This window comes from Brachycentrus maculatus, unplaced genomic scaffold (assembly GCF_059751285.1).
Source record: "Brachycentrus maculatus isolate JH-2025_06_01 unplaced genomic scaffold, ASM5975128v1 h1tg000990l, whole genome shotgun sequence".
Lineage (NCBI taxonomy): Eukaryota > Metazoa > Arthropoda > Insecta > Trichoptera > Brachycentridae > Brachycentrus > Brachycentrus maculatus.
Window position 1 is genome coordinate 1 of NW_028281708.1, and position 72,089 is coordinate 72,089.

At 30.8% G+C, this 72,089-nt stretch overlaps 3 protein-coding genes across 3 annotated transcripts; 1 reads left to right on the forward strand and 2 right to left on the reverse strand.

Annotated features, from left to right (window-relative positions):
• Positions 1-89: 89 nt before the first annotated feature.
• Positions 90-3,613, forward strand: LOC148299703 (E3 ubiquitin-protein ligase SH3RF3-like; the record flags this gene model as incomplete). Its single annotated transcript, XM_088275787.1, has 3 exons — positions 90-390; positions 1,360-1,486; positions 2,457-3,613. Coding segments are annotated over 3 exons (597 nt in total), but the record flags the coding sequence as incomplete, so codon positions are not given.
• Positions 3,614-5,325: 1,712 nt separating this feature from the next.
• Positions 5,326-50,927, reverse strand: LOC148299704 (A disintegrin and metalloproteinase with thrombospondin motifs 1-like). Its single transcript, XM_088275785.1, has 17 exons — positions 49,657-50,927; positions 47,998-48,107; positions 47,345-47,516; positions 44,587-44,752; positions 42,180-42,332; positions 41,373-41,483; positions 38,145-38,277; positions 36,809-36,987; positions 32,296-32,465; positions 27,470-27,591; positions 24,841-24,985; positions 23,260-23,452; positions 21,939-22,083; positions 12,757-12,998; positions 11,442-11,555; positions 9,208-9,328; positions 5,326-7,428 (listed from the first exon to the last, which is right to left on the reverse strand). The coding sequence occupies exons 1-17, from the start codon at positions 50,684-50,686 to the stop codon at positions 7,171-7,173; spliced, it is 3,564 nt and encodes a 1,187-aa protein (XP_088131911.1). The 5' UTR covers positions 50,687-50,927; the 3' UTR covers positions 5,326-7,170.
• Positions 50,928-60,575: 9,648 nt separating this feature from the next.
• Positions 60,576-70,385, reverse strand: LOC148299705 (uncharacterized). The gene is made up of 3 exons (XM_088275788.1): positions 70,085-70,385; positions 65,289-65,470; positions 60,576-61,139 (listed from the first exon to the last, which is right to left on the reverse strand). Exons 1-3 carry the CDS (start codon positions 70,134-70,136, stop codon positions 60,789-60,791), a joined length of 585 nt encoding a protein of 194 aa, XP_088131914.1. The 5' UTR covers positions 70,137-70,385; the 3' UTR covers positions 60,576-60,788.
• Positions 70,386-72,089: the final 1,704 nt, after the last annotated feature.

Sequence of the window (72,089 nt, forward strand, 5' to 3'; positions counted from 1 at the left end):
ATCAAAATAAAAACAAGTTTGTAAATCCACCACCAAATTTTCTAGAAGTACCCCGGTGTAGGCAGTGAAAGGGATTAGTATTTAGTTAGTTCAGACGTAGCCGGTACACAGACGGCTCCACAACCCTGACCAGCACAGCAGACAGACACAGAACAGTGCAAAGACATTTACAGAAATTGGTCAGTCATCGCATTAAGCAAGTTCTGTCTTCATCTCCTTCAGAACTGACACCATCCCTGGCCAGCGGAAAACCGGTGGCATCCCCTGCAGCACACTCCGTAGTAGGAGCAGCTGGTGCTGCATCTCTCGGGGCTCATCATTACACCCCTCAGATCAACAACCCGGCACTCTCCAACAGTCCCAGCAGCACTGCACCACTAACCCTGCCCAGTGAGTAGAAATATTTTGACATCTCAACTTAGATTCATCTAAGATCTCTTCTTCAGAAGAATATGGAAGTCAAGAGTATTTTACAAGTGTAATATTAAATCTTCTACCAATTTCAGCTTTATCGAGAGATTTTTTAAAGTGAACTGTCAATCGATATAGCGAGTTTTGCAAGAGTATTGATTTTTCTATTACATTTTATTCCTAACTTAACGAGTTTTGGCAGATTTGGTTAAATATGGATGTTAATATTTAAATTTTCTACCAATTGGCGGCATTGGCTAAAAACTAATTTTTGTAACAAAACGCGGTTTGTAAGTGGACTACTCAAATATAATATCATTAATTTTTTTTTAAAATTATATTTAGATAAAAATGTTAAGTTTAATTTTTTTTTAATAATGTAATAAATCTAGATTTTAAAATATACCCTATGTTGTTCAGTACCTATATATTAATATTCAATAAAAATACAGTCAGTATTTATAAAGTGTAAATATAGCTTTTATATTAATTAAAGTTGACACACGCTAATCTTTTCGACATCATATTATTAACAACATATTATTTATTCTAATTTTTTAAATATGGATCTCCATACAGCAACGCACACTTCAACATCACTATGTAATCAACATATTGTCTTATGGTAAACTATTGAATGGCATGCAGTGTGTGGTCAACCCATAGTCACCACTTGTATGTTGCATTTACTGTAGTGTCTGCGCTTACATCTGGGTGGTGTCTGCTTAGAAGAAATTCTTTACGGTTCCAATATTCTATATTTATTTATTGTAACTGAAAACTCCATATGAAGACATTATCAAACATTGAGTGTTTGATAGTGTCTAAGGAAGACAAAACGCGTCACATATTATATCATATAGATGTAAATAAAAGTATAATTCAATCCAATAACCTTGTTTAATCCTTGGATATATTACCCAAAAATTCCAATATTTACTCTTCCAGGTCACGGAATTACAAACCACCATGCACGTCCGGCAAGCGCCACCCTCCCGAGAGCCTCCGACCCGTCGCCCATAAACCTCAACAACCATGAACCCCTGTACGTAGACACCAATGCTGAAGCTGTGCCGTAAGTTACAATTTGCTCAGTTTTTAGAGCTATTTGCCTACTTTACAGCACAGGACAGCTTGCTTTTATACTTGTTACTTTTATAATAACTGATATTGCATTTTTTTATGTAAAGTTTGATTTCTAAATATGATGTGATTGAGAGAAATATTGATAGAAGGGTAAAAAGTGGAATTGAATTAATGGTGCACTTAAATCTAAGACGGGATGCTAAACTACTAGTAGACAATGGAGTACTAATATCAAATGTAATGTATGGAAATAAAGCATGGACTTGCCAGGATATAGGCAGATTAAATACAGTCAAAATTCAACTCATCATGTGCAAAATGTTTGCCTCGTCTGTGCTCAATGGTGCATAAAAATACAAATACTAAAAAAAAAATCACCCGGAAACTTCAGTGAGCCAAACACGCTATTCATTAAACTGCGGAGGCGTACTTAAAAGTTGAAAACTAATGATTTGTTTCAATGTAAATATATTTTTACAGTAATACGTTTCTTACTATGAAGTATGTCTTCTCCTCCATACTTTTGCTACCATATTTAATGCCGCAAGTTAAATTTCCAGGATGGTAAAAATAATTTATCCATACTTTAATGTGTATTTAATCTCACTCTAGACTGGTATCTCAATAGCCTAGCCTTCATGTAAATAACAATCAAAATAACACTTTATAAGTCAATGTGATGCAGTGTTTTATGCACCATAGGATGTAGATGATAGTTGACCCGAGTGCTGCTCGGGAATATTGTATTCTCGGTATTGATTTGTATAACCCTAAGATATTTATGTATTGGTTTTTATTGACTAACTCGAGCGGTGTTCGGGCAGTCTTATTTCGACTTGCTGGTAACGAATTCTTACAGAAGTGAATTTTCTCGCCAAAGTTCTTCTATCAAGTGGTTAAAATAAGATAAATTCTCAGCTTTGAATAATGGCATTATGGCAGGATTGTATATTTTTCAGATACCGCGCGATGTACAAGTACCGTCCGCAGAACCCCGATGAGCTGGAACTCCAGGAAGGCGACACCGTCTACGTTCTGGAGAAGTGCGACGACGGCTGGTACGTGGGCTCCAGCCAGAGGACCGGGCGCTTCGGCACCTTCCCCGGGAACTACGTGGAGAAGATCTGACCATCCGCCTCGTAGGGAACGCCCAAACACCCGTCCGGGGTGAAATATCTCTGGCCACCGAGAAGGATGCTGGCGGGGCTGAGGGACTCGCTCATGCACGCTCGGAGTAAGGCACGCTTGAGGAAATAATTATGTTTCAGTGCACTTTAATGGAAAATTATGCATAATTTGTAATTAATTGTTGAAATTTGTACGTAATTTACACAATTTGAAGCATTTTTTAACAATTTTATACATCTAGGATTACAAAAATGTTAAATCGTACTCTTAACTCAATAATTCATTATTATAGTGTTCTAATATACACAATTACAGCCTAATTTCTTGCATTTCAACTCCTGTCAATAATTTAATACGATTCCACCATCTCCTGGTTTGAACGTTTTGAGGCTCGTACACATCAGCAGTATAAAGATAGTACGAGAACATTTTTAATCACACTATTTAAAACCTTTGAAAAACATTTTTTTTACCAAGGGTTTGGCCATCCTTGTGGAGCTTCCTTGAGGGTGCTAAATTGTACAGCAAAAAAGGTAAGCGTAATAATTACACCAATGTTTACCAAGCTTCGATTTTCCTGCAGGGTGGCCGCAAAATTTAAAGGAGAATATGTTTTATCATGGTTTCAACCCTAAAAATATTTGTAATGAATGCAGTGTGATTTGAATGTTTCAAATTGTTTATCAAATAATGGAAAAGTAGCAATGATTGCATTGTGTGAACCAGGTATGAAATGCAGAAACACTTATTAAAGGAATTAACTACTTACTTAAAAAGTTAGTATTTTGCCTCTTGTAATCCACTCTTTATACACATGAATGAATGCCTTAACATACAAACATACTAATTATAATTTTTCATTGAAAAAATATAATAAGATTTCAACGATAATACCAAAAACAGTATAAAGTTGTCATGTTTACTCTTCAATTATTAAACATAAATAAGGAAAACAACATAACTGAGAAATTAAAAAAATATATAAAAAGAGATCTTCATTGTAATAAGTATGTTTGTGCCCTGAGGCATCAACATTTTTCATGAAATTTTATATCCATCGTAACATCTTTCAAGCATAATTTTAATATAAAAACCTTGTGCATTTTACATAATTTATTTCATTAAGATTACAACTTGCCAGTGGCGTAGTTTAGTATACAAAAGATTTATAGTTTTATTTGCATATCATCTTTATTATTTTCTTAGTCATCATTATTTATTAATCATTTCAGAAAGCTGTTAATCGGTTATATGATTGTTGACAATACTAATTATATATCGTAGGATAAGTTTACACGTAATTGTACGTTTCATATTTTAACATAAGAACTACCAAAATTTCATCTTATGATAACAAATTAATATACCAAAAATGTACTAATAAGACCTCGAATATAAAATATTATAACTATACTGTAAATACATGTTTTGTAGTTTTCTAAGCTGTATGGAAGGATTTATTATCAAAATTAGGTGAGTCGTAAACATTTTATTGAGATACGGTTTATTCGGTTGAATTGTAGTAAATATTAGATAATATTATGCAGTGATTCGTCTAAAAAATTCAAAATCTTGAAGAAAATTGCTTAAATATGACAACTGGATCACGTTTATCTTCCAATACGGCTTAAAACTAATATTTGACGTTGAATTCAAAATGTTTAAACTTTACATTTTACATATATTTCGGTAAGAATTATAATAAGTATTAACGTAAAAAATACAGATATTATTATATCAATTCATTTAAAAAAACTTTTCTAAAATATCATTTTTAATAAAATAAAAATTTTAACATTTTTTGAGAAAAAAATGTTGATAATTGGAAATGTCGTAATTTATTTTCACAAGCGTTATAAATGTCAGTTATTATATTTTTTATAATTATTTATATAGATATTTTATTTCACGTTCATTTTAATACAAGACAATGCTACTTACTCTTACACATCTTAGTTCTAGTCAGTTATGATCCAACACAATGAGCGCTTTTATCTATCTTTCTGATTTACAATTATAATCTCAAATATGACTCTCTATGCATTCAAATTATGAAATATTTACTTTTATTAAGAATATACAACTCGTTTTTAACTTTTTAAAATATCAAAAATGTTAAAATGACATAAAAAATATATTGCTATCTAAATACACTAATCTCTTTATGAAAATGTAACCAAATATTCATATAAAATAATTTATAATTCATACAGTCTAAAATAAAAATGTTACCAACCTTTCGTAGTACATAGTGAAATTTTACAAATTATTGAAAAATAATTTTGCTAAAATCAAAATAATGTTTATTTATTTCTTAGTATTTTATGTTAATTAATCTTAGAATTATTTTTAATAATATTATGTTCAAAACCAAAAATATTGTCAACATATCATTTGAAATTTATGTTATATTATTAAGTCACCTGTATAGGATGCTTCTTTTAGTTTGTTCATCATTGTTGCATTGTTATTAATATTTAATTTTAATAAAATCATATAGTTTTTTTTGCATAAAATACTTCATTCAGATCACCAAAATAAATTTTGACTTAAAAAATATACAATAGTTTATTTCATTTCTCTACCTTCTACCCAAAGGTGCTAATCACTACACTACAAAAGCGAACAAATGGTGTTAATTGTGGTCCGTTTGAGAAGTACTATGTATTGTCCCGACTACCCAAAATAAATTACTGTTAATTCATCGCTCATGTAATATTCTGGTCACACAGGTGAAATGGTCACCGAGTACCAAAAATGTGCTTTGTGACCATATTAGTCAAAGCATATTTTTGGTACTCTATGAGCATTTCAGCCATCACTACGACCAAAAATATTACTTTCATGGTTTTGTGGCGGCTACACCGTTGTGTCACGTGACGAGCCGCACAAATACGAACAATTCCGAAAAAGTCCGAACGCACCCAGCCGAACAAATCCGGACAAATCTGACGTCCGAACCTCGGACAAGAAAATCTGAGGGAATCGTTTGGACTATCAGGGGTAACGTACACTTATTCTAGATTTAATTTTAACTGTCGCATATACTATATTTTCACTTCTTTACCTCCACTTTTCATAAATTGATTGCCATTCTTTTATTCATGTATTTCGTTAAGTTAATATTTATATCAATAAAGGAGACTACTCCAAGTACATTCTTTAATTTCTTTCTGTGCACCAACCTCACATCATAATCAAAAACGTGGTCCTCAAAACAAGTGTCATCCATAGTTTTGTTTGCTTTCCTGACACAACTAACCGACTATCTCATTCAACCAAGATGCCCCGATTAAGTGGAATCGACTGTACCTAGATTATTTTCACAATCTATCTTTTCCCCAATTAAATATCAGTAAAGCGCCCTTGAGGTAGTATTTTACAAAAAAGCCGTTCCGTAAATTATCCAAAATTATTATTTTTTTTTTTTTATTTACAGAATTCTTCTTCTTCAAACCCTTATCCGCAACCGATGGTGCTTAGGGCACTACATCATATAAACGCAGTGTTATCTTGATCGTTAGAAATGAAAGGTGATCAGCCCTCCACTCCAGGCACCAGTCCAGGGTAATATTAAATAAATGTTCGAGTGAAAAATCACTTATATTTATTAAACCCCTCTGCCCCTGGGAATCATACCCGAGACCTGCACTGTAGCCGAGCTTGCTGACCACTACACTACAGAGGTGGACAAATTTCTTTTTCATCTTGTTGTAGACCTTGTGGCCTGTTTTTAAGAGGGATTAGCCTCCTGCAATATCGATTCCCAGCTATCGACCCATCTCTTTAGTGGTCTGCCCGGGACAAAATATATAAAAATTATTGTAAATTATTACATTTGTTTTTATTATGTATTTACAATTACAGTGAAACCTTTATCTACCGTATTTAAAGGGACCTATTGAAATAAACTATGAATGCGGGAAAACAATGAATGCGGAATAAAGAAGTCAATACACAAGGACATACAATCGAGCAAAAATACCGTCCTCCCAATCTACATAAACATTGGTAGGTTGAAATTTTAAGAATACAAGTTTTAGATGTAAATAAATGTATTTATTAAAAAAAAATACAAAGTTGAACAGAACCCAAAGATCTTCAGACTTCTTCTGCTGTATCCATCACACAAGCTTTAGATAGTCTGTTCCACACGTTGAAATATTGTCGTCGAATGTAACAAATTGAGAAAATTAAAAAGAATGTAAAAAAAACAGACAAATTATATCAAATATGTAGCATAATTCAAATGATGAATGCGATCTATTTTTGTATGAAACGAATTCGGGGTAGAAGAAATAAACGACATATCCGGGAAAAGGATTATTCGAGGAACGACAGATAGAGGTTTCACTGTATTTATTTAATATGACCCTGGACTGGTACCTGAAGCGGAAGGCTGATCACCTTTCCTTCGTGTATTTGATAAGATCAAGATAACACTGCTTCTATACGATGCAGTGCCCTATGCACCATTGGGGTGCGGATAAGGGTTAGAAGAAGAAATTATTACTTTTGTTTTATTTTATATTAACAATTACATGATTAATTCTCGTTAGCGTGCGTCAGCAACCAATCCCTGCACGAGTGGCAGCAGAACTTCTGGAAGGTGGGTATAAGGCAGTAGCGCAGCAGGGCCGGCAGGGCGCAGTAGGGGCTGCGGTCTCTGCGGCAGGGGGGCGCCCTGTTGCACTGCCCCCGGCAGGAGCGCCAGCGCGCCCCCGGACGGGGGCCACACGCGTCCTTCCCAGCGGGACAGCGGAGCGGGCGGGTCGATATACCGGGGGCGCAGGATGAAGAGCACTGAAATGAGAAATGAATTACAAGTGGATCACTCATAACGCTAATGTGTAGAGGCAACTAGCCGTAACTCAATTTGCGGCTGTTTGGTGTAACACGGCTCAAAGCATTCTTATAACTGGCCTCTATCATATACAATCACAGATTTTGCTGTATCTCTCTCCTTTACCAAGATATTCATCATCCAAATAGCCGCTAAATTGTATTTATTTTATACATGTTTTGGCAAAAAGCATCCTTTTAAGTTAACTGTAAGCTTGTTTATCTCAAAAATACCATTTTTAACTGCGGCTATTTGCCTTTGCACATTAGAACGAGCATACTTCCTTCCAGAATCTTACTCATTAAGTGAAACACTGGCACAGAAGTCTCGTCTCACAAGTGAATGTCGTAAAAAAGTGACTTGCCCTTTCTCTCGTTATGTGAAATGTCACTCGTTAAAGGAGCAACTTTTACGCAATTTGTTCTTCTCGTTATGACAGATGCTCATTATAAGAGGTTCCACTGAATTTGAAATCGTATCTTCATACACACCCGCAGATTATTCCGATTCCTTACCTGACCACCTTTTCAAATACATATTTAAAATACTTGATCATGCCAAGTTTTCCTCAGTCTTCCTCTACTATTGTCAACAACCACATTCGCCTCATAAATTTGTTTGTCTGCCTCCGTGGTGGAGGTTCGTTTCCCAGGGGGGGTAAAAATAAATATTAGTAATTTTACACTCTAAAATTTATTTAATACAACCCTGGACTGGTCCGCATGAGTGATAACATTGTCTTCAAGATAGATTGCCTTGTAATATAACACAATATCCAGATGACGTCGCGACAAAACGAAGCAGTGCCCTATGCACCATTGGGTGAGGATAAGGGTTAGCGAATGTGATTAGTATATTGAGAGTTGGGCGGCAGATTGTCCGAGTATAATTGGTCGGAGTTGATGAAAAAACCACCCTCAAACAATGACTTAACAACTTCATTCAACTCACAAATTTGTTTCACTATTCTTTCTTCACTCATTTAATTAACATGCCCAAACCACCTCAACACACCTTTCTTAATTTTTATTTATTGATTTGGCGTTTAATTTGTAGAACTCCTTTTAATTTATGTATTAATTTTAAATCAAACACAGATTTTTTGAGTCTATTAAGTTGTATTTTATTAACAAAAACACATAAAAAATTAATATTGTGACAATTGTTTTGCCTTGTTAGGGCATTATCAAACGAATGTCTTGTTAGGGCATTATCATTCATTATCGTTTGATAATTTCCTAACAAGGCGAAACAATTGTCACGAATGTCTTGTTAGAGCATTATCGTTCATTATCGTTTGATAATTCCCTAACAAGGCGAAACAATTGTCACAATATTAATTTTTTGTGTTTTCGTCAATAAAATACAACTTAGTAGACTCAAAAAATCTGTGTTTGATTTCAAATTATACATAATTTTTTTAATTTTATTGATAACAATTATCTCAGCCTTGCATTCATTCCTTGTATCATTTGATCATCTACATCGTTATGCCAATTTATTTTTTATTTTTTTGGGGTCAAGGGATCTTGCATCCCTTATGTCACTGCGATCATATTAGGTCTATTGTGACTTCCCTCTGTATTACAGCTCACTGCCAAGACCTACATGAGTCACGTAACTCACGACCTGTCTTGGCGGTAGGAGCTTCACTTTCTCGGAGTCCAGTAGAGGTCCTCCAAGGATGTGACTGATATGCCAAATATTTGGATATAGTAAAAATATCCTGAATAAATTACCTTGCTCCATGGTCCTTCTTCCCAGTAAGCCGGGCAAAGGACTCTATTGCAAGACCTTTGTCGAATCGGAATATCATCCCTGCACTTGTCGGCTCCTACCATATAGCGCCAGATCTTTTCTCTAAAAATACAAGTAATATTTGTTCATCTGTGTCACTGAAAAAACTTACATCTTTAAAACCATACATCGCTCACTCCTTTCAACAACGTCATATAACAAAAATTGACAATTTTCAGTTGTGCATGTTTTCGGAATCCCCAGAAAATGTTCTTTATCCCAGCAAAAGAGGCATATTTTTAACTTAATATTTACCCGCTACAGAGCAGAATGTGACGTTTTTGCATTTTGAAGAAAAGGTATTGTTTAATTATTCTTTTAAACGTACTAATTTTTCAAATGGATAAAAAACATTCAAATTTTACCTAAAAAGATCTCTTGCACAGTAAAAAGTTTAATAAGTGGCTTGATATTTATTTTCAATACATTTTAACCATCACGACGCTTCCCAGCAAGGGTAGGCAGAGAGAATCGAACGCTACACCACTCTGTCTTTGCAAACATTCTTCGCCTCTTCTTCATTCATACATCTCCTCATACATACTCGACGATTAAATTCTTTAACTTTGAAAACGATCTCCTGAAAAATCAAGTTTTTTTATATATGACGTGGTTGAAAGGAGTGAACGACATAACATCCTAAATACAAAAGGCTTTGTAATTACTTCTCTTCATGTAAGTCTATTCTACAGTATGGGATAATTGATTGGGGTTGTTGCATTTTTAACCAATTCCCAGATTAGCCCGAATGCGACTTAGGCAAGGAGTTTGCATTATAATGATGAGTCTGAGTGCTGCTCGGGAAAATCTTATTCTGACTTCTTGGTATTGATTTACCTGAGCCAAATATATTTATGTATTTGTTTTTATTGACTTATCCGAGTGGTGTTCGGGAAGATTTGTTTTGACTTATTGGTAATAATTTATTGGACTGGCAAATTTTCTTGCCAAAATTCGACTGTTGTGGTTAAATAGTGTTATTAAAGAAAAATTAAATGTTTAAATGTCAGACCATAACAATTTCATTTTAATGTGATGATGGAATGATTATTCCGAAACCGTTAGTCACGAATTAGTGTTTTTTAAAGTGGTATCACACAAAGTGAATGATGAATGATAAGAAGTGTTATATTACCATACCACAATGCTTTTAATTTACAAAAAATAATTGTGTTATTGTTGACCAATAATCAATTTTGAAAATAATTATTAATGTTACAAGACGGACTACCAAGAGGAAATATCCAACAAAGTACAACTTATGACAGTCAAGTAAGACAATCCTTACATATCGCTCACTCCTTTCAACTCACTCTTTATCTTACAATGTCATATATAAAAAAACTTGATTTTTCAGATCATTTTTAAAGTTTAAAAATATATTGTATTAAAAATAAATATCAAGCCACTTATTGAACTTTTTACTGTGCAAAAGATCTTTTTAGGTAAAACCTGAAGGTTTTTTCTCCATTTGAAAAAAATTTAGGATATTTAAAAAAATGATTAAACAATACCTTTTTTTCAAAATTTAAAAAATCACTTTCTGCCCTGTAGAGGGTAAATATTAAGTTTAAAATATGCCGCTTTTGCTGAGATATAGTACATTTTCTGAGCATTCCAAAAACATGCACAACTGAAAATTGACGATTTTTTATATATGACGTTGTTGAGGAGAGATATGCATTCAAGAATTACTCTCACAACACAATAAAGTTCCGCCCAGCAAACCAAACAAATCACATTTGTAACACTTTATAGTTACGTACTTAGAACTACAAGATCCAAAACATAGAAACATATCAAACAAAATCTAACACATACCTATCTCTTTTGATCAAAAGAACTTTGATTATTGTGCAACCTGCTTTCATTATCCGTACAAAATTTGTCTTTAAAATACAAAAGAGCTATTTATAAATGGATAGTGGAAGTGGGTACATCTGAAATAGATCGTATCATTCGGTCATGTCGTACTTGATTACACAAATAAAATTTTCTATCGTTATAATTATATAAATAAATAAAGCAAAATGCGCCCTCGGCACGGGAAAAGTCAGTGAGGTCACATTATTGTAATTTGAAATCATATATATGTGATGAATTGAATAAATAAATTACAGTCTCTCAATTAATCGCAGAGTCTAACGAATAATCTAATCGATTTTAAATAACTCACGTTTCATCGGTGACAGCTAGCGGAACGCAATACACTTGTCGGTGAGATATTCCGTCCGTCCCACAGGTGGCAGTACAGTACTCCCACGGACCGGGTACCCAATGGAAGGAACATCTGGGGAAAAAAAACAGCAAGTCATTCTTCAAATTTCCTAGGTGGTATTTTTAAACATTTTTGTATTGAAGTATAAATCGTCATTATTATCAATCATTCGGACATCATCTAGTCTACAGATTATCTAGTTCATAGGCTCGGGAGCCGTGTAGGTACGGCTCTTTGACCTTTTGAGTGCGGCTTCAACCCTACGTGTTTATGCGAACAATCCTTTTGAAGCATACACCCTATTAAAAGCAATACGAGAAATCGTATTGATGAGAACCTAGAAATGTGCTTAAAATATAAAATAACGACATACAGACCCGAAAAGGAAGAGAAATAAAAAAAAGTATAAGGAAAAAGTGTAAATTAAAAAGTATAATAGAAACAAAATTTTAAATACACACACCAATAGCAGTAGAAATAGAATAAAAAAACGATTTAAGAGATTCTCGTACATATTGTATTGCTGAATCATTTTTAAGCCGCTTGTGCACTGCACGGGATTTCACCGTCCGGCAGACCGGTTTTGAAAATAAAGCGACTACGACAGTTTAGCGTGATCGAATTTACGTGCAACGTGTTTACGCACCTATCAAGAGCACCAATCCGAAAAAGATGCACAAAAGCACAAGCCAATCCAAGCCAATCATCGTTTTAAAACGCCAACTGAAGTGCCAGACGGCAAAATTCCGTGTAGTGCACAAACGCCTTTAGGGTGAATAATCCAGTGTCTGATAAGAATGAATAAAAATAAAATTCTAAATAATTGTGTGATAAAATAAACACAGTCGAACTCGGTTATTACGGATATAGCGAGAATTACGGTTACGGTTATCTCGGATAAAACGAGGAAACATTCGTTGAAATTCGTTTGGTTAATGATTTTTTCCAAACATTTATTCACGTACGATTTTTTATGAAACTGCTACAATGGTTTTGTACTCAAAAAAGCATAGGATTTTCCAACTTTTATAGGAAAACTGGATTGAAATAAAAAAATGTGTGTAATGGGTGAATTGTGTGATTTTTTTTCGACTGGGACATATTGTATGACAATTCTAGATACCATAATTCACGTGATTTGTATGTTTAAAAAATATATTTTTGAAATGAGTAACGATTAAAAATTCAGTCAGTCCCTTCACCCTCGTTATAATCGAGTTAGACTGAACTTGTGTATTGATACTTAATTATTTGAATGAAGCAAGCCCCTTACGTCAGGTTGCACAGCTCCGATTGGTCGGGCCTCTCGCTCCTGGCGCACATGCTGCTGTGCACGGTCCGGTTGCCGCGCTTGGTGTCCACGCACGCGGGGGGCTCGCGGGGCTCGTGCGGCGCGCAGCCCCTGCAAGCCCCCGCGTGCCCCCAGCGATAGCGGCCCTGTTCCGTGCCGCTCAGCGTGTAGTTGGCCGAGACGGTGGCCTCCATGGCGCCTAGCTCATCCGGAGGCGTGGATATCTGGAGATTTTTTTAAAACTAATTAACTTCACCATAACGCAGTCTTTCGTCAGCGATAGGCAGAAATAATAGAACGCCAGACCAATCTGTCTTTTCAAACAATTTAAGTTTTACAACATTTCGAATGTAACCAAATCTAAATGTTCTAAAATGCCCAGACTTCCATATTCTTCTTCATCTATGTTGAGGTGTCAAAAAAGAAGTTTTACTTGGTAAATACCACTATTTCTTAAATATTTACTTATTTTTCTGCCTCCGTAGTGAAATGGTCAGCACGCTGGTCTACCGTAATGAAGGTCCCGGGTTCGACTCCCAGAGGGGGGGGTCAATTATAAGTGATTTTTTCACGCTAATATTTATTCAATATTACCCTGGACTAGTACCTGAAACGGTGGGCTGTTCACCTCTCCTTCATGTGCTAACGATCAAGATAACACTGCGTTAATATGATGTAGTGCAATTTTCAGGATACAAAATGCCGAACCCTCTTCTAGTAGAACGGAAGGCCTGCTGACGACAGTCAACTGTCCAGCTTCTCCTGAGGAGTTTTACGTGGTTTTCAATCAGCAATGAGCAAATGCTGAGAAGTTCTGATTGCCCACTATAGATTATCCCTCCTGTTCCCCGCACAGATTAAAATATATACGTGATTATATCTAAAAGAAACGAAAATCCACTTATTGGTTATAAATCTTGGACATAATAAGAACGGTAAATTATAAACTAACTCGCATTAAAAGAAACAAGGCCAATTTATAGATTAAAATAAAAACGTTATTTTTTTATATCTCATCAAAGATGAAAGGAAGAATATGGAAGTCTGGCTATTTACGGGGCTGACGAACGTCATAGGCTGGTTTAAGTGATGACTTTACACACGTGTAACATTCACTAATTCTACCCATTATTGACAACCACACTACTCGAATTCTTGGAAGTTCTTTATATATGAACCAATTTTGAAACATTATTCTTGAATCACCAGAACTTCACTAGAGACATCTATTGGTGAGGTGGAAAGAAGCTTTTTTATTGAGCAGAAACTCTTTTATTAGTATGTGAGGTCCAAATCCTGGATTATAATGTCAAAAAATAATATGAAAATAACTCCTGTAATTGGAGATAATCCAGATTTTGTAAACAAGTATTTGGACACACTCAAAATGTTGTAAAAACTATGTATTTTTTCCACATGATTTTTTTTGACCAGCAACCGGGTTTCGTCGTAACCGACATCATCAGACTGGTATGAGGCTAGACAAAAGTCAATGTTATAGACACAACAAGGCCAATTTAATAAATGGACCTCGATTATTGATTCAGTTTACTTCATGTAGCAAAATTACAGTAATATACTATAATTTTTTAAATAATTGATAAACATGTCATAACATTGTCATAAAAGAAACGTTTACCGCCATACCACACATTTAAAAACTAATTTATTACAGTCATAAAGCAATTTAATTTCGAAATATTTTCTTTGTTTTTCGTTCTCTTATACTTATACCAACTCGAAAACAGAAAGATTTACGTGTCATATTGCGATAAAAGTGTAATAGATTAGAAGAAAAAGAAAGTTTGTTTCGACAGACGATTCTAAGAAACCTTTACAGTAGATAATTAACTTGTATTTAAGAGACGTTCTAAGTTGTAAGTACCATCACTATTTGGGATCGTAATGAAACGAATAAATAACCTTTGAAAGAATATACGCTTACGTACTATATATATATATATATATATATATATATATATATATATATATATATATATATATATATATATATATATATATATATATATATATATATATAAATATATATATATATATATATATATATATATATATATATATATATATATATATATATATATATATATATATATATATATATATATATATTTATATATATATATATATATTTTTTTTTTTTATTTTTTTTTTATATACATATGTGCGTGTGTTATTTTAATAAGTACGTTTAAAACAAACCTTTGTACACAAATTAGGGTTTCTCATCTCGGTAGATATTTATATTGAAATTTATAGAAAATATATTATTTATAAATTGTTTCGGCATAAACTTTGTGGTAAGACGTGTTACAATGATTAAAGAAAACACTTGTTTTTTACCACTTGAGTTTTGTTGTTTTTAACTCAAGTGGTAAAAACAAGTGTTTTCTTCAATCATTGTTAAAGAAAGATGACAAAGAATGTGTAAGTCTGCATATTTACAGGACTTACGATCTATCATAGTCTGGTTTAAGTGATCTCTTGATTACACACGTATAACATTTACTATTCTATCCATGATAGACAGCCACGATACTTGAATTTCGGAAATCGCAAAAAAAAAAAAAAATATATATTTATATATATATATATATATATATATATATATATATATATATATATATATATATATATATATATATATATATATATATATATATATATATATATATATATATATATGTAAAATGTAAAACGTCTTAGTGTGTAAAATAATTCGGAAAAAATCTTAAATACGTTTCATTATTTCAACTCAACCTTAGATGGTGCTTAGAACTTAAATATGAAATAATGTGTCAATTTAAGTACATACATGTATACAAGTTCCGAAATTTGAGTAGTGTGTTTGTCAATCAAGGTTAGAATGTTCAAAAATTCATTAATTGAACCAATCTTTGTCAGGTTGGTAGCCATGTAAATACTCAAACTTTCAAATTATTCCTCATCTCTATTGAGATGTCAATCAAGAATCTGTAGCGCAAAAATAATCCCCTTGCCTTTATATAATTTAAGATCTAGTTTACACACCGGTATCAAATAATTTTCTACTAGCTTCTAAGTGTTTCAGTATCTTAAATTACATATTATTGGAATCGTTCCACGTCTTGCTGTTCATTAACTAATTGATTTGCCCTACAAAAACCTCTTAGTTTTCTAAGAGAAAATTATTAATTCTTTGATCACAATTTCTTTCAATTGTAGATGAAATATCATCTTTTAGCTAGCATCGACCTTTCAAAAGCTGTTTTGAAATCAATTGAATCGATACTCATCTCCTGATAAAATTATAAAATATTTTCACATAAAGACTCGTACAACTGGCAAGCCGGTACATTGAATATTTGCTATAAAATGGCTTTTATAAATTTATATATTATATATATATGTGTATATATATATATATATATATATATATATATATATATATATATATATATATATATATATATATATATATATATATATATATATATATATATATATATATATATATATATATATATATATATATTATAAATATATATATAGATATATATATAAATATATATAAATATATATATATATATATATATATATATATATATCTGTATATATATATATATATATATATCTGTATATATATATATATGTATGTATATATATATATATATATATATATATATATATATATATATATATATATATATAAATATATATATAGATATATATATAAATATATATAAATATATATATATATATATATATATATCTGTATATATATATATATATATATATATATATCTGTATATATATATATATGTATGTATATATATATATATATATATATATATATATATATATATATATATATATATATATATATATATATATATATATATATATATATATATATATATATATATATATATATACTTATGTAATCAGTTTTATAATTTACATTTGAAGCTCCAACTTTGTGATTTTCCATTTTATAGTGATTTTAAAACAAAGTTACATCTAAATTAATATCAGTTTTATTCGATTCAAAGGAATTTTAGTTTTACTTTTATCTCTCCTATTTATACAAAAAATAACTTTTTTGACAATAAAGATGAAGAAGAATATGGACATCTGGGTATTTACAGGGCTTATGACCTTTCATAGGCTAGTTGAGTGATCACTTTACACACGTGACACATTTACCATTCTACCACACCTCCTAAATTTTTGGAACTTCTAGATATATTATCAATCTCATGACACCGTACATATGAGCTCACAACAGCCATCTATGTTGGATTTAGAAAGCTTTTATTAAGTAGAGACCCTTTTATTAGCATGTAAGATCCAAACCCTGGATTATTTTTACACACTGGAAAACGCCTGATCTATATTCTTCTTCATGTATGTTGAGATGTCAAAAAATTCAAAAATAACTTCAAAGTGGAGAAAACCATGGACACACTTTAAATGTTGTGAAGAAAAACCTTAGTTTCAATTAGTTTCTTATTTTCAAAAAACATTTTAACTTTATTTAACACGATTGTTGTATTTAAAAAGCTAATATTAGCTGATTGCAGTGTCTTTAAAATTATCTATCATAATAATTATAAAACTGCTTAATAGAAAAGATTTTTTTTCTTAAATAAATTAAGGCTTTGCTTTAATTTTGTAGGGATAAGTAAAACACCGTAGAATTTATTTCGAAGTAATTGAACGGAATAGTAAACAGAAATTCAGCCTTGAAACATTTTCTTTGATTTTAGCGATATTTATCTTCATAAACGGGACTTCGATATACAAATCTTTTCAGGTTTAAAGCTGAAATCAATGGTCTTTCTTTAGTTATTCAGTTGGCATAGGCAGCGGAGGTTTATTGAACACTAAAAAGGGAAATCTTTAAATACGAGATATTTCACTGACCGTAATTTTCCTCCCAGACAAAATTGTGAAGCAATACATTTGTAATAAAATGAAAACAACAACAATAATAATAAAAATAAACAAACGCTTAACTCTGCTCTATTGTAGTATTGTCTAAGTAGTTATAAGTTGATTAAATTGATTTTTTCTAAGTTACATTGGTTGATGCATATTGTATTTTTTGCACCTATTTTGGATAGTTAGTTTCTATATTCTAACGACATTACCTGTTATATTAAATATATAGAAATCCCCTGTTTTAGACATATCTACGAGACGCAAATAAATACACATCTAACGTCACTTGTATCAATCAAAATCAGTGATAATTAAAAGAAGCCTTTTTATTTAATAACATATTTTTTTAGCCATAAAAAGTAAAGTTTTATTTGTTTTTAATTTTAGGTTACATTTAACTTGGCGTCATTGACATAAAAAGGTACACAGTAAACTGTATTGGGTCTAGTAGACACAGTTAAAGCTCTCTGTAGCCTTTTACTAAGTTTCGTTACTTTAGGGTACCAACCCCCCAAGTATTTATTATTAGAACGGCTATATTCGGTGTCGTATCTAGGCATTATAAGATTTTAACGCTTTATAGCGGCTATTAAATACCAAAATAAATTTATATCGCATAATGAAAACATAAACTTTATTAATATCCCTATCCTTGGTGGACGTGAATTTCTTACATGTAGGTTAGCAATTTTATAGGATCGATTAATGGAGGGTTCAGTGACCAATCGGTGCAAGTCCAAAAGACTGAACAAACAAATTTATAATTAACAAAATATGTTTTCTTGAATGTTTTTTTGCAGATACTTTGTGGCACATTTTATAAACTTTATAAAATCAAACAACTTTGTTTTAACCACTTTTTATTATTATTAGTAAACTTAAACCTACCGGTTTCGACAAGAACTTTGTCATTATCAGGGTTTTTTAAATTCTAAAACATTAAAAACATGAAAATACTCATAATTAATTACATTCCCTTACCAAACACTTACCACACACTCCGTAAAAATCCTAAATGTATTTTACATTTACACTGCACAAGGTTCTTGTCGAAACTGGTAGGTTAAAGTGAACTAATAATAAAAAAGTGGTTAAAACAAAGCTGTTCAATTTTATAAAGTTTAACAAAATATGTTCATCCCGTGACAAATATGTTAATACATTTTTCAACACATAGGTTTTATCGAAAAATAATGAACATTTTGACATTTCAACACAGACGAAGAAGAATATGGAAGTCCGGGTATTTACTGGGCTTATGAGCTGTCAACGGCTGGTTATCACTTTACGTATTCTTCTTCATGTATTTTGAGATGTCAAATTGTAAAATAATAACAGTGGAGACCCAGATTCATGAATACTGTCTGATGGATTGCATTTTGACTGCAGTCTACTTTCATCCTTCTTTTGCTTACTCTATGATTCACCATATATTCTTGGGAAAAAAGCCAGTTGTAGTCAGTTAGTGTATAGTCGAATTAAACGGAGTGACGGATGAGAGAGGTTATACTGTAGTTACACAAAAAATGACAACTAATCGTTTTCATCGTCTGAAAGAAAAGTACCGTTTTTTTTATGACTTACACTGATTGAACATTGCAGCCTCGAAATGTGAGTACATCCTTAAATGAACGATTAAACCAACTTCATACGTCACGAGCTGATAGTATCACTTTCATGGGAATACTTAACCTCAAATCCCTTAGCTTAACTCTCACTTATCTGGAGACACTTCAATCGATGCCATACGAATAATTCTAATATAATGTTTCGGCGTTTTATACGCGAAATGTATCGTTTTCCAATACAGTAAATATCTTCGCAAACTTTGACAAAGTTATAATTTACGAAGAAAGTTGTTTATTTATGAAAAAAATAAAACAAGGACGAAAATGATACGTTAAAATGAGATGAAGTCATCATTAAGTCGCCTGATTCATTACACGCTGTACTCATAATTAGCAACCATATTCCTTAAATTGATAAACACGTAAATGTAAGATATGTCAATTGCCAAAAACCCTTATCTGCACCCAATGGCACATGGTATCATTGTGATGAAGTTTTATCTTTATCGATAATCGCGCGAAGGCAAGGTGATCATTTCTGCACTTCCGGTACCAGTCCGGAAAAATATATAAATAATAAAGAACTACTAGAGTGAAAAATCTTTTATATTTATAAGCGCAGGGTTGGTCATCTTTCCTTCATGTATTTGACAATCAAGAGAATAATGATTCTATACAATGGAGTGCTTATAACATCGTTTTATATATATATATATATATATATATATATATATATATATATATATATATATATATATATATATATATATATATATATAGTGTATATATATCTATATATATATATATATATATATATATATATATATATATATATATATATATATATATATATATATATATATATATATATATGTATATTTATATATGTATATATATATACATTTATTTACACTTATTATTACTTATAACCCTTATCCGCGCCCAATGGTGCATAGGGCACTGCATCGAATCGACGCAGTGTAATCTTGATCATTACTTACATGAAGGCAAGGTGATCACTTGCGCTTCAGGAACCAGTCCAGGGTAATATTAAATAAATATTACATTGTAAAATCACTAATATTTATTTTCACCCCCCCTGGGAATCGAACCCGGGACCTCCAGCACGGTAGCTGACCATTACACCACGGAGGCCGACAAACCCTCAACAATATATATTTATAAATAAATATATATTGTTGAGGGTTTCCTATTTTTCAATGATATTGTAGCACGACACGTGTAACAATAAAAAAATGAAAACATATTGTTGACAAAAAAAACTATTGTGTGTGCGTCGTGATTTTTTATTGTTTTAAAAAACTATTTTTATCTCTCAGACGAAATAGGTCAGATTCACCAAAATGATATCATTCCTCTCTATTTAGAGTGAAGGTTTTAATACATTCTAAGCATGTTCGTTCGCAAAATGAGATCCTTGAGGCATTTTAGGATTGAAAAGAAGAAATAAGAGGCAATTGTGTGCGAGACAGAGTGGAATATCACTTTTAATGGATTTCGTATGTAAATCCAGGCGAGAAATTTACATTTTTCTGATTGGCATAAAATTGCGGTTATTTTCGAACAAATTTAATAAAGTGAAAATCAAATGAACCAGCATTCTCGCCATTTATTTCAAATATTTCAAGTAGAGTTAACTACACGTGTAACTTATTTTTTTATTATTTTATGAATAAAAGTGTATATAAACACGTGAAATAACATTTTTTTACATGTTAATTGTATTTGGTCAATATCGCTATTTCTAAAGTCTATTATAATCGTCAATTTTCAGTTGTGCATGTTTTCGGAATGTCTAGAAAATGTTCTCAAACATTGAAATACTCATAGTTTATTACCCTTTCCTTAACAAAAACTTCCACGCACTCCGTACACCATAAGAAAATATAATTTAAAAAACATGATTTTAAAACTCCTAAATGTTGTTTTTATTGTGCATTGCGTAGCGAATATCACTCACTCCTTTCAAGAACGTCATATATCAAAAATCGTCAATTTTCAGTTGTGCATGTTTTCGGAATGCCCAGAAAATATACTATTTCCCAGCAAAAGCGGCATATATTTAACTTGACATTTACCCGCTATAGGGCAGAAAGTGTTGTTTTTGCATTTTCAAGTAAAGGTATCGTTTAATTATTTTTTTTATACTTAATATTTTTCAAATGAAGAAAAAACATTCAGGTTTTACCTATAAAGATCTGTGGCACAGTAAAAAGTTCAATAAGTGGCTTGATATTTATTTTCAATAAATTTCATTATATTTTTAAACTTTATAAACGATCTCCTTAAAAATCAAGTTTTTATTTTATTTATGACGTTGTTGAAGGGAGTGAGCGATATGTGTTTCGATGCATTCAACATCATTAATTAACATCGAAATTCATTCTTAATTTTATTCTAGTAAAAAAAAATCTGTCATACCATAATTAAATGGTTTGTTGTACGAACGAATCATGCCATCTTTATAAGTGGTGCAATGCGTTAAAATATCTCACGTAGAATTAAATATAGGTGATTAATTTTCATTATGTACATGAAAATAAATAAAAATACTTATAAATATATATAAGTTTATATAAATGAGAATATTATTGATATCAGTTTAGGAAGAAGAATAACATAATGAAAAATTACTAGTAGTGTGATGTCTGTGTGCAGGGGGCCCTTGGTGCGGAGTGTGAGCGCTCCTGGTGGGCGCCCTACCCGGAGGGCGGCTCCGCCCAGCACTGCAGCAGGACCGTCCTGGAAGTCCGCCCACACGGGACTGGTGTGGTCTGATCTAAAAAAAACACAATGTCATTAATCATATGGATATCCTCCAACTTTCTCAAGTACTTATACTATCCCTCTCCTACATTAAGACCTCATTTGAGATCTTAAAAATTATTTTTCTTCAATTCAATTCAATTAAATTTCAATTGATTTATTTTCAACTAACATTTACATTACAAATTTAAAAAAAAATTAAAGTGTATACATTAAAATATAAATTTCCATTCAGCAAATGAAATTTCTCTATTTTTAATGTTATTAACATTAAATCATTAAATTGTAACATTGTTAATATTCAAAACACTGAAATTGAAATATCAAAGTACATTTTATTTTAACTGTGTATGTGATTCATTATTATTTATTAATACTATCATAAAAATGTTAATAATAGTAATAATATTATTAACATTTTTTAAATAATAGTATATTATGTTTCCTCAAATTCAAATAAGCCTCATATGAAGCATAAAGATAATAAGTAAAATATTTAAAGTAAAAATAAATTTGATACTTACCGTTGCTGTGAAATTTGAAGCAAATCATTAGTATCCTTGATGACCAAGTAAAAGTGATAAAAATTCATTTAAAAAAAAAAGGAATAATTCGCAAAGCCTATTTGAGAGTCTTGTTTGCTGGTAGGATAGTAAGTATAGGGAAGATAAATGTGAAAAATACATCACAAACACCCAGACCAATTGAAAATAGATCTGTCTTGAATTTTATTTTCAATTGGCGGGAATCGAACCCGCGACGCCAGTTTCGCAGTCGAGCATCCACCCAACTGCGCCACGGCTTGTCATAAAAGTATATTTGATAATTACTTAGCTATGATATAAAAAACACATCATTAGGATCCTTGTGACCAAGTGAAAGTTATAAAAATATAATTTATATTTGAAGGACTTACATTGTGATTTTCCATTTTATAATTAAATTGGAACTTTGTTTTCAAATCACTTTAAATATTTTATTATAACTTAATTATAATGTCTACCGGTTTCGAAGCTAACCGCTTCTTTTAAAAGAAGCGGTCTTGATAAAGAAGCAGTTAACTTCGAAACCGGTAGACATTATAATTAAATTATAAAAAAATATTTGTCGTGATTTGAAAACAAAGTTACATTTTAATTATATTTCATTAAAAAAAAATTCTTAAAATAAAGGTAAATTTGATATTTACCGTTGCTGTGACATCTGGAGCATATCATTAGGATCCCTGATAACCATCCTGTAGACCTTTTTGGTCCTGTCCTTCAGTGCCAGATGAAACAAGGAGTAGGAGACTATCTGGTTAGGGTCTGTTGATGATTGCAGATTCACCCTCACATTGACTTCGCGAGAGTGACGAGGAATGACCAAGAGTCTTGTCAAATCTTAAAAGATACAGAATATAATTATTTAAAAAAAAATGGAAAATTAATTAATTAGTTTTACATAAAAATAAAGTTAGCTTTATTACAGGTTAGCAACAATAAAAAACAGATGAGAAACTCTTTACAATCGGAGACGAGAAAATCCTTCAATATCCCATAGACCCCCTTAACTTCAATTTCATTATAATATACAAAGGTACTTTTATTCGTATACGTACAATACAATACGAACTGATAAACGATATCAAAGCGTTGAGGATTCAGAAAGTTGGTGTCAATACTTGGATTCAATTTCTAATGGCATTATCTTCGTAGACATTTTAAGTCAAGTATGTTAATAAATTTATGGTATATTTCGCAGTATTTTTTCTCTATATACTTATATATTTTTTGATTTGGCGTTTAATTTGTAGAACTCCATATTAATTTATGTATTAGTTATAAATCAAAGACAGATTTTTTGATTCTACTAAGTTGTATTTTAATAACAAAAATACTTAAAAAATAATATTGTGACAATTGTTTCGCTTTGTTAGGGCATTATCAAACGAATTTACGACGACTGCGGTCCTTATGTAGCTATACAATTCTATGTGACAGTTTTAACATGCAGCAATAATTTTTTCTCCACTTGGTTATTTTTACATACATAAAATGGTCTCTGCTAAATAAAAGCTTTCTCAAACTGAACATAGATACTGCCGTAAACTCAAACATAAGGCGTCATGAGATTGATAAATGTATTATATAAATCCAAAAACAAATTGAGTACTGTAGTAGTCAATCATCGGTAGAATGATGAATGTTTGTAAAGAGATCATTTAAATAACCTATGAAATTACATAAGCTCTCTAAATACCCTGACTTCCATATTCTTCTTTATCTATATTGAGATGTCAAAATATATATCTTAATTGAATTTTGACTGTACTTCTGTGTTTCTATTTTAAACAACTTTGTCATTTTGAAACTGACATTCGATCTAATTTCAGGATGTTAGCGTATTAATTGAATATATCGTAGTCGTACAGAAGAAAGTGACCAACTAACAAAACGTAAAATGTTCAGGAGTGCCAATTAAGTCAATTTTGCTCGTCAAGAAAACATACATCAATACAGTTAGTCGTTTTTAACAATAAATTATACTTAATAATAATACTTTAAGTAAACAATAGTTCGTTTACACCCCGGTTAAAATAATACTTAATAAATACTTAATAACAAAGTTAATAATACTTAATAAATTATACTTTCAGTCAATAAATTATACTTCCATGTTTAAAATCCTTTGGGATTTTTTTCAGGTCAATATTAAGCTAGTAAGATATCAAATAGTCAATGATCACGTTTTTGTAAAAAATGCACTTAATGCACAAAATGTTACTTACTTTGATTCTGTCCCTTCTTAAGGGTTTTGTTGAACACAAGGTGATTATCAAAACAGGTATTTCCATTTCCGTTACAAACTCCGCAACGATCTTCCCTAGCAGTAGAATTAGCCACTCCGTCACATCCATACTCGTTACACCTTCCCTGAAATAAAAAAAATGTTTCGGGATGATGTAAAAGGTGAACACTTCACGCGCCCCTATTAAGGTATTCCGGAAAATAAAATATTGACTCAAGACTTTTTTTAGTCAAAAGATCCTGGATTCAAATTATGAAATGCTTATTCATAAATAAAACGAAAGCTGCCCCCTACATAAGACAATGAATAATACCAGCTTACTGCGCTGATGTGCCTTCTTCATCTAACCAAATTTTGACAACTAATTATTAATTATGTTTTTGTAATCACCTGTTGATGAGAACCACTGACGCTTTCGAAACTTTTTTTCGAAATAAAACTCAATAACTGGTTTTATAAGTGTTTATTTTTTTACGTTATTACTAAAACATCTCATTGAACGATATTTTGAAAGGTAAATCGTAAAATCGATTGTTGACTACATCAACTAAATACGAGTATAACACGTCATCAGCTTTTTCTATATGTTAAAAAATGTAATTTGAGAAAGTATTTGTAAAATATTATACTGAAAGTTTGCTAAAATATGGATGACGCTTTAGCAGAAGATTTGGCTGTCCTATAAATAAAACCGTATATTAATATGACTTAGTCTAAATTTGAACTTGAACTTTAAAATTTGAATTTTGATCTATTTGCTAACCTACAAGGGCATGCAATTATCTGCAAAGGTATGCATCGCCTACTAACTTACTAGGGCATACAATACCTACTTGGGCATGTACATATCGCTCACTCCTTTAAACAACGTTATTAATTAAATAAAAATAGATTTTTCAGGAGATCGTTTTCAAAGTTTAAAAATATAATACAATTTATCAAAAATAAATATCAAGCCACTTATTAAACTTTTTACTGTGCAACAGATCTTTTTAGGTAAAATCTGAATGTTTTTTCTCCATTTGAAAAATTTTAAGTTTATTAAAAAAAAAAATTAAACGATACCTTTTCTTCAAAATGCAAAAACAACACTTTCTGCCCTGTAGCGGGTAAATAATAAGTTTAAAATATGCCGCTTTTGCTGGGATATTGTACATTTTCTGGGCATTCCGAAAACATGCATAACTGAAAATTGACGTTTTTTGTTATATGACGTTCTTGAAAGGAGTGAGCGATATATCCTACTGACTTACTACGGTATGCATTACCTTAGTATTTACGAATGTTAGTACTTATGACGGCATGCATTACCTAATAACCGACTAGGGCATGCATTACCTACTAACCTGCTAGAGAATGAACAACCTGGTACCTATAATACTAGGCCAAGTGTACCCTACTAACTTATTAGGGCACGCATCATCTAGTAACCTACTAGGGCATGCATCACCTACTAACCTACTAGGTCATGCTAATGCATTCCGATTTTCGTATAATAATACGAAATAATAAAACATGAAAGAATAATGTAAACCAAAAAAAGTATTCACCCACTGCTTTTAACCTGTTTTGAAAAATAAATAACACCATCATGTTTTTAATGCAACTCGATATTATGTAATAGGAGTAACAAGGAATAAAAGTATAGGGATTTTATTACAAAGCAAGGGAATACCTTCCGATCACAAAAGCTTTTAGATAAAGTTAAATGGGAGGTAAAATTCGAAAGATAATACGAAAATTTTACACCGGAGTAAGCAGCTTACAGCCTACTATTATTAATGGAAAAAGTAGGATCAAATTTAAGCTATGTTTTCATCTACATTATCTCTCGTTATTGACGTATAATATCATCGTATATTACTGAATGACATATATATTCGTGTATTAATATTTTTGGCTATAAAACCAAGTAAAATTTAAATTTCTTGCAAAGGGTGGCGCAATATTATTCACCCTATCGGAAGATGTTATAACGTTTGCAAATGTTGTCGTACGTCACAATGATTAAAGAGAACACTTGTTTTTTACCACTTGAGTTTTATTATAGACTACATGTTTCAGAAGTTAAACTTCCATCATTCAGGTCTGTATAATAACAAATTTTATGTTATTATACAGACCTAATGATGGAAGTTTAACTTCTGAAACATGTAGTCTATAATAAAACTCAAGTGGTAAAAAACAAGTGTTTTCTTTAATCATTGTAACATGTCTTACCACAAAGTTCATGCCGAAACAATAAATAAAATATCGTCGTACGTCAATCATATTAGACGTTTGTGGACAAGATAGCTGAAGTATACAAACGGATTGATAAATTGGGTACAAATGTGTATCAACACTGCCGGCAGCCACTTGACGGATATCATCTTTTCCACATAATAGAAAAAATTTAATGGTCAGAATAAAGATTGTCATTACTCAATTTTTTTGATGTTTTAAAAAAGTTATTCAAAAACAAAATTAGATGATTAGTTTTGCGCCACTCTGTATAATAAAATAATATAAAAGTCTTCAAGTGTTCAGTAAAAACTTCTTTATGATTTTTTTATGTATCAAACGAGCTAAAAATTATAAGTTAGGTAAGGTAGGTAACACGAGCTTACCCCAATACAGATATGGTGTTCTGTCTCATAGGAACATGGCGTACCATCAGGAAGATATTCTCCGCTCCTGACAACTTCTCCGGATTCCCATAAAACGCAACTGACTCTACAAACAAGATCATCTGAAAAAATAAAAGAAGCAGTGCAAAATATTTTTCGGTGCCATTAACATGCTGACAATACCAATCGACCACCGATTTAAAAATGCCAAAATTCTTGAAACTAAAAGCCAAGAAGTAATTTTAACGTTATCTTAAATAAATATAGTTAATGCGTTAATTTCACTGTGGAATTGACCCCCTAATCTTCTTGTGGAATTGACCCACATGACCGAACATCTTGCCTTCATATTTAACGATTGAGTTAACATAACTTAACGTAGAAGTAAGATTTTTCGATTGGGCTAATATTTTATTGTTCCTTTGTTCAAAATATACGAAAATATATTTCTCAGGCTTATTTTCGGCTTTAAGTTGCTTATTTCTTATACGTTGCCTCGAGGCATTCATGAACATACATACATAGCATTATGTAAATGCGTATCTCCCGGGAGATTGAAAGGTGAAACATTGTTATCTTAACTTATTTTCAAGATGGTTGATTGCTTTAAGCACAAATAGTTTGATTTCTGTAGACAATTTTAAGAAAAAAATGCCTTGTGAAAAATTAAAATCATAAAATAATTTAATAGATCTAGCCAAAGAATGAATAATGTACTAGAAATCCCTTTTTGCAAATCCAGACTCGCGCAAAGACACTCATTTTTCATAGCTCCAAAATTGTTTTATTTATTCCACAAAGACTGTGTGATAGACATGAATTATCTAAGTTTGTTTCGATTTAAAATTTTGCCTAAATTATTTATTAAAAAATAGATCTAAGTACTTTCTTCTGTAAATCTTTTTGATTTTTTATTTTCTGTTAAAATCAAACATTTGTACATACATAGTTTATATTAGTACTTGAATAAATTTTTATGTCTGTTTTTTAGTTCTGTTATTTATGTGTCTGATATCTATTGTATTTTTTCCAGTGACCTTCATTATAACCTAAAATAAAATATTTACCCACACACAGGCCATGCCTTTGTGGGATTTTTTTTAAACATTATATATTTTTTTGCACTTGTAATTATAATATATTGTGGAATACAAAATAATAAAAAATAACTAACTCCCTAAGTAATAATCTTCGCACCGCTTTCCCACATGTGTAGGCAAAGAAGATATAACGCCACTCTATCTTTGAAACAATATTCATCTCTTCTACATTCATGCATCTCCTCATACATGCAAGCCAGATATCTCATTCACAGAAGCAAAATGAAGGGAATATGGAAACAAATTATAGAATCATACTACAAGATGTTTAAAATTCACCATTTTGTTCGTGGTCGAGCTTTTACATCACTTTTTGGAACTTATATTTGTGCAATAATACAATCAGTCATTCACATGCGCGTTGGAGCGCTATCTTTAGAAATTCTTGTTTACTAAAAAGCTGAAACCGTTTTTATTGTTGGTGTATGAAATATATACAGCATTAATTAATTAATAATTTTTGACATCTCAACATAGATGAAGAAGAATATGGAAGGCTGGACATTTACAGGACTTATAACCGCCATAGGTGTGGTTAAGTAATCACTCTACACACGTGTAACATTCACCAATTCTAGATATAAAGGGTCCGCCAAATAACTTTTTTTTTTTGAAAATGCTATAAAAAAAAAACTTCGTAGCTTCGGCTGTGTGGCACGTAGCGCCGTCCTGTTGAAACCAAATGTTGCCAATATCCTCCTCTTCAATTTTTGTGAACAAAAATCCGTTCAACATGGCCCGATAACGATCGCCATTGACTGTAACGGCCACTCCTTGCTCATTTTCAAAGAAAAATGGCCCAATTATGCCTCTGGACCAAAATCCGCACCAAACAGTGACTCGTTTTGGGTGTACCGGCTTTTCAATGTATGCGTGCGGGTTTTCTGTGCCCCAAATACGACAATTTTGCTTGTTTACATACCCGCCAAGATCAAAATGAGCTTCATCCGAAAAGATGATTTTTTTGGCAAAATCGGCATCTTCTGTAAGTCGATCGCAGGCCCACTCAGCGAAGCGAAAACGCATTGGATGGTCAGTTGGCTTCAACTCCTGAACCAATTGGACTTTGTATGGCGTCATACCAAGGTCTTTATGCAAAATTCGTCTCAATGATGTCTCCGAAATGTTCAATTGTTGAGAACGACGGTGAATTGATGTTGATGGCGCTTCACGCACACTTTCTGCCACAACATCGATATTCTCGGGTGTACGCACTGTTTTTGGCTTTTCACGCTTTGGTTTATCGATGAGGATGCCAGTTTCTTTCACTTTTTTCACAAGATAACGAACATACGGAGCTGACGGTGCTTCTCTTCTTCCAAAAACCGTACGCAATTTTCGCACACATTCTGCAACATTACCATGATTTTCAAAGTAATGTCGCAATATTTCCCAGCGTTGTTCAAGCGTATACACAACCATATTCGCTCAGCGGAAGGATAAAACTAATTATCTGTTAAATCAGACATGAGCTAAGTGTTACCATTCACGAAATAAGCACTAGTTAAAAAAAAAAAACTTTAGATGGCGGACCCTATATATTGATCTAACCCGTGACATAAGTACATGTGCGTTCACAATTGTCATATATCTAACAGATAATCCTTTCGAATACCCAGAGTTCCATATTCTCTACTCCAAATTAACCCTTCGCTGCATCGTGTATCAAATGTGATACAAAGCCAAGAGTTAAAACTATATCAATATCTAATAAGGATAACCATTGCATGATGTTGCGAATTTGATGCATAAATATTTTCTCGATTTTTCCTTGTTAAATGTTTTTCATTCTTTTTTTCTCTCTAATGTTTAGAGTAACATACAATCCTTTTTTTTTATTTAAAATTAAGTCATGCAATGAAGGGTGTACTGCTTCATATCTATTTTGGTTTACATAGTCGTAATACTCATTAAAAAATATAGATTTTCTTGGGTTGAATTCAGTATTTTATACATGTGCGTTCACAATATATACGAAAATACTGAATTCAACTCCTAAAGGGAGTTGAATTCAGTATTTTCGTATATATTTTTGTCGTTGAAAAAAGTTTTGTATTATTTTTTTTAAATATATTTAAGTAAGTCATTGCTTTATTTCCTATCTGAATTATGTGTAACACGTGTTTTAATATCATTTTATGCTCCATGTGCGATAATTAATCAGAATTATGGGGTAGGTTTTGTTAAAATTTCGGTTGGGTTACTCCTTAAATTCCTAATAATGCTTTAGTCCCAAGCACGTCCAACAATAAAACGGTTGGAATCATACGATCTTAATTAAAACTCTAAAATAAATACAAACACAAATAAATAAAAAATTTACGAAAATTATTCTACCTTCTTAGTAATTTTGAAATTGGTACTTTAATGATATTTTAAATGTTCTTTTTAAAGAGAAAAACGACTAAAATACAAATATTAAAAAAAATATACACCACTGTAGAAAAGTAGTTTGATGGTAGTAGAATAACATTTATCTACATTTTTATACTGATAATATAACCTAGAAGAATGCGCTGAACATCAGTATATGAACCTAAAAAAAATAAGCCATTGACTCAAAGTTAACATAAATAAACTTGATTTCTTGGATGCCTTTTTCTGATTCTTTGTGGCATAATTTATAAACTTTTATTGTTAGTACTTTTTCCCAACCGGTTTCGACAAGCACTTTTGTCAATTTCATAGTTAGATATTCACACTTTATCCCCGAAGACGACAAGATGCTTGTCGAAACCGATTGGAAAAAAAACAACCAAAAATAAAAGTGATTTAAAACAATGTGTTTATGTATAAAGAGTTTCATTATTTTACAGTGTTTTATAAAAAAAAATCAATTTGTGTTCTTTGACAGGTAGGGTGAGAAGATAAAAAATAATACGAAGAAATATGAAATGTACCCACTAGCGTTTAGATCTAAAAATGCCATCTACCATCTACCATCTACCCTACCATCGCCAATGTCAATGTGCCATCTACCAATACTAGAGAGGCATCTATCCTGTTGTGAGAGTGAGATGATCTCTAGAAAAATACTAAAAACACATTTATTTGCTAAATCATTTCCACCATAATATTTTCCCCAATTCATTCACTGTGAAGCGCCCTTGAGGTATTATTTTACGAAAATGGCGCTATATAACTAACTAACTAACCATCCGCAGGGGTAGGCAGAGAGAATAGAACGCCACACCACTCTGTCCTTGCAAACATTCTTCGCCTCTTCCACGTTCATGCATCTCCTCATACATACCCGCCGATTGTTACTCCTAACCTGACCACTTTCAAGTATTTGGCATACTGATCGTGCCATGTTTTTCTCGGTCTTCCTTTGCTCTTTTTTCCACTTACATTCGCCTCATAAATTTGTTTTACCGTTCTTTCCTCACTCATTCGTTCTACATGTCCAAACCATCTCAACACACCTTTCTTATTTTATCGATAATGCTTATCTCAGCTTTGCATTCCTTCCTTATTTCACTATTCGCACATCTATCATACATCGTTTTGTCGCACATTCTTCTGAGAGATCGCATTTCGACTGCGTTCAGTCTACTATCATCCTTCTTTTGTCAACTCCCTGTTTCACTTCCATACATTAGAGTTGGAAACAGGACTCCGCTGTGCACTGCCAGTTTAGCTTCCGCTGATAGATTTTTATTTATCGCTGTATAAGTTATCCAAATTTATTATTTTTATTATTATTATTATCCTATGATTACGTACCTTCATCGGTGTCGTACGGCAACCAGTCGTGGCTCCCACCCTGGGAAGGAAGAGTCGCGCAGCGCTCGGCGCGAGGGTCCCACGTTGGCATCTGCCAGCAATTGCGGCTCTGGCGACACACCCGCTTCTCTTCAGAAGGTCCCATACAATCTGCGCCACCCCAAGCCGGCCTGAAATACAAACAATTTCTTAGTACCTACCCATACTATCAATGCATCCAATTGGTTAGAGCCTACTCATACTTTCAATACATCCAATTGGTTAGAGCCCACTCATACTTTCAATACATCCAAGTGATTACAGCCCACTTATACTTTCAATACATCCAATTGGTTAGTGCCTACTCATACTTTCAATACATCCAATTGATTAGAGCTCACTCATACTTTCAATACATCCAAGTGATTAGAGCCCACTCATACTTTTAATACATCCAATTGGTTAGATCCCACTCATACTTTCAATACATCCAATTGGTTAGTGCCTACTCATACTTTCAATATGTCCCATAGGTTACATTCAATCCGTCAATTGGGTAGTACTTACTAATACTATGGAACAAAAAATCATACAAAAACTCCAATTAGCTAGTTTCTACCCATACTATCAATACATCCAATTGGTAAGTGCCTACTTATAATTTCAATATCTCCTATTGGTTACGTTCAACCCGTCAATTGGTTATTAGGTACTTACTAATACTTTGGAACAAAAAATCATACAAAAACTCCAATTAGCTAGTTCCTACCCATACTATCAATACATCCAAGTGGTTTGACCTACTCGTACTTTCAATATATCCAATTGGGTACAATTAATACATTTAATTGGTTAGAGCCTACTAATACTTTAAAATTATCAAATTAGCTAGAACTTCTAAAACTATCAACAGATTCAATTGGTTAGCACCTACCCACACTTTCAATTCAACCAAATGGTTAGTACCTATTCAAACTTTCAATACATCCAATTGGTTAGTACCTACTCGTACTTTCAATGCATCCAATTGGTTAGTGACCACCTATACTGTCAATACATTCAGTTAGATAGTACCTATTCTTACTTTCAAAATATCAATTGGTAAGTACCTACTCACACTTTCGATACATCCAATTGGTTAGTACCCACTCATACTTTCAATACATCCAATTGGTAGGTACTAATCAATTAAAATAAAATTTTAACCAAGTGAAATAAATTTCAATACATACATATACGATACATATACAAACGCCCTAGGTAACAACGGCGCCTATGACAATTGTTTTCGCCAAACGGCTTATATTTTTTCATATGTGTAACGAGGATAAAATAAGGCATATATTACATCCATATATAAACGTCCTTAAGCAGACTAAAATATCCTTATTCTTCGATTTTGCGACACCAACAAAGGTGTTTTTTCCACTCCTTAGCGGTTCTCATAAAATATTTCTTTGCCGGAATAAAGAAGTGAGTAGTACATATAACTTTCAACCGGACAATATCGTAAACTTTCACAAAGTCGTCGCGGTCGCATTTGATTCCTCTGAGAGCGAGGAGAAATATTGTAGAAAAAGGGTGTAAAAAGAGAGAAGGGATATTTCATGAAATAGTTTTCTGAAAGCTTTCTTGGGTGAGCTTTCACTCGGTATTTATAACTGTGCGAGTGTCGTGCGAAGACGGCTAATTCCAAAATGAAAGAAAGTGAAAAATAAGTCGATTTTTCATTGCATTGAGAAATCCTCAAATAAATGTCACTTTTTATTGAGGACAATAGTGGAGACCATCAAATATTTTAGTTTGCCATTTTAATGATGTGGTTTTATTTCTAAGCTAAATTAATAATAATTTTAAAATATTAGTGTTTTAAATTTAAATAATTTTAAAATATTTATGTTTTATAGTAAAACAAAAAAAAAGATATTATTTATTTCCAATGACCCCTCTCCGCACTCAAACGATGTATAGGGCATTAGCATATATATTTGAAGGGATACAGATGATCTACGTAAATGATAATAGCAGTAATAGCTAGGATGCTTAAAGTTGCATTCAGAAAGTCATACATGCTGATGTCACTCGGATATTGCTAATATATACTTGGAGGTACTTGGAGTACTTGCAGGTTAGAAACAATAAAAATATGCACATTAATTTATTGAATTGGTATTCCTTATGTCCTAGATACCAGTAATTGTAATGTAAGATAATTTTAATTATAACATTTGTTCAAAACAGTCAAAATTCTAACATCATGTGGTAAGTATATATTTTTAAAAATAACAAAGATGATTTCACAAAATTCATAGATGTATTTTTAGAACTTATATACCAAATTTGAACAAGACGAAAATGGAGGCAAAATTACTGTCACTAAAATAAATGGATTCAATAAAATCATAAATCGTATTTCATATTAATAACCATAAATATATGCATGAACACACATCACATACCATTTATAAAAGATACCCGACTACATTTTAGCAATACAAATACAATTTGCATTAACTATCGTTCAGATGGTACCTCTTCACCCTTATATTAAACTCACAAAAAATATTTTAAATAAATATATTTTTGGAAGTATCCAATGTTGGATTCCAATTCCACGTTTTATTAAAGTTGGTTATTATTTACGATTGTTATGCTCGTGAGTTACGAAATATGATTCCAACTTACTTTTGGGCGAGAATTTAAGCTCCATTTAAAAGGAGGGAAGGATTTCAATTTACGTTTATTAAATGTTGCGTAAGTAAATATTAGAGAATGTTTTCAAACCCCTATTGACGCAAGCGACACGAGAGAGGAATACGAAATGGTCTTTAATTTAACGGATTCCCTTGTCGCTTGGGCCATTTTTCTTTTTTAATCGTATCCAGATAACCCTATTACAACTTTCTCTCAGACTGATCCTAGGAAGAATTGTATATTAAAATTAAACTTAGTTTGGTATTAATTTTTCCCAGTATTTCATGGGTTTAAAAAATTTATGTACGCGGTTGTAAATTTATGCATAGAACACAAAATAAAATAATAAAGGATTGGTTTTTACCGAAATTAAAGTCTACGTTACGTTTATACACATATGTAATAATTCAGTAATATAATTTTATAATTTAGTAATATACTAACTTTAAGTGTATAAAAAAATTAGGAACAAGTATATAAACACACGCAAAGAATAAAATAACCGATCAAATTATAAGCTGCACAAAAATTGTAAACCAGGTTTTCATGCGTTTCTCAGTATTTTAAATATCCTGTTCGGATCTTGTATACAAACAAAAAAGTGTTAAATAAGCTGATCTAATCCATCAAACAATGATTTTTTAAGTCTTTCTAGTTGTATTTTATTGTTAAAAAAAGACACAAAAATTAATTTTGAATTAAATTGATTTTTATGTGTTTTTTTAACAGCAAAATTCAACTTAGTAGACTCAAAAAACCTGTGTTTGATTTAACATTTAAAATATAAATTAAAATGGAGTTCTACAAATTAAACACCAAATCTACAAATAATATTTTTTTGTAAAGAATAAAGCTTTAATAGCAGGATACTGCTCGATTAAGCTTTCTTTAGCGGTACGTAATATGAAATACGTTTTCCGCTTCGAATGTGCAAACTTGGGGCGACTACCCCTCGTCTCGTGGATCGCACATACCTACATCAAACATGAAAGTTGGTGGAGCGTGAAGCCCATAATCTCTATTGTGTACAACTTTCAGAGCTTAAGCCTTCGGATGTAACATTAAAGTAATATTAAGTCCACTTCTAACTATTACAACTTCGGAATTATATTAAACAGTAAAAGTGATAGTTCACACTTACACCAGATTAGAGACAGATATATATGTATGCTTTACTTTTCAATCCATGATATATCGTAAAATTTCATGAGTGTGAATCAAAATTTAACCATTTTAATTACAATTTACATTTTTAATCAATGTTTTACTAAGTAAATACCAATATTTCTTAAAATCTACCGTGACTCGTGTTTCCATGCATTCGGCATCATTTTCAAACACTGTACGGTGTTTGAAAATGATGCGGAATGCATAGAAACACGTGTCACAGTAGATTTTAAGAAACAGTAGTATTTAATAAGTAAAACATTAATTAAAAATAGATTGATTTTACCACAAAGTGACTGCCGAAACAATTAATAAAATTTACTTGTTAAGAACGACTATTTCTTCAAATCGATTGTGCCATGTGTTTTAATGCTTTCCGCATGATGCGCGTCATAAAAATTTTTGAGAAATAACAGTATTCACCAAGTAAAACTATTTTTGACATATTAACATAGATGAAGAAGAATGTGGCAGTCTGAAACATGACCGTCATAGGCTGGTTTAAGTAATCACTTTACACCCGTATAAAATTCCCGTAAACACTGGTTTAAAAATAATTTGAAAAATAATTATAATATTTACTTCAAACTCCCTCGAGTACTTTCAAAGAAAACCATACCTATACCAAAATATTACCTACCCCGAACAAATATAATGTAAAAAGCAAACTAACGGTGGGTTGTCACAGCGCCTTGTCCTGATGCGGACCCCGTACCCGCAAGGGCGCGAGCAGGCGCCCCACTCGGTCCAGTTGCCCCAGCCCCCCGCCCTGGGCTGCCTGGTGCCCCCCTCGCCGCCCTCCCCGCCCGACAGCCGCCCATCCACGTGCTGACAATATCCGTCCACACACCACTGAAAGAAATATCAATATAAAATACGAAAAAAAAAATTATATCGGATCATAATGGAAAAATTCAAACTTATGTAAAATATGCTCTCTTTCTGGTAATACGTCTTACGCTTAAGTGCCAGCCTGAGATATCAAATTGTCAGTAATTATAATTTTTAAACTAACTATTAACTATTAATAATTTTTAAAAAGGGTAATATTGAATAAATATTTTAGTGAAAAATCACTTATATTCATTTATACCCTGGGAATCGAACCCGGGACCTCCAGTACGATAGCCAAGCTAGGACTGTTAAAGGCATTAGCCGTTAATAAAATTTAAATTTAAATAATCTTAGATCACCCAAACGTGTTAATTTACTAATTTGACGTATTTGATCATTCAAATGTATGGAAAGAATAGTAAAAAAGTGTTGTTAAATTTGCCGTACCTATTGGATAATAAATTAAATATGTTGAAATAATAGTACAATTTATTTATTATTATGTACATATGTATGTATGTGTATTTACTAGGTGATCCCATTTAAAGGGGATGTTTAAAAAATGCAATGCAACAAAAAAATATTAATTTCAAAATACAGATGTAATAAAACGAAAAACACCAAATGTGGTGAGTATTAATTTACCCGTTACCACTCCTATGTCGAGTGACGCTTGACATCATATTTATTATGCCAACTACGATGTTGAGTTTGGCTAATATGAAATTTCTTTATCTGATCTATTTCGTAAATCAATTAAGTAATTGCCATTAGTTTCTTGAATGTTTTCCGCAGATACTTTTTGGCACATTTTATAAATTTTATAAAATTAATTAACTTTGTTTTCACCACTTTTTTTACTAATTAAATTTAACCTACCGGTTTTGACAATACCTTGTCATTATCAGGGTTTATTTCAAATCAAAAATATCAAAAACATTAAAATACTCTCAGCAGAAACTTCCACACACTCCATAAAAAAAATTATAATATATATTTTTTTATGGAGTGTATGGAAGTTTTTGGTGAGAGTATTTTAATGTTTTTGATTTAAAATAAACCCTTTTGATGACAAAGTATTGTCGAAACCGGTAGGTTAAATTGTAAAAATAAAAAAAAGTGGTGAAAATAAAGTAAATCAATTTTATAAAATTGGCACTAGTGTTGTAACATACCTTATCGAACCCACACTGCGTACCCTCAACGGGAGGCCCCTTCTTGGTGATACAGTACAGGGAAGAGTTCTTGTGTCCACACCACAGATGAGTGCATGGCTCTATATGCTCAAACTTCTGACACAGGCTGTATCTGAAACGTAAAAATTACTGTTTTGAAAAAATAATCTAAGAAACGTTAAGATTTCTTTTGATCTGGCAGCACTAAGCAGACCCGAGGGGAAATCTTAATTTGAGATATGTTTTGATTTAAATATATAAATATTTAATAAGTACACGACTACATACTCCAACGCCAATTCAGGGTTCGCCAATTTTATACCCGCGGACAAATGCCCGGAATCTTTTCTTTAAAAGAAACATCACTTTTGTTTTTATAAACAATATGATAATAAAAAATACATGTGACGAATGTGAGAGGAAAAACAGAACGAGGACGACGGAAAAAGACTTGGCACGATCAGATCAATCAGAACCTAAAATCTGGCGGTGTCAAAAGTCTGCGTAATCGGAAGGGCGTGTATGACTAGATATATGGATGTGAAGGAGGCGAGGAGTGTATGTCAGGGCAGAAGAGTGTGGCGTTCCATCCTCTCTGCCTACCCCTGCGGGGAAACGGCGTGATGGTAGTAGTAGTCATATTTAGCTCTCATTGCCTTACATTATTTTTCCCTATCACAAACAACAACGAAAAATCTGAAAAACAATTTTGTATTAAATTTTCTTGTAGACGTATCACTCATGTGGTTACATGCTTGCTAACTTTTTACATTTTACATAACTTTTAACTTTTTCATCCTTTTTTTTATTTTTTAAGTTTTTAATTCTATTTTTTTGTTTTAAATATTTTTTTTTTTTTCTGTTAGTCAAGTATTTTTTATTTTTTGTATTTTATATTAACACTTTTATTCTAGTTCTACTTCTTATAATATCTACTGTATTCTTGCGAGTGCTCTTTACTATGACCTTAATATAATGTATACCCACACACAGGCCATGCCTTTGTGGGATCTTTTTTGTATTTAGATTTTATATATATTTTCTCTATTTGTATTTATATTATGTTGGATAATGCAAAAGATGTGTAATAAAGTTTGTAAAAAAGTCACTTCTGAAATAACTGTTCACCTATCTTGAAATGTTTTATTTTATGGTGGACATACAACCGAAATACAAATTTCGTACCGCTAACAAACTTATTTAATTTAATATATGAATATTCGTTACGTCAAAAATACTTATTTAATTAAAAGTATTAACATTTTGTATCGAAAAAACTTAATCAATTAAGTGTATGGACATTTCGTATCGAAAAAGCTTATTTAATTAAATGTATGAACATTTTGTATCGTGGGAAAACTAATTTAATTAAATGTATGAACATTTCGTTTCGTCGAAAAACTAATTTAATTAAATGTATGAACATTTCGTTTCATCGAAAAACTAATTTAATTAAATGTATGAACATTTCGTTTCGTCGAAAAACTAATTTAATTAAATGTATGAACATTTCGTTTCGTCGAAAAACTAATTTAATTAAATGTATGTACATTTCGTTTCGTCGAAAAACTAATTTAATTAAATGTATGAACATTTCGTTTCGTCGAAAAACTAATTTAATTAAATGTATGAACATTTCGTTTCGTCGAAAAACTAATTTAATTAAATGTATGAACATTTCGTTTCGTCGAAAAACTAATTTAATTAAATGTATGAACATTTCGTTTCGTCGAAAAACTAATTTAATTCAATGCTTGTACATTTCGTACAGAAAAAAACTTATTTAATTAAATGTATGAACATTTCGTTTCGTCGAAAAACTAATTTGATTCAATGTATGAACATTTCGTTTCGTCGAAAAACTAATTTAATTAAATGTATGAACATTTCGTTTCGTCGAAAAACTAATTTAATTAAATGTATGAACATTTCGTTTCGTCGAAAAACTAATTTGATTCAATGTATGAACATTTCGTTTCGTCGAAAAACTAATTTAATTAAATGTATGAACATTTCGTTTCGTCGAAAAACTAATTTAATTCAATGCTTGTACATTTCGTACAGAAAAAAACTTATTTAATTAAATGTATGAACATTTCGTATCTTCTAAAAACTTAATTAATTAAATGCAAGAACATTTCGTGAAATAAAATAAAATTCTTGCGGCTAGTATACAGTTTAAATCACACGGATAAATTGGGCGATTATACAAGATTACAGCGTAACTCGGTTTTTCTAAGGAATAAAATTCAGCCTATTTCCCCGATAAACCGGTTAAAAGCCCTTAATCCTCTTATTTAAGATTATTTTATCAGGGATTAAAATTTTCCGCGAGATCATTTAGAGGATTAATTAATTTGTGAAATTATTACATTTGAAAGTTTTGTTTGCGAAGATGACGAGACGGAATGTAAGACTAAGAGACGACCACCCCCTAAACTCTATAAATTATATAATTGTAAATAATTTTTGATTTTATTCGTTTAAATAACTCCCTTATGGAAAAAAGACTCTCGTATATCTTTCGACTTCAGAGTAAATTCATTTCACTTTTTTAAACACTGATTTTAACTAGCTTCGCTACAAGGGTAGACAGAGAGAACAGAACGCTAAAACAATATATCTTTGCTAACAACCTTCGCGTCTTCCACATTCATGCATCTCCTCGTACATACGCGGTGATTATTCCGACTCGTAACCTGATTTCTTCATTCCAACAAAGATGGCGGTTGTGAACTCATATGTAGTGTGTCACGAGATTGATCAATATATTGAATAGGAGTTCCAAAAAATGAGTAGTGTGGTTGTCGACCATGGGTAGAATTGGTGAATGTTGCACGTGTATAAAGTGATCACTTAACCAGCCTGTGATATAGCCCTGTATATGCCCAGACTTCCTTATTCTTCTTCATCTATGTTGAAATGACAAAAAAAGTTTTGTAAAGCTGTATCGACTATTTATCATCTAAAGACTTTATGTTATGTTATGTTATATCAACTAGGAAAGGACATTTATAAGTATTTTGGCATATTGTCTCAATGTGATGGCCACGTGTGGAGACATTAAGAATTATTGTATGAACGTGACAACGACGTCTATAAACCTTGCGTCCACAAAATGGTCAATGTAGAATACGTAAATTTTTATTCCTGACCTTTTGAGAATGTGATATAGGATACCTAGCTCTCAAACCATACTTCGATAGGAGAAAAAGGTCAATATGTTACCCATCGCCGTATTCCATGCGGCATTGTTCGTCCATTGAAAATGTGTGTGTAGTTCCAGGCTGCAGAATTGTATGGTTTTTTCCAGGCGCATTCAGTAGACACGACCATTTACTGTAAGTTCAGATAAATTAATGAAATCTGATATGTTTACCATCCTACTCTAATGTTGTAAGTATTTTTTGGACACAGGACATAACATGTATTTCTAAATTTACATTGATGTCTATATGGCATGTTGTACGTGTATAAAGTGATCACTTAACCCTAAACGTGTTGAAACGTGATCACTTTAAGGCTTTTTTGATAAAAATTTAAATCATTTTATTCCGATTTTAAGATTTAAAGTAGACATGTAATATAACAAATAAACATATAAAAAAACTCGAGAAAAAATTAAAAACTAGCTAGTATACGTATACGAGTGCAACGTGGTCAGTTTTTCATAAATGAATTGAAATTTTAATTACATTTATATATTATTGGTTGTTTTTTTCTAAATTTGCTGTTAATCTTTATTTAATAATATCTCTCTTTTTTTTCATTTTTGTTTTTTTTTCTCATTTTTCTATACATTCAACGGTTTTCCTATAAAATATTTACTTGTATTTAAAAAATGTAATTTTGTCTCATTTAGTACAGGGATCATCCTTATCAATCAGGCAATGCACTCAAAGAATATTTATTATATAAAAATAAAGTATTAAAATAAAATATTACTAAAAATATACTCAGAGCCTTATAATATGTTTTATTGTATATTTAAAAAAAAAACATTACTCATAAAAAAAAACAAACAAATAAACTTACTTGAGGTTTCTATGGAATTCTTCTTTGGAACATGATGACCAGGCAAATCTATGAAAGTTAGCAGTCACCGTTGGTGCCATTATCGTTCCCCTCGTTACTTCATCGTCACACTTATTGCCCGCCTTCAAGTCACCATCGTGGGTCAATCCCAAACTGTTCAAGAAAACAAAACAAATAAAATGAATTAGAAATTTAACAGTAATAATTCTACTCATAACTGAACACATTAACTACCGATTTTCGGCGAAAAGCCGAATTTTTAGTCGAGTCGGCTTTTCACCGCCAACCCTAAATGACCAAACATCGATTTACGTATTAATATTTAAATCAAACAAAGATTTTTTGAGTCAACTAACTTAGTAAAACCAAAAATCTGTGTTTGATTTAAAAATTAATAAATAAATTTAAATGGAGTTCTACAAATTAAACGCCAAATCCATAAATAAACATCGATTTTCGGTTACAGGAAAAGTACAGGAAATAATTCTCACAATCACGTTTATCACTAAATCAAACTATTTATTTTTTAAATATATTTACTTTTACTACAAAATTTCAAAAACAAATAGGTACTCACAATTTTTTTTCAAATGTTCAAATGTCAAAATTTTTTTGTTTTCTAATAAAAACAAAATCTTTATAGGATGAACATTTTTTTCTCATAATTTCAACTGCCACTTGCCGCTATTAAAATTTTCTGACATCGAGTGAAGGCTATCTTACTCAGGTTAGTGATACTAAACATTTTTTTCCTAAATTAAGAATTAAATTTGCTTTGACTAGCGTTTAAATATTTTTCAAATATGGTTTCCGATCCATGAAAGCACATGTAAAATATTTCTGAAGAACTTGAGTGTATATTGTTTACATACATTTGTATCGTCATGGTAAATTTAGAGCAATTAATATTTTTGTTAAAATTTGCATTTTTTCCTATAAGTAAAAATTTTATTGGATAAGTGTTTAAAAAATTGGTAAACAAAGTGTTAAGCTTTGATTACCACGTCTCCAGTAAAACTTTCTGATAGCTAAACAAGGAGACGGACCTTAATCAAGCCCTCACAATTAAGTTAATCTGCAATTAGCGAAATAATTGTCTTGTCCACTAAAACTCCAGGAATAAATATTTATCTTCTCTGCTGTGGCCGTTCATGAATATTCATTGCTACAATTTAAGGGTGATAACGTGAAACGTGGTATTTTCTGTGCTCTGATTTTTAAGCACAGGATTATATTGAGCTTGAATTAAGCGAAAAGATTTTATACTTGGGATATTTTTACTCGGTTAACTTTTTATTTAAGTAGATACAATTTTTTTCTTATATTATTATAAAACGTATTAATTTTTCATTTTTAATACGTAACATGTAACTTTTTTGTGAGGTCGAACATGCAACTTAAGAATAATAATAAATTTTAATTTAAATGTATGGCTAAGCTTCTAAACACGTGGTTTAGATATTGTTACTTCCGATGTCAAACTGTTTCCATAATTTAAAAAGTGAAAAATATATTTATTTATTTTTAATATTTAAACATACTTATATTAAAATGAAAATAATTATTTACAACTTTAAAAAAATATATTGAAAAAAAACAATGAAAAATTCTAAAAATACAAGAATTTAAATCACGAGTGTTCCTTTTCTTAGACCCAAATCTCCACCTAAATGGTGCATAGGGCACTGCATCGAATTGATACAAGGTTATTTTGATCATTCATTGTGTGAACGTGAGGTGGTATCATTCCTGTATTCCAGATTTTTCGATTGAAGAATGGAATATATTTGAGGGGATTGTGATGACAAACGTGAAATACATTATTTTATGTGGGAAAGGAAATAGAGAAGGAACGAATGCTAGAACATATTATAGAAGCAAACAAAATTATTATTTTAATAAATAAGAAATTGAAAATTAAAAGAAAATATTTATATCGTTGAATTTTCAACTTTCCGGCTTCTATGAAGTAATGAAATGGAAAAAAATGTATGTTAACCATTCTTTACTTCTGATTTATTAATTCCAATTAAATTAGGCTACTTTATTGATCTCGAGAGTTGAAAATTCAAAGTGAACTTTTGCCATGAAATTTTGAAGGGGTTATTTTTCAGCCTCTTCTTTATTATCATTTTAAATGTAGTATTAATAAAAAATTGTAAATTAAACTTAAAATCGCAAAAGTTTTCGTGAAAATCAGTGTGTGCAAAGACCGTTGCTCTAATAGTGCCGTACTCTGAAAAATCGTTGAACTAGTATTGTCATCAAAGTTTCTTTTACCGTAAACTTTTACTTACAAAAGATATATTTATTACATTAGAAAATTTTAAAAAACGGGGTAGTGAATCAAAAATTTACGGATAGTATAGTTATAAAACAAGATTATTAAAAAAGTTCTCTTTCATACATGTGTGCCATCTCATGAGCAATGATGAAAGCACTGGCGAGTCCTTCGTCCTTATTGAGTGCTGTGCTTCGGGCTCTATCGCAGGCTCCAGCAACGGGAGCATATCCTGACGGACCTCCGAGGTATTCCCTTGTCAACCAGACTGCTACGTCATGAGGGTTTTCATCTATATAACAATTGAAAAACTTTTTTACATTCCATATATTTACGTTTTAAGTTTCAGACATTTCTTGACGGATACACACAATAACTTCATAGTTTTGACCACTGACCGAGTTTCATTGTAACCGATGTCATCAGACTGACATCAATATTAATTCGTTTTGTCAGAAAAAATATATAAAGCCTTGGGTTTTAATCCCTGCCTTGTTATGTATTTAACTAAATGTACAGGGTGGCACAAAATAAATCACCTTATCGGAAGATTTATTTTTTTCTTTATTTTTTTTTTTTTGCATTTTACAAAATATGACATAAATTCAAATACAAAAAATACGAATAAAATATAAATACAAAAAAAGATACCACAAAGGCATGGCCTGAGTGTGAGTATACAATATAATTTAGGTCATCGTAAAGGGTATAGGTATTATAAGTAGAACTACAAAAATAGTGTTAATATAAAAAACAAAAAATTCTTGACTATCAGAAAACAGAAAAATATATATGAGTATGTATATTTTTTTAAATAAAATTTAAAACTTTAAAACACAAAAAAAAGATGAATGAGTAAAAAGTAAGAAGCTAAGATGTTATAACTTTTACAAATGTATGAATTACGTCAGTCATATTTAAAATTTGTTAATTGACTAGCTGCAGTATACAAACAGATTGATAAAACGGACATAAATGTGTATCAACACTGGCGGCAGCCCATGACAGATATCATATTTTCCACTAAACGATAAAAAATTGTGAAGATCTAAATAAAGATTTCCATTGCTCAAAATTATAATTTTTTTAGAAAGAAAGTTATACATATAACGTGGTAATATTTTTCTTCGTAAATTGGGTGTAAATAATATGTAAAGTGGGTGTATAATAATAAAATAAACAATGTGTTGCTTTGTAATTAAAGTTTATAATTAAAGTTTATTCTTAATTTATCTTTATAATATTTTTCTATCTATCTATCTGATTCTGACAGTTCAGAATATTATATTTTTTCTGATGTCTTTTTTTTTATTCAGTGTGACGCATGCGACATCTGGTGGTAGAACTGTTTTATGTAGGTACTATTTATAAGTACTTAATAAAATTTATGGGTAGGTACCTAGGTATTTTATTACATCCATATGATTAATTTTGTCCCTCTATATATAAAACAATATAATTTTGTCTAACGTCCCACCAGATTCTGCGTTTAAATCTTATGGTTCTATGGGTGTTTTGTAGTATGTTTTTGGTAATTTGTCCGTTGATTAACTCGAATATGTTTTCCTTGATTTAACTGAATGAGGAATGTCCGCCTCCGTAGTGTAATGGTCAGCACGCTCGACTACCATTCTGGAGGTCCCGGGTTCGATTCCCAAGGGGGGTAAAATAAATATAAGTGATTTTTTCACAGTAATATTTATTCAATATTACCATGGACTGGTACCTGAAGCGGAGGGCTGATCACCTTTCCTTCATGTGTAAACGATCAAGATAACACTGCGTTAATATGACACAGTGCCCTATGCACCATTGGGGTGCTGATAAGGGTTTTATTATTATTATTATTATTAACTGAATGAGGAAAGGATACAAGGGAGTGAAAACCAGTCTTAGGTATTTTTTCTTCTTAAAGGCTTTCTGTTTGAAGGTCAAATTTTAACGCCGGTTTTTAATACTCGTACTAGATGGGGACAGCAAATAATCGTGAAAGTCACCCACGAGGAATTTTTTAAAACACGTAACAAATAGTATAACATATTACGAGAACCATTTGCGAAACATTGTTCTTGAATCACTAGAACTTCACTAGAGACATCTATTGGTGAGATGAAAATAAGCTTTTTTTCATCTCACCAATAGATGTCTATAGTAACAAGATATACTCGTATTGATAATTTTACATTTGGTGAGATTTTTATAGTGCCAAACGCAAAATCTCTCACTGCGATAGCTTGAAGCAGTAAGTTAAATCCTACTGATACAAGCTTCCAACATAATTTTGAAAAAATAAATATTTTTGTATTAAATATTGAATCAAACACTGATATTTTTAAGTCCACTAAATTGTATTTTGTCCGCCTCCGTAGTGTATTCGTTAGCAAGCTCAGCTACCGTTCCGGAGTTCCCTGGTTCGATTCCCAAGGGGGGGCAAATAAATATAAATGATTTTTTTTACTGTAATATGAATTCAATATTACCCTAGACTGGTACCTGAAGCGGAGGGCTGAACACCTTTCCTTCATGTGCAAACGATCAAAATAACATTGCGTTTATATGAAGCAGTGCCTTATGCACCATTGGGGTGCGGATAAGGGTTTTAAAAAAATGTATTTTATTGTTAAAAAACAGATAAAAATCAATTTTGTGAAGATTGTTTCGCCTAGTTATGGTATTTTCAAACGAATGAAATACCATAACTAAGCGAATCAATTGTCACAAAATTGTTTTTTTTTTGTGTTTTTTAATAAGAAAATACAACTTGGTAGACTCAAAAAATCAGTGGTGATTTAAAATTTAAAACATAAATTAATATGCCAAATTTATAAATAAATGATAATTTTTTTTTTTTTTAATCCATAAGAATTATAAATTTAATAATTACCATAGCTGAGTTTTCCGATTAGCCGATAATTCCATCTATTGACGTCTTCCAATGATTTCTTGGCATTTCCTTCCTCAATCATAGAGTCCTTCTTATCATCATAAAATATCAGTCGAGCCAAGACAAGGTTAAGGTTCGCATCCAAAGAAGGGTCCTTATAAATAGCGCTCACCTTGTTGAAAAGTAATTCGTATATATTAAATTATGCAAATTAAAATAAAGAAGTATATATTAACAACAAATAACTAGTCAAATTATAAGCTGCATAAAAAATTAAATCAAGTTTTTATGCGAGTCTTAAGTACATATATGAATATTATCCAGGATTCAGACAAATAAAGTCTATGCTTAATTAAAGCTTTTCTCGATCCAATATAGATGGCTGTTGTGAACTCATATGTACTGTGTCATGAGATTGATCAATATGATATCTAGGAAATCCAAAAAAAAATGTAGTGTGGTTGTCAATCATGGGTAGAATGGTTAATGTTGCACGTATGCAAAGTGTTCACTTAACCAGCCTATGACAAGTTACAAGCCCTGTTAATGCTCAGACTTCCAAATTCTTCTTCATTTATGTTTAGATATAAAAAATGTAAGTATATATTCATTTGATATTATGTTCTAAGTTAAAATAAAAACTTTATACTTACGATATTAAGTAACGCCATGATGTATTGTCTTATCCTGTCTTTTCCATGGAAATCAATGACAGTATAATCCACGGCAAGAGCTATTTCCAACCATTTTTCAATCACGGGTTCTGTTCAGGGTTAAATAATAATTTAAATATTTCAAAATAAATGACATAAAGCAAAATAAAATGTAACCCTCTAAAAGATCCTTGTGTACATACATTAACTCTGTTTAAACATGTTTTCTCTTGCCAAAAAGTACATACTAAATGAAAATACGACCATTTTCTCACTCCTTTCAAGAACGTCATAAATCGAAAAAATTGATTTTTCAGGAGAACTTTCTTAAAGTTTAAAAATATTTAACACAATGTATTAAACATAAATATCAAGCCACTTATTGAACATTTTACTGTGCAACAGATCTTTTTAGGTTTTTTCTCAATTTAAAAAATATTTAGTATATCTCAAAAAATAATAAAACCATACCTTTTCTTCAAAATGCAAAAACAATACTTTTTGCCCTGTAGCGGGTTAATATTTAGTTAAAATATGCCTTTTTGCTGGGATATAGTACATTTTCTGGGCATTCCGAAAACATGCACAACTGAAAATTGACGATTTTTAATTTATGACGTTCTTGAAAGGAGTGAGCGAATTGTCACCCATGCATTCTACTACATATTATCAAATTAATATCATTATTCATCTATTAATTGTCTGATATGAACCTAAATTGTCTAGAAATATATATAAACGCAACTCATATCCCTACATTTAACGAAATAAGTTGATATTTATAAAAAAAAATTAAACTATATCTTTGCGTAGAAATTTCACTTTTGTCTACATTTGACCTGATGATGGAATGGTCGTTCCCAAACCAGTAATCATGAAGTATCGTTTTTCAGTGTTATTATATAAAGTGATCGATGAATGATAAGGAGAGTATTATTTTACTTTACCATAAACTTGACGATCCTTTTAATGTACAAAAAATAAAGATTTATGCTTTTTATTTAATTGCAGTACAGATATTATATCTAATATCTTTGCTGCAATTTCTTGAAGAATCGTCGGTTAGACTAACATATGGCTTTGCGAAATAAAATTTCTTTTAATTAAAGTTATTGAGGAATCCATTGAAAATGATTAAATTACATTTATTGTCTTTTTTCGAATCATTACCTATGTTATATAAGAAAACATTGTTTCATTCTCTAAAAATGTCAAATACACGCGTTGTTGAAAATTGCGAAACATTACGTCACAATAACAGAACAAAGACGAGTCACAACACAATATATTTTTCGATCACATAATAAGGTTGGGTCTGTTTTTTCAATTTTTCAAAGATAATTGTAAAGCATTCTTATACAATATACCCAAATAGAAAACTTTTAAACTTAATCAAAATGTTTTGTGTTTATTTGTTCCATATTATGAAATTTAATTAATTATGTTTTTAATTTAAGATTTACTTAGTAAATACCACTTTTTCTTAAAATCTATTGTGACACATGCTTCGATACATTATACATCATTTTCAAATACCGCATGAAAACGGTGAAACACGTGTCACAATAGATTTTAAGAAATAGTGGTATTTACTAAGTAATACTTAAATTAAAAATGGATAGATTTTACCACTAAGTACAATTAATGAAATATTTCCACCTGGGTATGGTCTGGTCTCCCAAGTAAGGTCTGCGAAGTATCCAAGTTCATCTCCATCATCCTTCCTACTCCAATGCTCGCTAACCCGCGGTTCAGAATAATCATAATCATCGTAACTATTATTCTCGACGACACTTTTATCCACCTTCTTGGTCGTTCCTTCCACGTCCTCATCCGTAAAATTAAAATTCACGTCATCCAGGATGGTGTCTCCGGTAAGATTAAACACTGCCTCCTTCTCGCAGTGCGTGCACCGTTTCCTCTTATTTACTTTTCTCTTTTCCTCCACGCCTAATGGGACTTTTCTTTTATCTTTTCCCTGCCAATTTCCGGTTCCACTCCGTGAATTCTCTCTGGGGATTTTTCCATCGGGGCGAGAGAGATTTGAATCCGAGCCACTCTCAGATATTGAGTCATTAGCGTCTGGGTCGTATTTCACCCCCCTCGGGTCTTTGAATCCTTCTACACTTGGCAATTTGGCTTTATAGACAATATGTCCGTCAGTTGGATAAGCAGTTGGTTCGATGAAATAAGACTTTCCAGCCGCTGTGAAAAAGCCGTAATAGAAGCTCAGATTGCATATCGTCACGGCTGCCTTTGACTCGGGCTCGTTAAAAATATAACCCGTATAAAATCGGCAACTTGTGGCTTGTTCTTTCAGTTCCGGTACTTTTTTTTCTTTGTTATCAGTTACCCAAGTTTCCGCAAATTTGTTGCCGAAAGAAAAATGTTTATTTTCTTCCAGCAAAATAATCCAGTCTTCAATTTCGATAGTGACAGCATTTTGTGCGAAAACGAGCTTTTCTAGATTATTTTCGATATCTGATTCTGAATCGTTAATAGCTCTTTTATTTCTTCTGTTATATTTAAAATTATCATTCGATAAAGTTTTCGGTTGGACGATGATATTATTGAAGGTATTTTGTTGATCGGACACCAAATAGAAATCATCTAAATTAATTCCATTGTTAGAACTTTCCACAGCACAAAAAACACCGAGCAAAATGAGTATTTTCGGATACTGCACCATTTTTAGGAGCGAAAAAAATCAACGTGGGAACATTTCGGAACTTCACAATTTGGAATAACTCACTGTATTTTGTTTTGAAAACGACGAGCTGTTGAACAGACCAGAGGAAAAGTAGAATAAATGTTTGAATAGTACTGAAAACAGACGGCTAAACTCGTATCTCGTCAGAACCGCTTGCTATGAACGTTTGTCCTTTGTGTCTCATACGTGCGATAGAGATGAATGCAAGATAAACACTAGTGCGGCCCATAATATAAAGCGAACACTGTTCTCTCTATTGGATACCAGAGTAATTAAAACTCCCTGGTACAGCATGTGGTACCAAGTACTTAATGCAATTGAATTGTGTATTTTAAAAACGATACAAGTCTACCAAGTGTAATATTACCAAATTAACCAGCTGCCTGACATATATAAAATAAAACCCATTCGGGGATCCAAAATAAATGATCTGAGAAGGTACTTTTTGGAAAGATTTATATGTAGTGATTAGTCATATTTTCTAATTTTGTTTTTACCTTTTGTTTGTTATATTCTCTCATTTTTTATATTTTCTCATTTGTTTATTTTAAATATGCTTCTTACCTTATGTTTTCTCATTTACTTATTTTAAATAGGCTTCTTGTGCCTATTAAATATACCTATTTATTTTTATATTTTGCCATGTATTAGTATTAGTTTTGGTTATTTAAGTAAAAAATCTTTTTTGGTACTTTATTATTTGTGTTCCAGTCTTGTTAACCTTAATTCTATGTCCCAAAATGAGGAATAGAAATTACTCATCGGGAATATTATATGTATATTTGATTTATGTATGTAATATGTTTTTAAATAAATAAATCAAATAAAATTTTACAAGAGAGTGAAAAATGTATCTCTGTCAATGTCATTTTGTAGGTATTTTTTTTATTGTAACTACATATTTTACAAAAAAAAAAAAAACAAAAATTTCATTTTTATCATATATTATCAATTATAAAATTTTAGTAATAAAAACCACGATGTATTTAAAACACTTAAGTAATAAGAAACAAAAATATTACCGGATTTATATGATTTTTTTTCATTAGAATAGAAGCATTGATAAATTTATACGGGTATCTCAATTACGAGAAAATTAAAAGCGTTAAATTAATCAAATAAAAAACAAAATGGCCCCTTATAAAACATTTTATTTTGAGCTTCTAACAAAAAAAGTTAGTATCGCAAAAATATTTATAAATATGTATATGTACATAAACGTAACTTATTTTCGTGAACATTTGTAACTTATAACGTTTTTGAAGTACAGTGTTCAATTATAAATGTCACTTTAATTTAAGTGGTTAGATTAATATTATACACAAATGAATGGAGACCGTTTTCATTAATTTAGAAATAAGTACGTTTACACTATCTTGAATGAAATAAAATAACCAATTTTTTTTAGATAATTTTCTGACGTTAATATGTATTTATTACTTTTACTTAATATCAATCTAAAACATGTATTTATTTTTATTTTACTTGGTACATAACACTATTTCTTAAAATCTATTGTCTTTATCAAGAACTGTAAACTGTGTATGAAAGTCTTTATGTTCGTAGAAAGTATTAAAAAAAAATCAGTAGTAACATAAAAAATAGGAGAAGAGGCATTAGTCATTGTCGAATTGTTTATTATGCGTTTTTTATCAAAATATTTCTGAATTTCTGTTGATTCAAAATATGAAAGTTTTTTTTCTTTTCGATTATTAATTTCATAATAACAACAAAATATCTTAAATAGTCTACCTCCGTAGTGTAGCGGCCAGCACGTTTATCAATCGTTCTGGAGGTCTCGGGTTCGATTCAGAGGGGGGTAAAAATAAATCATTTTCACTCAAATATTTATCACTCTTGACTGGTAACTGAAGCTAAGGTAACTTGATAGGACTGATCATATTTCCTTCCTGTATTATATTTCACGATCAGGATAATACTGGTTACATACGATGCATTATCGATTGTTGCGCGGTATGATCGATAATCCTGAAATTATCCAGAGCATTGGTCTGTATGTTCCCGATAGTTACCTAAGACAGCGTCGGCATAGATTGTTTCAGATTCCTATACACAGGACCAACCTGCCGATGGTTATGCCTGTAGGAAGAGCTACCGCTATGTTGAACAATATCACATTGGATATTGATCTGTTCCATGTGTCCGAAGGAGTTTTCCGAAGCGAGATTCTTCTACACATTTAACAAGAGTCTTCTTGTGTAATTTTTAATTTGTTTTTTTTTTTTTATGTATACGCCTTAAATGTTTGTTTGTAATGTTTATATTAATTATTGAATAAATTGAAATTGAAATTGAAAAAAAAATGCAGTGCCCTATGCACCATTGAGTGCGTATAAGGAAGAAGAAATATTATAAAAATCATAACTTGACGTACAGTTTCAGTGTGTCCAAATACTAGTTCAAAAATCTTGATTGACAGTCTATTGGTTAGCCTATACTGTATTAGGCTAGACCTGCAGGCGTTGGTGACAAAAGTGTATAATGTGTGCAAGGAATGTGATCTATTGATGAATGTTAGCAAATCCAAGATTATGGTTTTTGAAAGAGAAGAATGCAGATCTGAATGTGAAATATTGGTAAACGGAGAGATTTTGGAACAGGTAGATGATTTCGTGTATTTGGGTAGTATGTTTTCTAGGGATGGAAAGATTGATAAAGACATAGAAAGGAGAGTGAATGCTGGGAACAAAGTGAATGGTGCACTGAAATCAGTTATAGCAAATAAAAACCTATCAGCGGAAGCTAAACTGGCAGTGCACAACGGAGTCCTGGTTCCAACTCTAATGTATGGAAGTGAAACATGGAGTTGGCAAAAGAAGGATGAAAGTAGACTGAATGCAGTCGAAATGCGATCTCTCAGAAGAATGTGTAACAAAACGATGTATGATAGATGTGCGAATAGTGAAATAAGGAAGGAATGCAAAGCTGAGATAAGCATTATCGATACAATTAAGAAAGGTGTGTTGAGATGGTTTGGACATGTAGAACGAATGAGTGAGGAAAGAACGGTAAAACAAATTTATGAGGCGAATGTTAGCGGGAAAAGAAGCAGAGGAAGACCGAGAAAAACATGGCACGATCAGGTATGCGAAATACTTGAAAGTGGTCAGGTTAGGAGTCGTAACAATCGGCGGGTATGTATGAGGAGATGCATGAACGTGGAAGAGGCGAAGAATGTTTGCAAGGACAGAGTGGTGTGGCGCTCTATTCTCTCTGCCTACCCCTGCCGGGAAGCGGCGTGATGGTTAGTTAGTTAGTTAGTATTAGGTTATGACGGTCGTAAACCCCACATTCTTCTTCATATGCTGAGATGTCAAAAAATAATGTGACATTATATTGATACCATTGTTATTGTCAAACAAATGATTTTAAAACTTATCAAAAACTCGATACAGGAACGAGTCTTACTTAGTACATGCACTCTTAGAAAATAAAATTTAATGTATTTCTTATTTTAACTACGCAAAAAAATAATTCAAAATAAACCTTGAGATCTAAAAAACAAGATGCAAGGCGAGCTTCGACGGGTGAACGGAATCATAATTATATTAAAAATAAATAAACAATACGACATTTCACACTCTCATATTACTATGTTGCTGTTTCCTAGAACTAATGTGTACTCACAATATGTAGCTACATGATTCACATGAGTTACTAAGAAATATGTTTCGTTTATCGCAAATTATTAAATGCATTTGCGCTCTTTCACTTTTGCCTTTAAAATTTTATTATTGCCACGTAAACTAATTTTTAAAAAGGTAAGTAATGCGATGAAGTCAAATTGTATTAATGGAGGATTTGCTGATATGAATAATAAAAAAAAATTAAAATTACATATCCGACGATCTTATATTTCTTTTAAACATCATTTTTTACCCTCATTATTGAGACTAGATTACCCTTCAAACGAATTTGATCGTACGGTATACATTGCGAATTTTCACCTTAAAGGCATACGTGATACGTCAATGATATTATCCGCATAAATTGCACTGCCTTTTATATTTTTTTAATCGTCTTATGAAATATTCTTCTTTTCTTTAAACCAACTGAGAAATTTAGAAAGAATCAGCGTATATTTTAAATACATATTTACTTATCCATTATCTAAACCTAATGGTTCATAGGGCACTTCATCAGATACTCTTAATACTAACCAGGTGTGAGCCTAGAGTAACAAAATGATCTAAAATTATTGGCCATTCGCACATCGAACCCGAAACCTTATGGAGGCCCTAAGTTCGATAACTACTGTGCAACAGAGATTAAAATAATTATATCATGTGAATATATAATACATACGTACATTCAAGGTATGTTTTATTGATTTCACTTTCACGAAATGGTTTTTCAATAAAATTATACAATTTCTCAAATGTAGGTTGTAAAAGTTTTCTTCATAAATTTTATCTTTCGGTTGACCAGAGAAAATTGTCATCAAGTAGAAGCTTTCATCACCAATGTATGTCCATAATAATATGATGTGAAAAGGGGCTCGTAACTTTAAAAAATAATATAATATTTTAAATATTGAGTCCAATTTAAACTATAATATCTATAACTGATAATTATTTTTTTATTATATGTTTCATTTTATTATATTTTCTTCATTACCAAGATCCATTTCATTTCTTTTTCTCATCAACAGGTAAAAATACAAAACAATTAAAAGAATAGAATGTTTAAAATACAAAAAGTTTTATTTTTATTTTTACCTGTTGAACATTTGTATTTCTCAAAATTAGTCGAGATTCCGTTAATAAACTTAAAAGTGATTTCATACAGAGTATTTTGTTATAAATAGATATATCATTAATAAAATCGAATAACTTCGACAATCTAGTTAATATCAGATCAATAAATAAGGTAAAAATTTCATTTTCAAACATTCTTTGTCTTTTTTACAACATTCTCTTCGATATCAATTATAGGGATTCAATTGACAATTAGTAAAAAAAATGAGTTTAATCATACCTTAGGAATATTACTTTCCTTTGAACTATAGAGATTTGAGTGAAAATGTTAAATGTAATGAAAAATTTTATAAAATATGAATTAAATTCTTTTACCACATAAAATTTTTATTTCGCAAAACTAAAATATTTTTGGTCCATCCTGCATGTATGGTACTAGATATATTCCTTAATTATTTCAATATACCGCGTTGAATATCCAAAAGAAATTGTATAATTCTGGAGTTACTTTAATTCACCTGTGGCCCTATAATGTAATACGACATTTTGCGGCAAGGCACAGATATGTGACAGGGTGTCCTAAAAGTAACGGTAAAAAATAATAGGGTCTTATTTGACGTCGGAGGAAAATTTATCTTTCGGTCCCGGGAGTCTTTATTTTTTCCTCGAACAAACCTCGTAAATTACGTAACGACCTATAAACGTGGAACATATTATGGGTCGTGAATACGAGGTTAATGAAACCCAAATCTTCCTTAAAAGTGCTTTTAAGAATTGGTTATTCGAACAATCTTTGAAAATGCCTTTTCATGACCTCAATATTATACAAGTACAAAAAAATTTATGTCGAGATTAAAATGTTTTTTTCAAAAACAGGCGTCTACTGAAATAGGTAACTCTGGCATTTTCACACTGTAGCGGCATTCCAGTGTTTAGTTAAATTTTTCTTTTCACTCTTATCCCTACCCAATGGTGCATAGGGCACTGCATCGTATTGACGCAGTGTTATCTTGATCGTTACTTACACGATGGAAATGTGATAACTCATGCGCTTCAAGGACCTGTCCAGGGTTATATTAAATAAATATAGGGGTGTAAAATTATAAATATTTATATTCATCCCCCACCTGGGAATCGAACCCAAGACCTCCAGTACGGTAGCTCAACACGCTAACCATTACACTATGGAGGCAGACAAAATTACCATATTCAAAAATTACCATATCATTTATCATCCCTTGCAAACGTAACTTCAAAGATGCAAGAGGATTAAAAGGAAAATTTATTCATGAGAATAAATTTGTTAAAATATAAAATAAATAAGCTGAGAAAATACCATTTACAAGTAAATAATTGAATTCAAATAAAAAAAACTTTAAGCTTAAAAATTAGGGAGGTTGCCAGATGTTATTTGCCACCAATAATGCTTTAATGTTTATTTATTCTGTATAAGTTTGATAAATAAATCAAATTGATTATAAATAAATTCAATTTCTTTTAAAATTTCCAGTAAAAAAAACACGTTTTGTTTTGTTGTTATATATATATTTATTATAATTCGTAATATGTAATATCCAACAAATTGAAGAAATCATAATCTTTATATGTACAATATATAAAATTTATACAATAGTAAAATTTTACATAAAAATATTAAAGCGTGCAAAAATTTTTATTAAAAATCAAGCGTTAATGTATTGCTATTTATGTATATATTGATAATATTATAAATACAGATAAATGAAATAAATAAATAATTGAAATAATTTAGCAATGCAGTTGTTATAAATACTTCTTGTTAAACAATTGTTATTTAAATTTATTTTGGGTCAGTAACACCAATTCAGAACAATTTGATGTGATTACGCGGAAGTTTTAAATGTCTCATAAAAATAAATTATTTTTCAACATATCAGAAATAATATATAATAACTGTGAAAGATTATTCCTCTTAATATAATCATACTATAATATACAGCGCACTGCATTAAATAGAAGCAGTATTATCTTGGTCGTCAAAAACACTAAGGAAATAGCCCTGCGCTTCAGGTACCAGAACAGGGTAGTATGAAATAAATTAGAGTGAAAAGAAAATTATTCTCAATATCATATTTGACCTTCTTAGGAATCGAACCTGGCATCTCTAGCACGAATGCGCTAATCCACATGGAAGATTGTAAGCGGTAAATTAAAGATAATGAAAATATTATTCTTATCTTAAAATAAAATAAAACATTCACAGCTTCTGTTTAATTTGATATAATAGATTTTACTTCATTTTGTTCTGGAAGATTTACAAAAAATGTATATTTTATGAATTTGTACAGCTATTTTTTTTAATGCTCAATTAAAGCCGTAGGTACGAAGTATGTTGATTTAATTAAAAAGAATTTCATTAAATATATAATATTTTGAATTACAAATATTTATATGATTCTCAAGAGAATATTATTGCAATTACTGAAAATTGGTTCAGTAAAAAAATATTTATTTAACTGTTGACCCTATCCGCACCTAATGGTGCATTTTAAAATGCATTATAATGATGCATTTTTAATTTGATCTTATATTATACGAAGGCAAGTTCGTATAATATAAGTTTTGTATATTATACGAACTTGCATGATTTGATATACGTTTGTAATGTTCATTAAATATTACAGAGATTTTTTATTATTTTGGTTCCCTGGGAATCGAATTCGGAAGCTCCAGCATGGTAGTGCACTACAATTAAGACAAAATAAGTTCTAGCGCGTAAATATTTAAATTTCCAAATAACGAGTTTAAAAATACTAAGCAGAGCAATTTTTTAAAACTGTTTAATAAATATTAAAGAATGTGACAGCTAATACGAAAATATTTAATTAATAATTAATTATTTGATTTTTACGCGAAAATTTGTTATTCGCGCATTTTTGCTTACGTAATTCTAGGAAGATATTTAATCTTATAAATAAATACATTTTAAAAAGGCTCAAAGTTGGCTCAAATTCCTTCCCTAACCCTTCGATTCCTTAAACTAATTTATTACAGCAGAATAACGAACACAAAAGCATCACAATACATTAAAATCTAATTATTTGTACATTTTAATAAATATATCATAATAATATACCTTCGTAAGATAAATTAAGTAAAAAAAAATATACAATTATTCAGGTTATTGCTGCCTCAAAATATGTTCACTGTTCACATGTGTTTCTATTCAGATATTGTGCTATTATGATTTTTTGATTCAGACATATTCATCAAATACTTTTTTTAAAGCTGTTAAAAACAGGCTAATCTCACATCTTACGTCAGTTAATTTCTGAATATATTTATATTAATATACATAAAATTGATATGTATTTATATATATATATATATATATATATATATATATATATATATATATATATATATATATATATATATATATATATATATATATATAAATATATACATATCAATTTTAATTAAAATACAAGTCAAACGACTTCTAATTCTACTTAAAATGATATAAAATGATAACTGATACAAAATATTTAAGTTACAATATTGTGTAATAGTCTTCAGTTGGTCAACATCGCCAAGAAAAAAAAATTAATATAAATTTGGTGATGGCTTAATAATTTTCAATTAAAAATACTAGCATGGATACCAAAAAATACACGAGTACCTACACGCAACGTATATTTGATTAGTATACTAAAATGCCAATTGACAATTGGAAAAAAGAAAAAATCAGAATGCACGAATATTTACATGAAAAAAGTAATTCTAAAACTTTTTTAGAAATTTGAAATAAAATAATTATGAAACGGTTTGCTTATAGGTATGTACTACTTAAAGTGCTGAAGAAACGAGTACAAGTAGGTTATAAATATTATAAAGTTACATTCAGTACACTCCCGATTTTCTGTGATAGGTGATGAAAAAATTCCCTAATAATCGATTTCCCGATTAATCCTAAAATATTAAAAAAGATAAGACACAAAGATAAATTTTAAACTGCGATATATGCGCTTATGTATGTACCTATATCTACTTGCTGAGTAAAATGCACGTGTTGACAGAGTTACACAACTAGAGGCAACCAACCTAAAAATGGATATTTTGCACTATGAATTGTTTTTAAAAATACGGTATAACAAAGTATTGCTTGGATTAGGGGTGGGTAAGATCCAATAATTTAGAAGATTCGCATCAGTGAAACCATATTTTTATGATAAGGCTGAAGAAATTTTATCATAAATATTATAAGAACTAAAAATAAATATAAGTATTTTACGAATATTCTACGGGATAAACATGACATACGTATAAGTTAAATACTATTATTCTATCACTGTATTTGGCCCTCAACACGCGTTTCGACATTATAAGCACTATTGTGAAATATTTTTGTATTTATAAAATATGTTTTCAATTACTCAAATGTCCCGTATAATCCTTTTCCCGGCTAACCTACCTCAGAAAATCGGGAGTTTACTGAATATACTAAATATTAGTATTAGTTTTATGTAAGCATATAACCACTCACCGAGATATTAGTATACCGGTTCGTGGCGTACCCGTCACATTGTCAGGACACTCACTTCACTAGGTTGCAATTAACACTAAAATACACCACCATAACATTATTCACATATCCATATATCGCTCATTTGGTGCAACAATGGCGTAATTACACTTTTAGAAATATTACAGGAGATGCCAGTCAGACGTTGTTGCAGCAGAAACGGCGCCATTTTATGATGATTCTCGCAACATATCGCAGCATTTAACCCCAAAATCAATTATGTCGATGTTTCTCTCGATGTAAATAGTCTTTCCTCGCATTTTGACATACCGTAGAACGGGGCTACTTAAACTTTGATGTGTTACTTGATCCCAGTACAAAAAAATATTTAGATCTGTATTTGGTCTACAATTGTGAACGCATCGACATGATTCATTGTTTCCCTGACAGGTGACACTTATTGTCACGATACGTTAATTATTGTAGACCAAATGCAGATTTAAATCTCTTTTTTGTACTTGGCTCAAGTAACACATCAAAGTTCAAGTAACCCCGTTCTACGGTATTTAACTTGTTTTGAGAAAAAAGTGTAATTACATTGTGTCACCAAATGAAGGATATATCTCCGCGTAGTGATTTTTAATGCTTTTCTTTTGATTTTCCCGACGAAGACAGAAAAGGCAAAAATCTTCGAGAATTTCGGTAAAATATCTGAACACATTGTTGATGCTTCAAAAGTTTATAATTTTAATATATTACATTTGAATTTAATATCTGAAAACCCTGAATTTTAATGTATCAATAATTCGCTACCGCTATCAATCAAAATAAAATGACTCAAAACATGGTGAAGGTGATATCATAAACAACCAATCCAATTGTTTAGCTCTTTGGTCACGAACGAGGACAGGCATAGAACGAAGAATAAGTGGATAAGAACGGAGCCATTTTGGTTTCTGCAGTTGAGGTACAACATGGCCGCCAAGATAGACGCCATGGTGTTTGTGTTGTGGAAGATTCTGGAAGCAGTTCCTGTACCGTTATTGCAGAGGTTGGTATCGCAGCAAGACGTGCAGGCGTACAGTTTGGTCCTCTCCCCTATGATGATGCATCCCGGCTCGCAGTGCTTGGTGCAGTTGCGCTCCAAGGACCACATCTTGAGAAGCGAAGTAGAATTTTCGTTGGAAGTTGTGTACGAGAATCGCTTTACCTAAAAGAAAGTAAATGAATGTACACATCTGTAATTGACAATGGAATTTTTTTATAAAAATTATAAGCGTATATATATATATATATATATATATATATATATATATATATATATATATATATATATATATATATATATATATTGTATATATATATATATATATATATATATATCTATAAATATATATATAAATATATATATATATATATATATATATATATATATATATATATATATATATATATATATATATATATATATATATATATATATATATATATATATATATATATATATATATATATATATATATTATATATATATATATATATATATATATATATATATATATATATTGTATATATATATATATATATATATATATATAAATATATATATATATATATATATATATATATATATATATATATATATATATATATATATATATATATATATATATATATATATATATATATATATATTTATATATATATATATATATATATATATATATATATATATATATATATATATATATATATATATATTTATATATATATATATATATATATATATATATATATATATATATATATATATATATATATATATATATATATATATATATATATATATATATATTTTAGGTGTCTTACCAAGCCAGATTTGTGTCTTTTCGGCGGAGTTATTTTGAGATCTCTTTTTTATTATTTTTAATAGTATACACTACATTTTTATTTATTTATCATTTTGAATGTGTCCGAATACTTGTTCACAAATCTGAAATCTCGAATTGGAAGTAATTTTTTATTATTATTTTAAGACATCTCAACGTAGATGAAGAATAATATGGACGTCTGGGCATTTACGGAACAAAAAGCAAAAAAATAAAATAATAAATAACTCCAAATTGGAGATAATCCAGAATTGTGAACAAGTATTTGGAGATACTCAAAATCTTGTAATAATGTTAACTGGTCAAATTATAAGTTCTAAGAATTTGAATAGTGCGGTTGTCAATCATGGGTAGAATTGGTCAATGTTACACGTGTATAAAGTGATCACTTAAACCAGCCTATGACAGTCGTAAGTCCCGCAAATGCCCAGACTTCCATATTATTCTTCATCTTTGTTGAGATGTCGAAAAATAACATTTTTATTAATTATGATTTTCTGGAGTTTTGATTCAATTGTTTTCTGAGGAGTATTGTATTCTGTTTATTAATTTTAAATGAAACTCTACGAGTGGCAGTTATTTCTGGATCGGCACGTGTTTCTACGCAATATTTCAAATGTTCAACCCCAGTAAACGCTTTACAGAACGAACATAAAAACATGTGCCTCTTTAGAAATAAGGTTTGTGAATATTTGAAAGCAATTGAAAATTGAAAGCAAGCTTTAAAGGTTAAAAACAAACTTTCAAATATAATCTACATTGTTGTACCTTACACACATCGTCTTCCATTTTTCAAGGAGACGTACAATTATTTGTGTTTAAAACATTGCAATATTATATTATTACAATAATACAAACGAATATTCGATTTATAAGTAATACAAAATATTTTAAACACAAAGGTAATACTTTTGTGATTAAAACATTGTGTACAAGTCGAATTTTCGTTTGTATTATTCTAATAATACAATATTACATTTCGAACATATGTACTTCAATGGTATCCTAGTACCTACCAAGTTCAATGTATGGAAGTGAAGCATGGAGTTGGCAAACGAAGGATGAAAGTAGACTGGTTAGAAATGCGATATCTCAGACGAATTTACGGCGAAACAATGTATGATAGTTGTTCGAATTGTGAAATAAGGAAATAATGCATGGATGTGACAAGCATCATCGATAAAATAAAGAAAGGTATTTTGAGATGATTTGAACAGTAAAACAAATTTATCAGGTGAATTTGTTTGGAAACAGGAGCAGAGGAATAAAATATAGAGGATGACTTGGAATGATCGAATATTTCAAATACATTTGGCACGATGAAGTGGTCAGGAGTTGGAATCATTGGTGCATGAATATGACAGAGACGAAGATTATTTGCAAAGAAAGAATAGTGTGGCGTTTTATTCTTTCTTTCTACCCCTAAGGGAAGCGGCGTGATAGTGAATTTGTTAATTAGTTTTAATTTAAAAGTTAAACAAAAGAAGGCTGCATTTTCTATCGTTTTACGATTTAATTGTTTTAAATGTGCTTTGTATTTTTTATTAGTTTTATTAAATAACTGTACCAGTACGCGTTGCTGTGTCAAGTCAAATTTAAAGTAAACAGAATAAAAACACTTATTTCTAATATGTTGAATTTTAAAATGCATGTGGGTATTTAACATTTTAGCAGCATTAATAAAGCAAACTCTCCGCCATAAGCAATATTTAGTATTCAGTGATGTGTTTCATTCGAAAGATAGCTCTACCATTGTGGTTTTTGCATAAAGCATGTTTTATCTATCGAAGAAATATTTAAAAACGCTTTTTAGTTTAATAATTTCAAGGCACAAGATTATCTTTACAAGATTAAAGATTTCGTAACAAAGGATATTTACATTCTTTATTTACAAAGATAAACGAGTTATTCAACAAGCTGATTAGAGACAGATAATTTGAATGCGAAAGATCAGAAAATTGGAACGATGATTGACAAATTACGAAATGCCGATGACAAGTCTTTTTTTATAAATCTGAATAAATTTATTCGAGAGGTATGTGAGGTTTTTTCCCGATTCGTCGTGACATAAAAAATATGGCACTTATTTCTCCGAGTTTTTTCATCATCCATAACTTCCTTATAATAAAACTCGTAGCCAAAAGTCAATTCCTCAAGTTTTTTTCTGGAATTTGAGAAGTTTGGTGAATTATTGATGAGCACATGTCGTAATAGAAGAGCTACCGAAATGAGGTGACATTGGAATCAAATTTATTTTTTTACCACAAATAGAAATGATTGCACGTATACATTGATCAAAAATATGAAATGTGAAATACCGTTTCCGGTTTAAAATCTTAAAATAAACCACTTGTTAAAGATCACTTTCAAGTTTATAAATGTAAACACGACTAGTTTCGAGAACATTTGTAGTTCTCGATACTAGTCGTGTTTACATTATTAAACTCAAAAATGGTCTTATAGGCGTATTTATTTTTTTTAAATGTTTAAATCATCATATTTTTCCGCAAAGTTAATGCCAAATCAATAAATAAATCATATCTGTTCTTTATTATAATAAAATTTAACGGAGTTTCATTTTTTGTCTCGCTTTATTCATTCTATTATATCATAATTCTGGATCAGCGATACATTTTTTTTAAATATTTTTTTTGGTAATAAACACCGATTTTTAAGAAAAAATATCTGGGTGTCCTACATGCTCCGACCAATGAACCTCCAACATACGCCTGTAGCACCACATCTCTAATACCTCCAGACACTCTCGTTCTGCCTACCTAAAAATGCACGTTTTGCTTCCATACAGAAATATGCCCCAGGCTAAAGTTTTTATTAAGCCTTTTTTGTTTTTAAAAACATATTGTTAAATTCTTAAATTTTAGATTTCTTAGTCAGTGCCATTTTTTTGCATATCACAATATAATAAACAGAAAAGATCCTACATTGGCATGGTCTATGTGTGGGTATACATTTTATTTTAGGTTAAAATAAAGTGTAGGTACTGGAAAGAATTCAACAGATATTAAAAATAAAAAAAATTAAAAGTGCTTATAAGAAACTATTTTTTTATTTTAACAGAAAACAAAAAAAAACAAACAAAAAATGAAAATGAAAATGACACAAGTTAACAATTAATGTGTATGTGCTATATGAGTTATAAATTATAAGATCATGCTACTTAGACCTGTTTTTTTATTAATTATTTGAGCAAAATAACAAATCGAAACAAATTTAAATAATCAGATAGTCATTATGGAATTAATTAAACTATTCTTGCTTATTTTATGCGGCTAAATACTTCTGATTTTGATCAACCATCTTCAGTAATTTTGCTGCCCAAATAAGAAAAAATCACGTATTAATTACAAAAAATATTACCAGGAGCAAAGCAATTTACACAAGTTATCTTATATTCAAGCAAAAGCGCTCGGTCTGAGCAAAAGTCAGGAGTAGTATTTATTTTTTGTTACCATGCAAAGGCGCTCCTTGTCGTCCTTGCACTTGTGGCTGAGGACTGTGTGGTTTCCCCGGAGATCTGAACACCTGTCTCCTGGCTCCATAGTCTGGCAGCGGTAGCACCACAGGTCGTTAGCTGGCCTCTCGGCAGCAGGGGTTCGGTGGACGCTATTCGGTTGCAGCAACTGACCGTAAACTGAAACAACGATCAAAAAAATATTTACAGAAAGCTCCCCTAAAATATTGAGATAAGTACCTACCGCGTTGTCGGAGCGAACATTATAGGGAGTAAATATTTTAAATTGTATTTTTATTTCAAAATGACTTATTTTACTCACTTCTGCTGGTTAAAATGTAAAAATGCAATTTAAAACATTAACCCTCTATATTGTTCCCTCCGATAACGCAGTACCCACCTATCTTAACGTTACAGGGGGGTATACTTAACATACCTTAAAATTTTGTGAAATAACGAGTGTTTTTATACAGACACTCACAATAATAGTTACAACATTTTGAGTGTGTCCAAATACTTGTTCACAAAATCTGGATTATCTCCAATTACAAGAGTTATTTTCATATTATTTTTTGACATCTCATCAAAGATGAAGAAAAACATGGAAGTCTGGGCATTTACGGGGCTGACGACCGTCATAGGCTTGTTTAAGTGATCACTTTACACACGTGTAACATTCACCAACTCTACCCATTATTGACAACCACACTACTCAAATTCTTGGAAGTTCTGTATATATGAACCAATTTAGAAACCTTGTTCTTTAATCAATAGAACTTCACTAGAGACATCTATTGGTGAGATGTAAAGAAGCTTTTTATTAAGCAGAAACTCTTATATTAGTATGTGAGATCCGAATCCTCTTTACATCTTCTTTACATCTCACCAATAGATGTCTCTAGTGAAGTTCTATTGATTCAAGAACAAGGTTTCTAAATTGGTTCATATATACAGAACTTCCAAGAATTTGAGTAGTGTGGTTGTCAATAATGGGTAGAATTGGTGAATGTTACACGTGTGTAAAGTGATCACTTAAACCAGCCTATGACGGTCGTCAGCCCCGTAAATGCCCAGACTTCCATATTCTTCTTCATCTTTGATGAGATGTCAAAAATAATATAATAATAGTTACTTGAAACATAATAAGTGAACCCTCTCACAAGTAGGATTGAGCTATAAAATTTATTGTAAGGCGACGTTACATAAGCCGTAGCTAGATTTCACGGTCTCCCCATAAAACAAGAAAGCACCTCTCAAGAAACCACGCTTATCACAATTAACACGCCTTATGAACACGTACATAGAACTATATGTATTAGGTCCAAAACATAGAAAACAAACAAAACCTAGCACGTACGTCTTTTGGTCAATAAACGACGAGTTTTATCCAACAAAGTTATACAGCATATTAACATAAACCATAAAGTAATGAATAACAAAACGGAAAATTAAATATTTAATAATAAATGGATAATGGAGAAGATTAGATCTGAAATAGATCGTCTCATTCGACCATGTCGTATTTAATTGCATGTCATGAAAAAAAAACCAAACATAGAAGCCGGATTTTAATAATGAAATACAATAAGGTACACTCTAAAATTTAGTGTTCAATATTAATATTTAAAACAAAATAAGTACCTACCATCGGGAGGGATCGCAGGCTTGAGATTAAATATAATCTAGTAAGCGATGTGAAGTCGTGCGTACTGCGTACTTCACACGGAATAAATAATACGATTCTGTACTGTGTCTGACAGGCGGGAAAATAATATCTCAAATATGGTTTAGTAAACGGGAATATAATTTTTAATATAAGGCAAGTCACAGGTGATTTACAGAAGCATTCGTTCTCCTGTCAATCGTTATATATATATATATATATATATATATATATATATATATATATGTGTGTATATATATATATATATATATATATATATATATATATATATATATATATATATATATATATACATATATATATAATAGCCTTATGTATATAGTAGACTGAATGCAGTCGAAATGCGATCTCTCAGAAGAATGTGTAACAAAACGATGTATGATAGATGTGCGAATAGTGAAATAAGGAAAGAATGCAAAGCTGAGATAAGCATTATCGATAAAATTAAGAAAGGTGTGTTGAGATGGTTTGGACATGTAGAACGAATGAGTGAGGAAAGAACGGTAAAACAAATTTATGAGGCGAATGTTAGCGGGAAAAGAAGCAGAGGAAGACCGAGAAAAACATGGCACGATCAGGTATGCCAAATACTTGAAAGTGGTCAGGTTAGGAGTCGTAACAATCGGCGGGTATGTATGACGAGATGCATGAACGTGGAAGAGGCGAAGAATGTTTGCAAGGACAGAGTGGTGTGGCGCTCTATTCTCTCTGCCTACCCCTGCGGGGAAGCGGCGTGATGGTTAGTTAGTTAGTTAGTTATATATATATATATATATATATATATATATATATATATATATATATATATATATATATATATATATGTGTATATATATATATATATATATATATATATATATATATATATATATATATATATATATAAATATATATATATGTATATATATATATATATATATATATATATATATATATATATGTATATATATATATATATATATATATATATATATATATATATATATATATATATATATATAAATATATATATATATAATTAATATATAAATATAAATATATATATAAAAAATTAATTGACATTTTGTTGTTACTCCATTCATCTTTTTTTCAAGCTTAAAATTGCTCTAATTAAACAATTCATCTCTTACATCTCAAGAAGAGAACCCGATAACAAAACCGTAATTTTACCAGATATTGTTCAAAAGAAAACAAAGGCTTAAGTGGAATAAAAAACAAAACTCTTGTCTTGTATTTTTAAGAAAAAAAATTACCGCATTCTACAATAAGATGCTTCCGTCAGATTACCTTCAGGAAAGTAATGTGATTAAAGGGAGAGTAACTCAAAGTGGCTGACCTAAATTCAGAAAAATCTTTGCTTGTTTTTCTTTATTTCTACAATAGAACAGCGAAAAATAGCCGTTGAGGCAACCAAAGCAAAGTGGATGATCTATTAAGTACATGTTTTAGAGATAAAAGGGTAAAAGAGAAAATTTTGAACTTTTATCGCACCTTATTTACAATGTAAACGAAACTTTGCTAAATTAGGCAAAAAACTAAAAAATAAATGGTGGAAAATCATAACATATTATTTTTTGAAATCTCATCAAAGACGAAGAAGAAATGGTATAAGTGATCACTTTACACGCGTGTAATATTCACTAATTTCGCGCATTATTGACAACCACACTACCCAATTTTTTTAAATGTTACACGTGTGTAAAGTGATCATTTAAACCAGCCCATGACGGTCGTCAGCCCCGTAAATGCCCAGACTTCCATATTCTTTTTCATCTTTGATAAGATGTCAACAAATAGTATGAAAATAACTCCTATAATTGGAGATAATCCAGATTTTGTGAACAAGTATTTGGACACACTCAAAATCATTACCATTTTGGCAGTCTGTTTTCTATCTACGGGGTCACGAACCTTTCAAATTGACTTGATAGAATTACCAATTATACACCAAAAAGGAAATGTCATGATATTTGTTTCCATAGGTGGAGGTCCTTAACAATACGTTACATTTCCATTATAAATGATTTTAAGTAATCAGGAATTCTAGTTTGTAAAATTGTTACGTTTTGGTGCGATTCAAAGATTTCATATTGGGTTAGTAAAAGATTTCTATAGAATACAGTAAACAGAACAGATTTGCATTTAAAGGATTTTTTGTGCAATATTGGAAATATAACTTTTTGGTGAGGACCTCCACATTTATGTAAGTATATATATGTATTTTAAAAATTATGTTATTTAAGACGATTTACTTAACAAATATTTTTTTAACAAGCTTTACCGAAGAACGTACAAAATATATTGCATAATTTATTAAGATATAGAAAATATTTATCATAAAAAATCAATAAATTATAAAATGGTTTCTTTTAATTGTTACAATTTGTTTTTGTTACAAAATATTATACTTTATATTTTTAATATAAAATTTGTAAAATATTATATTACAAATAAAGCACATACATTTTTATATATTCAAAATGTAAAAGTGAAAAAAGTTTTATGGAAATTCGCGAAAACCAAAATAGTATAAAATTAAACAATGAATTTATCTCGCTCATATATTAGTAAATATAAACACTAAAAATCTCAAATTTCAGCATATTAAAAAAGCTATAGTTAAGTTTTTTTCCAAGTATCTTATTTCTTAAAATCTCTTATTATAATACTCTTATATAAACAGAACAAAAATCTTAAATTTGATTAATAAAAAAGTTTCAAATATTTTTTTGTAATGACCAAATTACTTGTCTCTATAAATAATTATCATTACAATAAAGATTGAACCTAATAAAAATACTAACATAATAAAGTATATCGCTTTTGTGCAGTAATTCTTCTAAAAATACAGCCAAATAGACGGAGTATTAGGGCGCGATAGCAGTAATAATTAATTTTCCAATGCGGATAGCATAGCTTCCGAAAATTGGTGTAAAAAAATGAACACACATAATTTTAATTCACATCGTAAAGCTGTTACAAGAAATTAAATCCGAATTCAATAAATAAAGCATAATTTTCCTCAACTACTTTGTTAAGATTTTGAGGTTAGGTTTGTACTTGAAAATGTAAACTTTATTTCTTATATGAGATTTATCATATGTACATACCTGAGTAAGGATTGAAGAACAGAAGGAAGACACAACAGAAATGGGTTAACATTTTAACTCCAGTAATTAACTATTGCTACAAAAAACTACATAAATGTCATCAAATGACATTTACTTTTCACGTTCACTGAAACATCTTCATCTTGATATGGAAGCACACACGGCACAATTAGTTTATATCCCAAAATAAAACATCCTGTTTTTAATTACTCCATTACCGTGAAGTGTTTAATTGATCATATTATTTTTTTCTCACTATTTAACCAAAACGCTGTCAACTAGTCCGCCATGATGTTTCAGTAAGGGAGCAATGCAGATTTTCTGGGCATGCGCAGATCAGACAAAAACTTCATCCAAAAGGTGCCTTTCATCCCCATTCATTATTTATTATTTTTTCACGCAGGGGCTGTTTTTATTTGTTTTCATTTTATTTTTCCAACATTCGAAATCAAAGAAAAATTTCTCTATTTTTTTATTATGTTTATTTCTTTAGTTAGCTTAAATTACACTAATATATCTCATCATACATTTTCAAACCCTTATACATAAAAAAATTAACACATTTATGTTTTATACATGATCACATATAGGAGTATGTACATTAATATTATGTTTTGTGTGTTTATAGTGTAAAAGTGAAGAAAATGAATTCATTACAGGACAGTTTTTTTCATCTTCTATTTCTTCTTGGTGTAGGCTTTGTGAGATTTTTAAGAGGGATTAACCTCTTACGATGTCGATTTCTAGCTATTAATCCATATCTTTAGTGGTCTGCACAGAAGTCATCTGGATGGTTCCATTCTCCTCACATGCGCATACCATTGTCTTCTTGGCTTTTTTTTTCATTTATTCGTATTCTTCACAATTTTAAATCGTCAGGGTTTGTAATTTTTAGATCACAATCGTTTGGAAATCGATATTTAAGTGGGTATTCATGACTTTTATATTAATTTAACATCGCACATATACAAAATCCAAATATGGACAATCAATAATGGGCAGAATGGTGAACGTTAGACAAGTGTATAAATTGATCACATAAGCCAGCCAAATGCCAAGACGTAAGCCCTGGTATTATGTCTAGGCATTTGGCATTCTCAGACTTCTATCTTTTTCCATGCAAAAAAAAACATAGATGTTTCATCTCAACTTGAACCACCTTTAATATTGATACTGAATATATTCGAGAAAGAATCGGAAAATCATCTGAGAGATGGGAAAAAGGAGTAGTCAGTCATGGACAATACATGGACTAATCTGTTCAATTATTTTGTTCTGAAATAAATTAATTTTTCACCATAAAATCAATAGAACTGATTTGTTTTCCAAATAAAGTTTGATAAATAATGTTGCTTCATTTTGAGTGTGTTGTGAATAATGCTAATCAACTTTTTGAGTGTGTTCAAATCCTTGTTCACAAATCTGGATTATCTCGAATAAGAATTATTTTTTAATATTTTTTGACAGCTTAACATAGATGAATATGGATATGGAAGTTTGAACATTTACAGGGCTTAGTTAGGCTTAAGTTAGGCTTGGTTAATCTAACCAAGCCCATTACTTTATGATCCTATGCTCCAAATAATGTTTTTTTTAATATGTTGATTTAATAACAATGATTTTACGTTTTCTCACATGGAATCTAAGCTTCACAAACTGAATCGTTGACCTATTGTTTTATTATTAAAGGATAATCGATATATGGATATATACATACTAGCACATGATTTACGTTCTGGTGTGTGTGGCATAGACATGGATCAGATAGGTTACACGAGAGAAACTAGAATCACAAAAGGATATAGAAGATGAAAGAAATTTTGATTGTCCCATCTAATCTTGGCGTCAAGCAAGTGGTCCTTAATATGTGAGGCATGTTCATTATAAGGTATCAAAATGTTTAAAAAAAGATCACAAAAAGATAATTTCGTAAAATTACAAAAATTTAAAATCGTCTATCAAAACAATAATTTAATAGTGAAATAAAATTTAAAAACATAAGTAA

Bases quoted from the DNA above. Each gene is read 5' to 3' on its own strand.
- LOC148299704 (XM_088275785.1), bottom strand. From the start codon at position 50,686: ATGGTGCAGTATCCGAAAATACTCATTTTGCTCGGTGTTTTTTGTGCT. The intron at 47,517-47,997 runs GTAAGTATAAAG...CTTTTCAACAAG, and splicing joins TCATGGCGTTACTTAATATC to GTGAGCGCTATTTATAAGGA. The intron at 38,278-41,372 runs GTAACATATTGA...TTTACGTTTCAG, and splicing joins CGCATGGAATACGGCGATGG to ATACAGCCTGTGTCAGAAGT.
- LOC148299705 (XM_088275788.1), bottom strand. From the start codon at position 70,136: ATGTTAACCCATTTCTGTTGTGTCTTCCTTCTGTTCTTCAATCCTTAC. The intron at 65,471-70,084 runs GTATGTACATAT...TCGTTGTTTCAG, and splicing joins GTTCTTCAATCCTTACTCAG to TTTACGGTCAGTTGCTGCAA. The intron at 61,140-65,288 runs GTAACAAAAAAT...ACTTTCTTTTAG, and splicing joins ACAAGGAGCGCCTTTGCATG to GTAAAGCGATTCTCGTACAC.